Source organism: Rutidosis leptorrhynchoides, chromosome 6, assembly GCF_046630445.1.
Source record: "Rutidosis leptorrhynchoides isolate AG116_Rl617_1_P2 chromosome 6, CSIRO_AGI_Rlap_v1, whole genome shotgun sequence".
Classification (NCBI taxonomy): Eukaryota; Viridiplantae; Streptophyta; class Magnoliopsida; order Asterales; family Asteraceae; genus Rutidosis; species Rutidosis leptorrhynchoides.
Window position 1 is genome coordinate 4,506,104 of NC_092338.1, and position 72,089 is coordinate 4,578,192.

Genomic DNA, 72,089 nt, shown 5'->3' on the forward strand with positions numbered 1-72,089 from the left:
TTTGAATGCAATAAACTCATGAGAGACTCCATGCAGGCAACAAGCACATCACAGCGGAAGCAGTCTAAGGACCTGAGAATAAAACATGCTAAAAAGTCAACACGAATGTTGGAGAGTTATAGGTTTAATTGCTCGAGTCATAAACATATATAAAGATAGACCACAAGATTTCATCAAAAGTTTATCAATAGATTCTACGTAACAGAGCACCCTGGTTACTAAACTTAACGCTATAGTGATAATTACCCCATTCGTTTTAATACACGCAAACCAACGTGTCTTAAACTCAAATAACATACGTCCGTTAAAAGGCTAGCGCTCTAGCTCGGACGGGGATGTCAAGCCCTATGGATCCATATACAATTATTCGCGCCCACCAGTCCATATCCTATGTACTGGCAGCTACTAGTTACCAAAGCTAAGGGATTTTCGGTTTAACTCAGTGTAGAATTTAGCATGTACTTGTGTCTTATTGTGTTTAAAATAAATTGCATGTATTCTCAGCCCAAAAATATTTAAAGTATTTAAAAAGGGATCTATAAACTCACAGTTCAATATTGAGACTCAATATTGTAGGCAAATTGCGTAGACATAATGATGGTAGACGACTGTATAGTTGGCCTTGGATTCAAGAACAATACCCCGAACAATACCCAACACTTCCTTAGCTTAAAGCGGTTTGAAACCCGAATTAAAAACACCCTTGTATATACCTTATTATTATTAAACTTAAATTTAAAATTATAATTATAATATAAATATAAATATTGATTAAAGAAAAAAAAGTGTAAATAATACGTCGAGTAAACTGGCCTTTTATAGGCATGTTTCCTGATTTTGGTCCCCATGCGATCGCATGGGTTTTCAGTGCTTTTGCCATGCGATCGCATGGCGTTTTGTTTGCTAGTTCGTCGACATAATATTTACTGTAGCAAATAGTGTTTTTGGTCCCCATGCGATCGCATGGGTTTTCAGTGCTTTTGCCATGCGATCGCATGGCTAGGCTGGACAGCTCATTTCTGCTTTTTTCTAGTCCGTCGACATCAAATAGTGTTACTGTAGCAAATAGTGTTCACTGTAGCAAATAGTGTTTGCTGTAGCAAATAGTGTTTACTGTAGCAATTCAATGTAGCAAATACGGTTTGACTGTAGCAAATAGTGTTTTACAGTAGCAAAGTCATTTTTACAGTAGCAATTAGTGTTTTACTTGTACATCTTATAATATATATATATATATATATATATATATATATATATATATATATATATATATATATATATATATATATATATATATATATGTGTGTGTGTGTGTGTGTGTGTGTGTGTATATTTACATAATATTAAATCATATAGAGAATTGGTTTAAATTAGTCGAAATTTTGAGATCGGCATATATATATATATGTATATTTACATAACATTAAATCATACTTTAATGAATTCAAAGTCTTTACGTTTAAGATCGGCATAACTCTTTTGACGATCGCGGGCAGTCTTAAGCCTAGCTTGTATCTGAGCAATCTTCTCCGTTGTTTCATGGACTACCTCGGGTTCGGTGATTTGCTTTTCGCCTATTTCGGCCCAACAAATAGGAGATCGGCACTTGCGGCCATACAATGCTTCAAAAGGTGCGGCATTAATGCTCGAGTGATAACTGTTGTTGTAAGAAAATTCGGCGAGTGGCAAATGCCTTTCCCAGGCCTTTCCAAAATCAATAACACATGCACGCAACATGTCCTCCAAGGTCTGAATCATTCGTTCACTTTGCCCGTCGGTCTTGGGTGATAAGCAGTACTCATGTCGAGACGGGTTCCCATGGCTTCTTGTAAGGAACGCCAAAATCTGGAAGCAAAACGGGGATTGCGATCTGAGATGATCGATAAAGGTACACCATGACGAGATACAACCTCTTTGATGTATAATTGAGCGAGTCTCTCCATCGTATCAGTTTCCTTCATTGCTAGGAAGTGTGCAGATTTAGTAAGGCGGTCAACAATAACCCAGATGGTATCGTATCCGCCCACCGTCTTTGGTAGCTTGGTGATGAAATCCATCGTTATCCTTTCCTACTTCCATTGTGGGATTTCCGGTTGCTGAAGTAATCCAGAGGGTCTTTGATGTTCGGCCTTTACCTTCGAGCAAGTCAAACACTTACCAACATAAGTCGCAACGTCCTTCTTAAGATTCAGCCACCAGTACTGTTCCTTAAGATCGTGGTACATTTTGCCCGCTCCGGGATGAATCGAATATCTCGACTTGTGTGCTTCATCAAGTATAAGGTTCCGTAGATCTCCATAAAGAGGTACCCAAATTCTTCCGGCATAACATCGGAGTCCAAACTCCCTAACCTCAAATCGAGAGACAAGTATGTTCAAATGTTCATGAGATATATTCTCCTTTTTGAGAGCCTCCTCTTGGGCTACTCGGATCTGACTGTTGAGATTCGAATGAATGGTGATGTTCGGAGCCCTAACACGAAGAGGTGTCGTCATTTCCTTTCGGCTTAAAGCGTCAGCTACAACATTGGCCTTACCAGGATGATAACGAAGTTCACAATCATAGTCGTTTAGCGTCTTGATCCATCGACGCTGTCTCATATTCAGTTGCTTCTGATCGAAGATGTGCTGGAGACTCTTGTGATCGGTGAAAATAGTGCTCTTAGTTCCATACAAATAGTGTCTCCACAATTTGAGCGCAAAGACAACGGCTTCAAGTTCGAGATCGTGAGTAGTGTAGTTCCGCTCGTGAATATTCAATTGACGGGAGGCATAGGCAATAACCTTTGATCGTTGCATCAGTACACAACCAAAACCACTCTTCGATGCATCACAATAAACAACAAAGTCGTCACTGCCCTCAGGAAGTGATAGGATAGGTGCGGTGGTTAACTTCTTCTTCAAGGTTTGGAATGCTGATTCGTGTGCGGGTTCCCAAATGAACTTCTTCCCTTTATGAGTCAGCGCGGTCAAAGGGCGAGCAATCAGAGAAAATCCTTCAATAAACCTTCGGTAGTAACCGACGAGACCTAAAAATTGGTGAATGTGCGTTGGAGTAGTGGGGGTCTCCCACTTGCTGATAGTTTCAATCTTAGCGGGATCAACTTTGATACCCTGGTCGCTCACAACATGACCCAGAAATTGGACTTCCTTCAACCAAAATTCACACTTGGAGAATTTGGCGTAAAGTTGCTCTTGTCTCAAGAGTTCAAGCACTAATCGGAGGTGTTGTGTGACGACCCAGGAATTTCCGACCAAATTTAAACTTAATCTTTAAATGTTTCCGACAAGATAAGCAAAGTCTGTAAAATGAATCTCAACATTTTTGAACTACTTTTATATACTCAATTACTTTTCGACTGCTCTCGACGATTCACGAACCATTGTTTGTAAGAAAATATGTGTATATATATATATATATATATATATATATATATATATATATATATATATATATATATATATATATATATATATATATATATATATATATATGTATATATATAAACAATTGTATATATAATAATTTGAACTAATAAAATAAATTGTAATCATTTGAATTAAATTGAATATTTAAAGTAATACATAAAATAACTAAGTTTCTATTAAAATGAATATATATACATATATATTGAATTATATAATAAATATTCAATAGAATATATTATCAACATGACATAAATATTAATATATAAATATATTAATTTAATCACAAGTTTAAACATAATTGATATTATTACTATCTTCATTATTATTAATATTAATGTTAATATCTGTAATATCAATATTATTATTTCTGATATAAATATATAGATATGAAATTAGTATACATCTAACTTGTTAGGTCTAAATTATTACTTGTAGTAACATTATATAGTATTATTAACGTTATCATTAAAAATCATTATTATTGTCATTTTGATAATTACCATTATAATTATAATTGATTATTATTACCAATATTAGTATGATTATTATTATTAACATTAATATTAATATCATTACTTGTTAAATTATCATTTTTCAATATATGCTATATAGATATGAAAGGTTAAATACATGTATGGTGATATAATTATTAATATTATTATTTTATTATTAGTATATTGATATCAGTATTATTAATTAAAATACACGATGAAATTTGATATGTTTAATCTGTTATAGTTAACATTGTTATCATTGTTAACAACATTATTATAAATATTGGTAAAGTTATAATATTAATTATTATTAATAATATTAGTATTATTATTATTAAATATTATTATCATTAAGGATTATTGTTATAATTATTATAAAAGTTATTAATATCATTATTATTATAGTCATTGGGAAATAATACCTTCTATTATTATTATCATTAATAAATCTAATTATTATCACTTTATATCATTATTATTTATTTTTACTAATAATATAATAATAATAATTATTATTAATATAATTATTAATTAATAATATTGAAATTATATAAACTATATAGATATATAGTACGAATATTGATAGGAGTATCCATCAGAATATATAAGATTATAATCCTGTCTATAAAGTTGCCTCAGATTCCAAATTACACACAGATGAAGTCAAAATCTGTTACAAATCACCATCTCCTTTTAAATTTTTTTAATTTATTTTGTACCTTGAATAATTTCCTGGTCGATTAGTCTGATTATAAAATTAATTGAATCACACATTTATATGGGTTAAGTCTTCGGTTATACAGCATCACTATCAATTATCATCTCAGACTACTCCAAATCTTTAAATTTAATTGAATTGTTTTATTTATTTTTTTACAGCTCGTTACATCTCTGTTTCATACTTTTTATTCAAAAATTGAAATCGAAAGAATTGTTAAAATCTAGAATTGCAGAGTTGTTAGGAATCTCTTTAGAAAACTTCCTGAAAAATTTCAAAGCCCAATTCATCATATTGAACATCAATTTTGGGGTCAAACTTTAATTTTTAAAAGTCAACCGATATGTTCATCCAAAAATTTGAATTCGTTTTGATGTTACAGATTCAATTGATATTTTGTAAAGGTTCTAGGAATGATTTATAACATATTTCATGATGTAATCATGGCCTAAAAATGTTTGAAAAAACAAATTTGATTTTGAGTTAATAAACGGGTTCTTCAGGTCAGTTCTTGATTTTTGTTTTATATTTTTTTTCTGTTAATACAACCAATTTCCACAGGTCATTTATATAATGAATGAAGAATATAAATTGCTTTGTAATTATTATTTTGTTTATATAAAAAAAAAAGACTGATCGATTGGTATGTACGAAGAAGAAGAAGCATGACACAGGAAAGAATACGGTTAATTATAGTTAGTTTGTAATATAAATCAGAAAGGCAGGACAGAAGGAACGGTTTGGGTTAGTGTCGTGTGTTAGAGAGGTCGCGGGTTCGAGTCCCGGCATGGGCGGTTTACTATTTTTTTTTTAGCATCTTAAAGGTAGTTCATTTATAAACTTTTTTTATTATTATTATTATTATCATTATTATTATTATTATTATTATTATCATCATTAAGTATTAAAACTATTATTATTAGTATTAACATTGTTATTATTAACATTATATTATTTAAGTAAAGTATCATTTTATTATTAGAACTATTATTATTATTAGTAATTATTATTCTTGTTATTGTTATTTGTATTATTATCATTAGATATAGTTATTATTATTATCACATGTATGATAATTATTATTAATATTAATGTTAAAATAAGTATTAGTTATCATTATTATGATTAAGATATTATTATTATTATTATTATTATTATTATTATTATTATTATTATTATTACTATTAACTATTTGAATTATTATTAATAAGCATTATGAATGTTACTTATTATTGTTACTATCGTTAATATAAGTAGTAACTACCAACTATTATTATCGTTAACATAACCCTAGTTACAATTATAATTATTATTATTATTGTTATTACTAATAATATTATTATCAATATAGGTATTAATATTAAATAATATGATTATTAATATTATCTTTATTAATCTCAAATACTATCATTTTTAAGCAAATAAATATTTTGTACATAAAATATATTAATTATATATACTACACTTATATTAAAACTCCACATAACTATATATATATATAACCTACTAAAATTATTTATATAAACACTTACAAACAACAAATTATCAATTTTTAAATATAATATCAAACAAGTACGTATATCTATATATTAATATAACTATTAAAATATTAACCATTTGAATAAACATACAAATTAAAAATATATAATATTAATATACAAATAACGTAATTAATAAACTATTATATATATATATATATATATATATATATATATATATATATATATATATATATATATATATATATTCATTCGAATACGATTATATGTATTAATGAATATACAAATCATTTAGGTTCGTGAATCCGAGGCCAACCCTGCATTATTCAGTTGTTCATTATAGTCATATGTATTTTTACTACAAAATACATTAGGTGAGTTTCATTTGCTCCGTTTTTAAATGCTTTTGCAATATATATTTTTGGGACTGAGAATACATGCGCTGCTTTTATAAATGCTTTACGAAATAGACACAAGTGATCGAAACTACATTCTATGGTTGGATTATTAAACCGAATATGCCCCTTTTTAGTCTGGTAATCTAAGAATTAGGGAACAGACACCCTAATTGACGCGAATCCTAAAGATAGATCTATCGGGCCCAACAAGCCCCATCCAAAGTACCGGATGCTTTAGTACTTCGAAATTTATATCATGTCCGAAGGAGGATCCCGGAATGATGGGGATATTCTTATATGCATATTGTGAATGTCGGTTACCAGGTGTTCAATCCATATGAATGATATTTTTGTCTCTATGCATGGGACGTTTATTTATGAGAATTGGGAATATGAAATCTTGTGGTCTATTAAAATGATGGAAATGATTATTTATGTTAAACTAATGAACTCACCAACCTTTTGGTTGACACTTTAAAGCATGTTTATTCTCAGGTATGAGAGAAGTCGTCTGCTGTGCAATTGCTCATTTTAAAGATATTACTTGGAGTCATTCATGACATATTTCAAAAGACATTGCATTCGAGTCGTCGAGTTCATCAAGATTATTATTAAGTAAATTTTAGTTTAGATATATTATGAAATGGTATGCAAATCGTCAACTTTCAATGTATTGAAAGTTTGTCTTTTTAAAAATGAATGCAATTTTTGAAAAATGTATCATATAGAGGTCAAGTACCTCGCGATGTAACCAACTATTGTGAATCGTTTATAATCGATACGGACTTCGTCCGGATGGATTAGGATGGGTCATGAAATGTTGCTCATGCTCTTCTTCGCTCTTAGAGTAGATGAGGATATCATCTATGAAGACGATAACGAACTTATCCAAGTACGGCTTACAGACGTGATTCATGAGGTCCATAAATACGGCAGGTGCGTTAGTCAATCCGAATGGCATTACGAGAAATTCATAATGACCATAACGGGTTCTGAATGCAGTTTTCATCACATCGCTTTCCTTCACCCTCAAATGGTGATAACCGGATCGCAAATCGATCTTAGAGTAAACGCTAGATCCTTAAAGTTGATCAAAAAGATCGTCAATGCGGGGAAGAGGATACCGATTCTTTATCGTCAATTTGTTGAGTTCACGGTAGTCGATACACATACAGAAGGATCCATCCTTTTTCTTCACAAACAACACAGGTGCACCCCAAGGCGAGAAACTTGGTTGGATGAATCCACTGTCTAGCAGTTCTTGTAATTGGCTCTGTAATTCTTGCATCTCGGAAGGTGCGAGTCTATAAGGTGCGCGAGCTACAGGTGCAGCTCCTGGTACTAAATCGATCTGAAACTCTACTGCTCTCTGCGGCGGTAATCCAGGCAATTCTTCAGGGAAGACATCAGAAAATTCGTTCACAATTCGAACATCGTTCACGCTCTTCACCTCAGTTTCTACCGTTTTCACATGCGCTAAGACAGCAAGACGTCCCTTCTTCATAATCTTTTGTGCTTTCACGCAACTAATGAGGTTCAGCTTCGAGGTACATCTCTCTCCGTAGATGATCAGTGGCTCACCGTCTCCTTATGGTATACGATGAGCTTTATCTCCACAGATAATATCGGCCCTTATCTTGCTCAACCAATCCATACCGACGATCACGTCAAAACTTCCCAATTTGATGGGTATCAAATCAATTTCGAAATCTGCACCAGCTATGTTGATAATAGCTCCTCAAATAATATGGTCAACTTTCTCAAGTTTTCCATTGGCGACCTCGACAAGCATACTTTCTTTTAAAGGGACTAACGACCAATTAATCTTATCGCAAAAATGTCTACATACATAACTTCTATCGGCACCAGTATCAAATAAGACAGAAGCTAATAGATTGTTGATAGTGAATATACCTATCACCAAGTCGGGGTTTTCTCGGGCGTCCCTTGCATTAACGTTGAAAGCTCTACCACGGGGTGGTCAGCCGTCTTTTCTTTTGTTGGGGCACGCATTTCTGAAATGGCCCGTTTGTCCGCATTCGTAGCACTTTTTAGGTCCATTGGTGTTTGCCTTCACATTCAAAGTGGTGACCTTGCAGTCCTTCCCGATATCCCAGTCCGTTGGCACTTTTCACAAACAACGTTACAATACCCAGTATGGTGCTTATAGCACCGCTTGCATTGTGGTAGGGTTCCCTTGTAGTTCGGGTTTGAGTTGGTGTTCGGATTGGGGTTTCCACCATTGTTGTTTCCTCGGAAACCCTCATGTCGCTTCGCTGGGTTCTGATCATAGGTCCTTCCCCTGTTGTTATCCCATTTGCGCTTCTCGCTACTACCCGCCTCGGACTTAGCCTTCTTCGGTTCATCAATGATAATTTGATTCATTAAAGTATGCACCATGCGCATTGCCTCCGGGACATTAGGTGGCTTGGATGAGGTGACGTTTTCCTTAATGCTCTTAGGAAGTCCCCAGAAGTACCTTTCCATACGCTTGAATTCCGGGGTGACCATTGTCGGACACATCAGGGCTAATTCCAAAAATCTCCGGTTGTAACTATCAAGGTCATTCCCAACTGCCTTTAATTGCATAAATTCCATTTCCATCTTCTGGATCTCGGTCCTAGGGCAATATTCCTCAATCAGGGCCCCTTTGAACTCCTCCCATGGAGTAGCAAATGCCTCATCAATACCTTTTGCTTGAGCCAACGTGTTCCACCACGTTAGCGCGACATCAGACAGCGTGCATGAAGCAAACTTGGTTTTATTCTCCTCTGAACAGTTACTGACTCGAAACACAGATTCTAACTTCTCGAACCATCTAGTGAGACCAACCGGCCCCTCTGTTCCACTGAAGTTATGAGGTTTACAGCTCTAAAACTCTTTGTACGTACACCCATTACGAATCGGCGAGATAACCGGTGGCGGTGGCGGTGGAGCTTGGCGGTTTCTTTCTGCTAAGGCTGCGGTGACTCGTTCATTGATCATATCTTCGATTTGGGCTGCGGTAGGTGTGGATCGTCCGTTGGTCATGATGTTCTAAACAAAAATTTTGACTCAAGTCAAAATCCAGTATGCAAATAGTAATAATACAGTATATAGTAACCAACATGGAATCAAAACATTTCATGTTATTAAATAACGCATCTAGGTACAAATACCACAGAATCATCGTACAGTAATGTAAATAGAACGTCGTGCAAGAATTAAATAACGCAAAGTTCCATTCATTAATAATAAGTTGCATACATCTGTATAAGTTCGTACAATACATAAGTGAAACATAAAACTATAACTAGATTACATAATGAAATATAAATACAAAATCCCTACGGTGAAGGTGGGTGTAGGATATCCAATACATGGGACATCTGGTCCTCGAGCTCAGTAACTCGAGCTCGGAGGATCCCCACCTCCCTTGTCAATTCCTCGACAGTGGGAGATGGTGGGGCAGGCGGTGCAGGTGGTGCGGGTGGTGCCTGTGGTGCAGATGTGGACGGTCCGGCTCCAGAAATAGTCAGTACATAACGGGGTGCCTTACGTACGAGTGGGTTGGCAGGGTACGGCACAAGCCGCTTACGGGCAGTAACCCTACGACGCCGACCAAATGCGTCAGTGAATGCTCGTCCTCCGTTGATCCCCGGAATAATAGTACCGTCGAAGCGATACCGCTTCTTCGGCGGGGTGGAGGGTGGCTGTACAGGTGCATCAGGGTCCTCTTCGTCGGAGTCATCGTCACTCGAGTCGTCTGTGGATGAGTCATCGGATGAAGAATCAGCGGATGATGGGTCGTCCGAATCATGTGGTGGTGACTGCACGGGCGGCCCTCCTTGGGCGGCTATCATCTGTCAGTAACGGGCAGGTCCGATCGAAATGAGAAGTCCATCAGGGGCGCGTCGGCACCAATGGCGATACCGGTTACGGAATGGACCTTCCCCGAATTCCGCGGGAATCACAATCTCACCGGAGCGGGGTTGTGACACCGAGGGTCCGGGGGCAGATGGAGCTGGAATCTCCGGAGGGTCCTGGGTTCCGTTAGAAGTAACCACTGGGGCAGGCGCATGGCTGCTAGCTCCAGAAGATGAAGCGTCGGGGTCACTAGTAGGCAACGGGATCGGTGTGTCGGCAGCAGCAGTAGGTGGGGTGGCTGACGTGTCTGAACTGCCCAAAATGATAGCAGGTGGAATATTCGACATCTGAACAAGGAAAAATAAATTTTCCATGTCAGTAAGTCATAAAGCAAGCACGTATTAGGCCAATAGTCTAAATCATGTGTAACAGTAAGTAGCATGGAAATAACGACAAGTATCATGCAATTGAAAGCAGATAATAGCATGCAGTAGTGAAATCATGTAATAGCATGCGGCATATAGCAGTAAATGTAAGCAGCAGCATGCAGTAAGTTCAGCGAAAACAAGTAAACTAGCAAGTTGTAGATTAGTCCTATTAGTGAATCCTAATCGGGTCGATCTTAGACTCACTAATGCAACCTAATTCCCTACAACCTGGCTCTTATACCAAATATGATGCCCCGTACAAAACCATCGTGTACGAATCATCAACAACAGGATCGTTACATGGTCAAACACTATATGCGTTTTCAAAACAAGTTTGCATTCATGATAAAAGCTGACGTCATAACCAACGTCAATCGTTTTACAACCAAAAGTATGCTTCAATGAACAGAAGCAAATATAATAGTGCGTGACCCTTAGGTCGTTACAAATCATTGTTCAAAAGTATTAAAATTATGAATGCAAGATAAACAGTTCAAGTGGTGATAACTCTAGAGCAGCGGGTGTCTACGGCAAGACTAGTACACAGCGGAAGCAACCTTAAGCACCTGAGAAAAACATGCTTAAAAATGTCAACATGATAATGCTAAAAACGAACACATATTTCATAGCATTATCCCTCAAGAAAGACAAGATTTTAGTTGCAATTGTTCTATTTACAAGTGATATTCGTTTAAATAATAAAAGGTGAAGACAAAAGGCAGATTCGACGATTTGAAGACGCAAACGACCAAAAAGCTAAAAAGTACAAAGTACAATCCAAGTGGTTCAATATATTGATGAGAAACGTCTAAAAATTACAAACGTACAAGCCGCAAAACGCAAAGTACAAGATATTAAATTATACGAAAAGGCATTCGAAAATCCGGAACCGAGACATGAACCAACTTTCAACGTTCGACGCAACGGAGCTGAAAGTACAAGTCAACTATGCACAAGAATATAATATAATATTTAAATAATTCATAATAAGAATAATAATAAATAATAAAAAGTTGTTAATTGAGCATAGTTAAGGGGTCATAAGTGAAAATTTCAAATCAACATTTGCCTATAAAACGAGACTACGGAGAATGAAGAAAGACACCTTTTTCCAATCTTCTTTCTCTATATATGTAATTTATATATTTATATATATTTATAATTTTAATTTTAATTTAAGTTTAATAATAATTGGGTTATTGTAAGGAATGTTTTACGGGTTTTAAAGTCGGAACTCTGTCCGTGTAACGCTACGCGATTATTCACCACTGTAAGCTATGTTCTTCCTTTTTAAATTAATGTCTCGTAACTAAGTTATTATTATGCTTATTTGAGCCGAAGTAATCATGATGTTGAACTAAATATTAAAGATTGGGTTATTGGATTTTGTACCATAATTAGGGTATGGACAAAAGGCCGACACTTGTGGACATTGGACCATGGACCATTAATAGATGGGGGGTATTGTCTAATCGAATGACAACTCTTTGGAGTCTGTCGAACCTATCTTCAAATTAGTTAATCTAGTAATTATTAAATGATTATGCATGTCCTATTTAGTGACGTTTATACGACATCTTTTACAATCATTTAATTAATCAATTGGGTTGGGTAATTTATTATTCATTCTGGCCAAGTGGGTAAATTAATAATCATGGACTAATTAAAACAGGGGTGGATTACATACAAGGGTAATTGGTGTAATTGTTAACAAAGTATTAAGACCTTGGATTACACACAGTCGATAACCTAGTGTAATTATTAACAAAGTATTAAGACCTTGTTACAGTTCGAATCCCCAATTAGTTGGAATATTTGACTTCGGGTATAAGGTTAATTTGACGATCATTTTATTATTATGACCGATAAACTATTATGGGCAAAAACCAGATAGGTATCAAATAAATCCAGGACAAAGGACAATTAACCCAGCATAATAAATTAAAATCAAAACGTCAAACATCATGATTACGGAAGTTTAAATAAGCATAATTCTTTTATTGTATTTTTCATCGTACTTTCATTTACTCGCAATTTTATTTATTGTCATTTTAATATTGTTATTTATTTTACGCACTTTAATTATCGTCATTTATCTGTACGCTTAAAATATAAAATCGACAAACCGGTCATTAAACGGTAAATCCCCCCCAAAGTTACCTATAATTATATATCTAGTTTAACTACTTAATTAACTAATTTAACCTAGTAAGACTCCCAATAATAGTGTTCACGGATCGACCTCCCGGACTTTACCTTAGCTATATTATTACACGATAGGTATACTTGCCTTTTGTGTTTTAGTTTAATTTAGGTGATTTCCTGTAATAAATAAATATAAAACTGATAGCCGTTTCATACACACCATCTAGAACACATCAAGTTTTTGGCCGCTGCCGGGGACACTTTTTGTGTCATCACGGGGTATTTAAGTTTTTTTTTTAGTTTTTTATTGATTAAAGATATATTAATTTAAATATAATAATTTAATAATATTGAAATAAAATATAATAATATAATAATATTGAAATAAAATACAATAATATAATAATAATTTTGAATCAAATTTGAATCGTAAAGTTTTAAAAAGTCGTATTTATTAAATACTTCAGGGGTATATTATGTAACTTATAATTAATAATTTCTATCATGTCGCTTTCATGTGAATAGTAAATTAATTAATTTCGTTTCATTTACTATTCATGAATAGTAAATGAGTTAAAAAAAGTTTTTTAAAAAATAATAAAAAAAATTATTAATTTCGTGAAAAAAAAAGAAAATTTTTTTTTTTTAAAAAATAATAAAAAATTTAAAATCCTTAAAAAAAAAATATTAAAATCGTTAAAAAAAATATATAAAAATAAAAAAAAAATTTAAAAAAGAAAATTTAAAAAAAATATATATATATATTTTTAAGATTTTGTCTATAAAATTAAAAAATATATATATTTATTTTAAGTTTTATTACCTTTAGATTTTTAGACTCTAGTTACAACTTTTAGTATTAAGTTTAGTTTTGCCATATTTATTTTTATACTTTTAGATTTTTAGGCTTTGCCGTAAAATCCCTTAAGTGTTTTTTCTTTAGACTAAGATTTAGGTGGCTTAAAATTTTGCGACGCCGTGTTAAAATTTTAGTATCATTTTAAGTAATTGCCGTTTTTCGTTTAGAATCCCTTTTAAGTTTCGACGCGCTACTTTCTTATTTTTATTTTTCGACCTTTTATTTTTTCGACGTTTTTCGACGCAATCTTTTTCTTTCTTATTTCTCGACGCTCTAGTTTTTAGGACATAGAATTTTCTATTTCTTCTCTAAAATTTCAAACGAAAAATTATTTTAAGCGATTAAATTGATAGACATCCAAATTTTCTGGTTCGTAGTAATAGTTGGATTTGTTAGTGGCGAGTTGTGGGCTTCCGATTTAAAGGGTCCCGGCTACCTGCTGCATCTATTGGCTATTCGAAACGCGGGCAAAATCAGAAAAGTCTATTAATTTGATAACTTATATAATTTTTATATTTATAACTAATAGGATATTCAGTGAATGCACTGAGCAAAACGTTCACCACCTTTCATACGTTCACCACCTGTAACTCGATCAAGACATCTATCCAATATTTTTCGCTGTTGATTTTTCTTTAGAATCATCATCCAGTCGAACAAATACTCCAATTCAAATTTCCGACAATCCATCTTTTGAACCCGACTTCACAACTGAGAATCCGGAGGATATTCAAGGACAATTCCAAGATCCTGAACCACTAATCATTCCTCCTGAACCACAAATAGTTAAATCAGAATCTTCTAGTAATTCAGATTCAACAAATTCAATTATGGAAGTAACGGAACCTCAAAGTATGGAAGACCGAATGAGAGCCACACGCACGGGCCAAGGTCACGCCATTAATCAGCCAGATGTTAGAGCATCAGATTTTGAAATCAAAGGACAAATCCTACACATGATCACCAATCAGTGCCAATTTGGTGGTACAACAAAAGAAGATCCAAACGAACATCTTCGAACTTTTAATAGGATTTGTAATCTATTTAAAATCCGAGAAGTTGAGGATGAAACTATTTATCTTATGTTGTTCCCATGGACTTTAAAAGGAGAAGCCAAAGATTGGTTAGAATCTTTACCTGAAGGAACGATTGACTCATGGGATATTTTAGTTGAGAAATTTCTTCAAAGATTCTTTCCAGCATCTAAAGCCGTGAGACTTCAAGGAGAAATTGCCACGTTCGTGCAAAAGCCAAATGAAACGTTATATGAGGCATGGACAAGATTCGGAAGGATGTTGAGTGGATGTCCTCAACACGGTCTAGATACTTTTCAAATAGTACAAATCTTCTATAAAGGCGTAGACATCGCCACACGAAAAGACATCGACACAGCAGCTGGTGGTTCCATTATGAAGAAAACCGCAACCGAAGCTCACAAGATCATTGATAACACAGCATCCCACTCTCATGAGTGGCACCAGGAAAAAGATATTTTCCATTCATCTAAAGCGGCTAGAGCCGATTCTAGCCATAACTTTGATTCTGTTTCCGCAAAAATAGATGCTTTCGAGAGACGAATGGAAAAGATGACTAAAGATATTCACGCAATACGAATCAGTTGTGAGCAATGCGGTGGACCACACTTAACGAAAGATTGTAATGTTGAGCAAACGATGGAACAATGAGAGAATGTTTCCTACATAAGCCAAAGGCCGGGAAATAATTATCAAAATAATTATCAACCGCCAAGGCCAAACTTTAATCGAAATCAAAACATTCTTTACAATCCAAATGGACCCAATAATAACTCATACAACCAACAAGGTCCGAATAACCAACCAACTTAAAACAACACTTTCAATCAACAAAGACCTGGCTTGTATAAACCACCACAACAAACCGAAGAGAAAAAGTCAAATCTGGAAGAAGTGGTATTTAAGCTAGTTGAATCTCAAACACAATTTATTGAAACTCAAACCCAAACGAATGAGAGGTTTGATCAGTCATTTAGAACTCAACAAGCTTCCATTTTGAATCTAGAAAAACAAGTAGGTACTCTTGTTAGATTGATGAGTGAAAGGGAACAAGGAAAGCTACCGAGTAATAATGAAGTAAATCCTCGGAATGAAAATGTAAACATGGTATCAACAAATTCTGAAAAACCAACACCAGAAGATGGGAAAGTTTTAGATGTGAGTAACAATGAAGAAGTTACACCACCACCACCACCCAAGTATGTAAAGCCAGTGGTGGCAACATACAAAACACCCATCCCGTTTCCAAGAAAAGGAGTTGAGTATGAGCAAGTGATAGGTAATAAAGTTTGTGATACCTTTGGAAAAAAGAAGAAGAAGAAGAATAAGAAAGTGCAAGAAACAAAAACCGTAGAAGTAAACCCGGTGAAGACAGTTCCACCAAAACCTCCACCTAGGGTAGGTGATCCGGGTGAATTTATTTTTCCTTGTCTACTTAGTGACTGTATCATGTATGATGCACTATCAGATTTAGGTGCAAGTGTGAGTGTTATGCCTTTTTCATTATATAAGAGATTAGGAGTAGGTGAGTTAAGTCCAACGGATATGAGTGTTCGACTCCTTGATCAAACCATTAAACACCCAGTTGGAATTGCTGACAACCTACCCGTTCAAGTAGGTAATTTAATCTTTCTAGTTAAATTCATTGTCATTGACATAGAAGAGGACCCAAACATTCCTCTAATTTTAGGTCGACCATTCTTAGCATTCACCGGGGCGTTATTTGATGTAAGAAAGGGTAGAATGACACTTAGTAATGATGAGAAATCGATCACCTTTATGATTCGAAAGTCTAAATCTCCACCAACCAAAATCGTTGAACCAGCAAAAACGATTGGTAAGAACCATGTTGTTTTACCAACTCCAACTTTAGTGCTCAACAATAATAAAACGCCTAAGTGTGGGGAAAATGAAGTAACACCTAATGATGACCTGATAACAAAGAACCCCGTTGTTGATACGAAATTAAATGATCCCGTTATTAATAGTTCAATGAAGAAACTTATTAAATGAATTCGCGATGCTAGAACCAAGGGAAACTTTAAGTTATGTAACCGGTTAGTATCCAATCTATCGCCTAAAGAAAAGGTGAAACTAGTTGAATTTGTAGAAGTTACACAAGAATCCGACCAATGGCTTAAAGCAAAAGTCACAGATATGCAAATTGATTATGGTCCAAAAGAAATTGACAATGAAGTAATTACAAATTCGACACCACAGCTACTTAAGTGTGGGGAGATTCAAAATGTTCTAAAAATAAAATGCTGTCTAGAGTTAGTTATTCTGTTCTCGTGTAGTTCCGAGAATGGAATCCGATTGGTCTTTTCCACTAGCAGACACTAAAGAACTAGTTTTCTCCCCCCATTCTGATTTTTTTTTGTTTTGTAGGTTTTATATGAAATTAATATGCTTTTTAAATTTAAGTTTTGTGTGCTTTTAAAAACAAAAATTTACTTTATTTAATTAAGTTTAAAAAAAATGATTTCTAAAATTCATCGTGAGTTAAACACTAGGTCATTGAACCGAAATTGCTTTACCCGAGGGCGGGACGACAAATTTTGTTATCATTATTTTTAATTTTATTGATTTAAAGTATGCCAAAAAAATATTAGATTTTATAAATTTTTGAAAGTGGGGTAATATACCAAACTTCAAAAATATGTATATATGTTTGTAGTTTATCTTATGTACAAAATAGGATAAAACAACGCACTTTCAAAGACTGTCATTAAGTTCAGCAAAAGCTACTAATTTTGACGACAAGACACAAAATATCAAATGTGAAATAACAACAATATGTTTGCAAACTCGGTAATTTTAATCATTTTTCTACACTAATCACCCTCATGAATTTAAATTTTTACTGATTTCTTGCAAATGAGGGCATTGCAAGATCTCAAGTGTGGGGAAGGGTTATAAATTCTCTCAGGTTTACACTTGGTTTAATTGCAAAATTTTGTGAAAATTTGAAAAAATTTCAAATAAATGAATTCAAAATCATGTTTATACATATTTATGAACGATAAAACTAGGTGTTAATACCGAAATTATTGTTACCTCAGAAATGACATAAATTGAGAAACAACCCAAAACGCTCGAATTCATTTAAAATGGAATAGAGGAGAATAAAAAGGCAAAGAAAGAAATAAATAAAAGCCAAGTGTGGGGAGAATATACCAAGTTATTCAATTAAAAACTGTATATCACATGTTTCTGTAAAGTTATTGCAGGTGCTTTTGTTTTGGACTAAATTAACTATTTTACCCGGTAAATTGTAATATAAATGGAAGAAAAGATGGATCTACATGATGAATCAATTCCATCATTAAAATGAAGTAAAGTCTTCAGAAAAAGACACGCGCTTCTTGATTTAGGTCAGGAAGTTGTCGTCCAGACCAGCTGTAGGTTGACGAAAAATCTAGAAAAGTCATCACTAAAATCAGCAGGAAATTCACGGACCTCAGCATCAAACAGGGTCGCCGTGTGGTCAGACTTATTCTAACCATGAGAGGATCTGTCTCGTAAAATGGGGAGGGCGCCGTGCAAATTAGCTTGATAAGACTAATGAATCAGACCCCCAGTAAGGATAATCTCCTTAAAGATTAAAAATCAGCTTTTAAGCCTGATATTACTCAATCCTTGATATTGACTTTAAAGATTGAGAATTACAAACTCATGGAATTCGATGATATCTAAACTCGAACTTGAACGAGAAAATATTTTGATCAAATTACAAACCGATTTGTTTTCTGAAAACCTATTTTCAATGCGTTCATTACCATTGAACGTAAAATCCTGAGAATTCATCAGAATTCATTAGGTCACCTGAACCAAATCGGGTGTCAACCGTAAGAACGGTGGTTGCATAGCATGGTCGAAGATAGGACCTTGTGCCAGACCAGAAAAATTATTGGATGATCTTCATTATTGCTCCTACAAAGGATAGTAATAGCATCCGACACGTTTTAGACCATGAACAAATGCATGTCATTAGACATTGCCTTAACAGTTTCTTGTTCATCGCTTTCCTTTATAACCGGACGGTAGTTTACCGAAGGGTAATATACGGGACAAGTAAACTGGACGTGTTGCTTTCCTAATACAAGGTTAGCAAGTGGGTGACACAAAACCGTAAAGTTTTGAGCTAAAATTTTAAAATCCGAAACCCACAAAACCCACAATAACATTTTGCAACACCGGTGAAGGGTTATTCCGGAAAACTTATCTAGGATAAAAACTAGATTGAATTTTCAAAAGATCAAATGTTTTCATAAAGATCCAATTTCCTAACGGATCTAAATTTGTATAGTCATGTGAGACTGTAAACCACATCGTTACTATCATTGTTCATAACCGCCGTATTGAAATCACTGATGTACAAAGTGTGAAGAATAAAGAAGTGATTCAAGTATATTTTTATTTCAAGACTATATTGCTTGAGGACAAGCAACGCTCAAGTGTGGGAATATTGATAATGCTAAAAATGAACACATATTTCATAGCATTATCCCTCAAGAAAGACAAGATTTTAGTTGCAATTGTTCTATTTACAAGTGATATTCGTTTAAATAATAAAAGGTGAAGACAAAAGGCAGATTCGACGATTTGAAGACGCAAACGACCAAAAAGCTAAAAAGTACAAAGTACAATCCAAGTGGTTCAATATATTGATGAGAAACGTCTAAAAATTACAAACGTACAAGCCGCAAAACGCAAAGTACAAGATATTAAATTAAACGAAAAGGCGTTCGAAAATCCAGAACCGAGACATGAACCAACTTTCAACGCTCGACGCAACGGAGCTGAAAGTACAAGTCAACTATGCACAAGAATATAATATAATATTTAAATAATTCATAATAAGAATAATAATAAATAATAAAAAGTTGTTAATTGAGCATAGTTAAGGGGTCATAAGTGAAAATTTCAAATCAATATTTGCCTATAAAACGAGACTACGGAGAATGAAGAAAGACACCTTTTTCCAATCTTCTTTCTCTATATATGTAATTTATATATTTATAATTATAATTTTAATTTAAGTTTAATAATAATTGGGTTATTGTAAGGAATGTTTTACGGGTTTTAAAGTCGAAACTCTGTCCGTGTAACGCTACGCGATTATTCACCACTGTAAGCTATGTTCTTCCTTTTTAAATTAATGTCTCGTAACTAAGTTATTATTATGCTTACTTGAGCCGAAGTAATCATGATGTTGAACTAAATATTAAAGATTGGGTTATTGGATTTTGTACCATAATTAGGGTATGGACAAAAGACCGACACTTGTGGACATTGGACCATGGACCATTAATAGATGGGGGGTATTGTCTAATCGAATGACAACTCTTTGGAGTCTGTCGAACCTATCTTCAATTTAGTTAATCTAATAATTATTAAATGATTATGCATGTCCTATTTAGTGACGTTTATATGACATCTTTTACAATCATTTAATTAATCAATTGGGTTGGGTAATTTATTATTCATTTTGGCCAAGTGGGTAAATTAATAATCATGGACTAATTAAAACATGGGTGGATTACATACAAGGGTAATTGGTGTAATTGTTAACAAAGTATTAAGACCTTGGATTACACACAGTCGATAACCTAGTGTAATTATTAATAAAGTATTAAGACCTTGTTACAGTTCGAATCCCCAATTAGTTGGAATATTTTACTTCGGGTATAAGGTTAATTTGACGATCATTTTATAATTATGACCGATGAACTATTATGGGCAAAAACCAGATAGGTATCAAATAAATCCAGGACAAAGGACAATTAATCCATCATAATAAATTAAAATCAAAACGTCAAACATCATGATTACGGAAGTTTAAATAAGCATAATTCTTTTATTGTATTTCTCATCGTACTTTCATTTACTCGCAATTTTATTTATTGTCATTTTAATATGGTATTTATTTTACGCACTTTAATTATCGTCATTTATCTGTACGCTTAAAATATAAAATCGACAAACCGGTCATTAAACGGTAAATCCCCCCCAAAGTTACCTATAATTACTATATCTAGTTTAACTACTTAATTAACTAATTTGACCTAGTAAGACACCCAATAATAGTGTCCACGGATCGACCTCCCGGACTTTACCTTAGCTATATTATTACACGATAGGTATACTTGCCTTTTGTGTTTTAGTTTAATTTAGGTGATTTTCTGTAGTAAATAAATATAAAACTGATAGCCGTTTCATACACACCCTCTAGAACACATCACAACACAAAGGTTGGTGAGCTATAGTTTAAGTATAACAGTATGTAAGGTAGGCCACGAGATTTCAGTGCTACAAAGAGCGTTTCAAAATAGTATGATAAAGTATATGTTTAACCGTGGGCACTTGGTAACTAACTTAACGTTTATACCCCCTGAAAGTACACTTAGTAAGTGCGTATGTTTACGAAGTATTAAACACTCGTTAAATGCTAGCAAGACTAGCCCGAGTGGGGATGTCAAACTCTATGGATCCATATCTAAGATTCGCGTTCACCGGTTCAAAAACCAATGACTAAACGTTACCGAGCAAAAGGGAATGTTTATGCCGTTGCATAACCCACACATATATAAGTTTAAGTACTCGTGCCTAGTATGTAAAACGTAAAATGCGCATGTATTCTCAGTTCCCAAAATAGTTAAAGTAAAAAGGGAATGCTATAACTCACAATGAATAAGTAGCGGTAAAGTATGAGTCGGAAAGTAAGCAAGTATGTAGGTTGTCCAAACGGGTCCTCAACCTAAGTAAAATATCACTAAGTTAGTAAATCGTCTCAATAGGTTTAAATATATGTAAATTAGGTCTTAAGGGTCATCATCATTCATCATTAAACAAAAGGTGTAAAGTAAGTTTCGTTCAAGTATAGAGTTTAAAACAAAGGCTGAGTTCGATCAGTCACCACGGTCTCTATACCTACTGAAATAAGGTGAGACCAGTGGCCATGGCTCCATATATGAGTCCTCTAGTTGTGGCAAAAATCCCAAAAGCAAACTCGTCTTCGTTTGACCGTGGCGACGGTCTAAGTGCGAGTAGGTCAGAATTTTCAGCACAACGTTAAAAGGACATAGTGACGATCGGAGGGCCATAAATCCTAAACCGTAACTCGGATTAAGACGAGTCCTATATGAAAAGTTATCTACTCGAACAGATATATCTGAAAATCATCTTTAAAGTAGCCTAGGTCGTACTGATCAGAGCCAGAAACAGTAAAAAAGTAGGTTCCGAGGTTTCTTGGTACTCGATGCTTATCACGGTTCTCATCCTTGATGCATATAGCTTCAAGTGTACAACTCGTTGATGTGTTTACATCATATTTACCAATTTTTGACCATCATAACCCAAGTGTAAGTCTAAGACAAGTAGCACAACTCAATTAAGTGTTGTATGTAGTTTGATGAACCAAAGTTACATCAAAGTCTTAGATTTAACACATGCATGAACTATAAAAGTAATATTAACCAAGTTTTGACTATTATGACACAAGTGTAGGTCTAAAACATGTAGCATAACTCACTTAAGAGTTGTATGAAGTTTGATGAACCAAAGTTACATCAAGGTCTTAGATCTAACACATACATGAACTTTAAAACTAATATTAAGTTACAACTTGAAAATAAACTTATAAAATCAAGATCTTAAGTTGTAGAACATAGTTCTTAGTTAGATCTTGAAGATCCTAGACCCAAAAGTCTAGATCTAACATAAGTGTACCAAATTATAATTAAAGAAAGCTTACTTACATGTTCTTGAACTTTTAAAGTTAATTTTAGTTCAAGAAAGTATGAGATCAAGACTAACTTGTAATACTTGGCCATTTAAACCAACAAACATGAAATTAAAGTACATAATATAAGGAAATAAACTAAGTAAACAAGTAATAAGTTCATGTGTTTCATACTTTTAAAGATTCAAGCCTAAGTCTTGATCTTTAGAAAGTAAACTTTAAGTTTACAAACATGAATTACAAGTATGAGTTTAACAACTATGAACTTACAATCTTTTGATACTTTAAGTGTAGAACATAAACTAGGGAGTTTTGTTCTTGTATGTTATTGAAATAACAAGATAAAATGAAGAATCAAACTAGAAAGTTTGGTTCTTAGTAACTAGTAAATAATAACTACAACAATAAGTAAGTAAGTAACAATAACAAACAAGTAATCAAACAACAACCAAAGAACAAATGATGATGATGATTATGTTTGGTTCAGTTTTTAGCAAGCAAAAAGAAGAGAGAATTATTCATAATACTTACAAGAAAGAGAGAAAAATGAGAGAAAAGATGAAGCAAGTAAGTGTGTGTTTTTGGAAATGAGAGAATGCAAGTGAAGAGTGATACAAAAAAAGAAGTAAACCCTCCCTTGTAGCATTGCAAACCGACGGTTTGCTTCAAGGAATGGGGGAGGGAGTTGTCTACTAGTTAATCTCATGTAAAGGCTTCAAAAGTTGGTTATTAGAGTTATTTGCATAGGAAAGAACAAGTAACTAGATCCTTTACAAAGTTATCCATCTAGTTTAGTTCTAAATAATACTTACATGAAGTAATGGGCTTAATTAATCCACTAAAGATGTAGGGTGGGTTCTTTAAGTCCATTAACACTAATAAAGGCCCAAGTTCAAGTAATTAACAAGTTAAGTCCAACAAAGCCCAAGTAATTAACTAGAAACCATAGTTAATTAAAATGATTAATAAACTTAATCATGAATGTAAATAATATTCAAAAAATATTATTCGTGAAAGTTTCGTGTGTCACAAAGACGTTTCGGGCATTTAAAGTCAAGTACGGTTAATCATGGCAACAAGTAAATGTAATAACATACATTCGTTAAATCACACGTATTAATAATAAACTTTATTAATTAAAAGTTGGAAGTTCCAGGGTCGTTACATCTGTTTTATAGTTCAGGCTAGGGTTTCTATACCTGGAACAGACGGGGATGTCAAGCCCTATGGATCCATATACAACTACTCGCGCCCACCAGTTCTTATAACCGGCAGTTACTAGTTACCAAAGCTAAGGGATTTTCGGTTCAAACTCGGTGTAGAATTTAGTATGTACTTGTATCCATTGCGTTTAAAGTAAAGTGCATGTATTCTCAGTCCAAAAATATAGATTGCAAAGGCAATTAAAAAGGGAGCAAGTGAAACTCACCTTAGCATCACATAAGGTCATTCATCGAAATGTGACCGAAACTCGGAATGCAAAATAACCGTAGATCTCAACCTAGAGAACATATGTTGGTCAATACATGTATAATAAGCTAGGTTGGGTCATAGTGTATCACAATCCTAATGCTCGAGACCGACATGCAAAAGTTAACAAAAGTCATCTCAAAAGTCAACCTGACCCAATATGATCTTTAAATCTATACATGTTTATTAACATAGTATAAGTCTTGATAATTGAACGAATTTATAGTTTAACAAACTCAAAATATTATTTATTTCAGGAGCTATGTTATATTTGAATTATCATGGAAATCGAAAATATTTCATTATTTCACATAGTTTCCCAATACTTGTAAAATCAGATTATAATGTTTATAAAACTTTAAAACATGATAAGACAGTCAACTTTGATAATTGTTCAACAAGACGAGATGTGCCTTATATAGAAATTCATTTACTCAATTAGTAATATTTGAAAATCCAATTTATCAATCTTATAAACAGTTGTTTAAATATAAATTGTAGATTCAAAAGCAATTTCAATTAATGTTAATCATAATTCAATTGACCATAACTTTTAATCCGTTCCTCGAAAACACACGATTTCTAAATGAAAAGTTATTAATTTTTCGCCAGCTTTCCAATAACATGCATATCATATACCTTATATCAGTAGTATATGTATTAAATTCGTGATTCATCATAAAACTATCTAACGATGAAATTTAGCATACAACCATGCATAAACATATATACTCTAGCACTAGACATGGATACACTATTAATATATAAAAGATAAGATATGAATGCTCACGTATCAATATTGTGATTCAATATTGCAGGAAAGTACGTAGACGCAACGAAAATGATAAACGTTAGGTTGACCTTTGACTCATGATCATAACCCCCAAGCAATACCCATAACCTCCATAGCTATAACCTATAATTTCCTTAGCTCTATACCGCTTGAAAAGCCCGTTTTAAAATAACTCGCTCATGACCTCGTCGTAGTATTTTTATATATAATGCTTATAATAACCATAATACTAATATACAAGATTAATAATAATCTTTAATAATAATAATAAAAATAATAAAAATAAATAATATAAGGAGTAATATATAGATTAGAGAGATATCGAGAGTTGTATGAGTGAAACTGGAACCAGACTCAAGTTGCTTTTATACACATTTCCTGGCACCGACACCCATGCGATCGCATGGGTTCTGTGCCTTAGGACCATGCGATCGCATGGCTTGCATTTACAGCTCATATGGTTTTTGTTATTTTCCTCGTCGACATATTATTATAATTATATTTATAATATATAATTTATATTAATTATATATATATTATATTATATTCTCGTGTATAGGTGACTTGTAATTTTAGTTCCGATAACTTGTACGTTGACGCTTGGCTTATGTCCCGGTTCCGATTTTTCGAACATCCTTTCGTATGCTAATAAAATTTGTATTTTACGTCTCACGACACGTACCTTTATTGAAAAATAGACGTAAATTGCCAATAAACTATATCACTCGAAATGTAATTTGAACATTTGAGTGTTTTGGTCATTTGCTTCAATAAATCAACGCCTCGTTATTTATCAAGTCATATTTAATAATATTTGTTTAAATCAAAACGTTTTATGATTAAGTTAATATATATATATATATATATATATATATATATATATATATACACACACACACACACACACACACATTTTCATTTAGAATATTAAATTTATACATAATATATATGTTTGAAATATTTATCTAATAATATAATATTTAGTTTTTAAAACTAATTATATTTCAAAGATTATTATATATAATCGTTTAAATAATAGAATTTACTATGTCGTATCACGTTTACGTTTTTGAAACAATATATATATATATATATATATATATATATATATATATATATATATATATATATATATATATATATATATATATATATATATATATATATATATATAATATAAAGCTTTACTTAAATTCTTCTAATCTTATATAATAAATTTACCTTTATAAATAACAGATTACAATAACTCAGTTTTTGAAATCGTTTTCATATGATTGAAAAATAGATCAGTCGAATATTATGAAATCCAGTTATCCACTGACTTTTGTCTAACCTTCATCAATTGACACATTTGTTCTTACTTGTAAATCACTTTATCAATTATTTCGGATATCGTTAAAAAGAAAATGTTTTCTAGTTCAAAGTGGACCTCTCAACAGAGACCCGTAATCATAACATAATGTATCTTGATAATTCAATCATTTGATATTATCTTTTTTAATTCCGTCGACAAATATGTTCATGTAAAGTATTATACCTTTAATACTTTGTTAACGTTTTCAATTAATATTATATATTATATATACATATCTATATACACATAAATGTTCGTGAATCAACGTGCACAACCAAAAGTAATTGATTATATGAACACAGTTCAAAGTTTTTGAGATTTCAACATTACAGACTTTGTTTATCGTGTCGGAAGCATATAAAGATTAAGTTTAAATTTGGTTGGAAATTTCCGGGTTGTCACAAAAATACATTGAACACCGAACCCCCGGCGCGAAGCGAGTGTTCAACAACTAGTAATAATTAATAATAACAATAAAAATGAATAGTTATTTAAAAATGCAAAATTATGTGGTTGATTTGTAATAATAATAATAATAATAATAATAATAATAATAATAATAATAATAATAATAATAATAATAATAATAATAATAATAATAATACTAAAAATAATAATAGTAATAATAATAATAATAATAATAATAATAATAATAATAATAATAATAATAATAATAATAATAATAATAATAATAATAATAATAATAATAATAATGAGTAGTTATTAAAAAATAAAAATTTATGTGATTGATTTTCGATAAGTGAAGTTTGTGATAAATTTATAAAAAATGAAAAATTTGGTGATAATTTATAAAAGTTGAAAAGGTTTACTATTAATCATTATTAAATTTTTAGAAGGATGGTTAGTTTAAAAAAATAATTTACCCCTTAATGAATTAAAATGATTTTACGTAATCGAAAAAACGTTATTGTGAAAAGATAATTTACGCATCATTCTAACACCTTTGTTACACCACAACTAGGAATGGTATTGAATCGAATAGAAATATGCTATATCAACATCTTCCATTACCAAAATTTCCGTTTTGTCGAATTATGCTATATTTACATCTATATCCAATTATTTTTTATTCAATCACTTATATCTATATCCAATAGATTATTCGGATTTATGAGTATCCATTGGATAATTCACCGTTATATATTTTTTTCAACTTAATCTTACCCAAAGTCATACTCGTTATCAGAGATGTCTTCGAGCATAAGCAAGATAGGCAACCGCATAGGACAAAAAAATTTAGAATGACCCAAAATTTTGAATATGCAAATATCTTTCTCGATATATTTAATTAAATCAAATAAAAAGTTGTTAATTAAAGTTAAAATACCTTGTTTTTTATAGTTAAATACAATGTAAATAAATAAATAGATAAATTGGAGTATTAATTTTTTATGGATAGTGAAAAAATTTAACGTATACGTGAGCCAATTTTTATTTTTGTCTAGAGCCTTTAAATTGTTGAGACGGCCATGCTCGTTATAAACATAGGTAATAACGAATATAACATACATGCTCTAAATCAATTAACTGACTATTCTGGCGTCCAATATCTGTAAACCTGCAATGTGCACTCATAAGACACTTCAAACTCAACCAGTCGACTAACGAGAATCCCTACAATCTACTACGAGTAAAATAACGAGAATAGATCTTAACTTGATTCATTTCGTTAAAAAATTATTTATTCATTAATAGAAATATATCAAGGGGCATCATTTATTCATTTCGCTCGGGGCATCAAAATGTTTTTGACCGTCCCTGCGTATAACTCTACTGTATCGTCAGATTTTTTTTTTAAGTTATGTTTTTCGAGAAAAAAAAAACATTGGTGTTTCGGACCCGTACTCATTTGTTAATAGCATATAAATAGTGCAAGTACATATTACAAATTTTTTTTTTTTTTAACGGCTGGTTTAGTTGGTTAGACACACGCACGCGTCGAGGAGAAACCCAGGATCGAATCTCACAAGAGGGCTCTGAGATCTATTTCACTCTCAAAGCCATTGGAAATTAAATCAGGGAAAACTCCCCCCCACGAGGATCGAACCTGCACCATTGCTGGAAACAGTGGAGATTTCATGGGTGGCCACCCAGGCTAAGCCCGGATGGTTATTACAATTTTTAAGTCTTTTGGCTAAGAAGACAAGAATTCATATACAAACGAAGGTATTTTTAAAAACGCTAACGACTGGGATAATGATTATAAGTACAAATTACAATGATAATCATTGTAGTATAATGCTATTTTTTCTTTATGTGAAAAACAAGAACTATATTGATACTGAGAGAATAACAACAAAATACCTAGAAGCCGGAGCAAAAAAAAAAAAAAAAGCCAAGCAAGGAAATAAAGATACCAAGCCACAACAAGGCCAAAGAGAGAGACCCTAATCTAAATCAACACGAAAGATTAGGATTATCTCCCGCACAAAGCAAGACTACCGACTAACCTCAAAAAAAATAAAACAGGACACCCATTGAAACAAACTACTTAACGAACGAATCAAATACCTTCAACGTTAAAATTTCTCATTTCTTACCCATCCAGGGTGAAAAATGGGGTCGATTTACTATTGTTGCCACATGCAAATATGCAATACCATCTACCTATACTGTGTTTCGGACAATCATGTGCTTAATATATCAATACTGTCTTCATCTAATCTAAAGTATTTGTATTTATTCAAAATAAAATTCAAAGAGAAATAAAATCCAAAAAATATGTCAAATGTAAAATATGATCCAAAATTTCAACATCACAAGTCCAAGTACATCAACGTAGCTGCATATCATTATTATTTTATTATCAACTCTAAAATTATACCACATACAATCTAGTACAAAACACGTTACAGTTCATCCTACCTGTACATTTAGTGCAACATCATACACGAGTCCCAACCCACGAAACCAGACATGGGATGTGAACCACTCGAGACCGGGATCTCTATCTTCGCCTTCATTCATATGTACATTGTTATTATTATTATTATTAGTATTATATTATACATACAACTTCTCTTAATCATCTACCACCTTATAATCTTGATCGCCTCATACGTTTAAAAGCATTTAAAGATGGTCGTTTACAAGCAGGAGATGAAAACGGTTGCCTGTTTTCAAACTTTATATCCCAACCTTCAATGTTCTTAGGCACACAAACATCGAAAAGGACTTGACCAAGAACACTGTGAGGACTTAAACTCGGTGGACTTGATAAATGAACAGCTGCTGCTCTTCTTTCTTTTTGTTCGTCTTGTAATGATCCGGATGAAGAAGATTCTTTGTCATTTTGATACTCGGCTGAACTCGGCAAGAAAAAGTGGTCGTTTGGTCCGATGGCTACTCTTCTTAAACTTTGGTTTGAGTCAACTGCTGCATTCTGAAGGTCGCAGATTAGTTCACATATTTTGTCGTGCATACCTTCCATGCCACTTCTTTCAGCATGCGTTTGTAGTTTTTGGTTAAATATTGAAACACACTGCTCAAGAAACTCACTTACAGCTGCTCTGTATTGGGTTGGGTAGTGCTTGTAGTGACCTAAAACATCCACACACACATTCATAAAAAAGAAAAAGACTATGATTTACCAGATCTCATAAAAGATGTGCGTTAATTAAATCCTAAAGAAACTAACGAAAACATTTGTTAAGATGTGTGTTTTATCTGATTTAGATTTGCAGATAATCAGCTTTTTATTGGCACAAAAAAAAAAAAAAAAACATCAAATGGAAGTTTCTTACCAACTTTATCTAAGTTTACTATTTTAGATAACCAACTTTTCTTAATAAAGAATCTGATCTGATGGTTAGTTCTGGCCAATAAATAAAATTTCCTACCGCTTTCTGTTTTAACTACTGATTGGGCCGGACCCATTAGCAATAAAGTATGTATAACCTGTATAAACTGACTCAATTATGTATATGTCAAACAGTAGGACTATTCAATGAGTCATGTGAGTTCAAAACTAACCTACATGAGGTGAGTCCTTCCATGCAATAAGTCGAACATGTCCTCCTAATCCTCTTACTTGTTTAGCGAACGAGCATATAACTGGATACGGAGCAAGATCATCATTTTCTGAACACAATATCAGAAACGGGGCCTCCAAACCCTAAAATTTAAACAACAGATTAAATCCATGTTGGTGTATCTCAAAATTGAAATAGAAGTGGTTACTAGTAGAGACTTACAACAGAGGAGTAAAGCGTTTGCCAGTATTCAGACCGTTGCGATCCAAATTTAGTAAGGAACAGTGCATCCAGACCGGACGTTACACCTTTTGCGACCATTGACACCAACTTTGATGAACCGGGCACATTGCAAATAGAGGAGTGTAAGGCAAACCGAGCACCCAAATCACCAGTTACATTAACCGGACCAGAGTCATACATTTGACCAGAGATGCAAGTCATGATTAACCGATTATCATCCTTTGCAAAAGAAGAATATATTAATAAAATAGCCACCAACCGAGTGAAAATATACAACTCATATTAAAATTTAAAAAACATAGTGACAACCCGCTTTGCATACCAGATTAAGATGTGCTTCACAAGTTCCTTCAATGATCTGAATCATAAGCAGAAACATTACTTTTAGGATCATTAAAAAAAAAAAAAAAAAAAAAAAAAGTTAGTTTGAGGGTGAAGTATATTTACCTGAAAAACCTTATACATACAAGCTTGAGCCCCACCAGAAAATGATGCAAGGACTAAAGGACATGGTTTGGACCTCAACTCCTGAACCCCTCAAAAACAAATATACATTTAATAAGTTAGTATCGTAATAGGCAGTAAAAAAAAAAAATCACATTTTTGTACATGTTTATGACATCCTAAGTCAACTTATTAGCAAAACATATTATTATTATTATTATTACATTATATTTTTATTATTAAAGAAAAAATTTAAAAATATGGACATAAAAAGGTGTTGGCGGGTCAATACAACCCATTATGACATGTATTAAAAACGCCGATTTCGTACACCCCACCTGTTTCACCTCTTGTCAGATCCATTTACACAAACAGGAATAGAAATTTGTGTTTAATATGATGTATTAGAACTTGGCAAAAGAAGGATAAAATAGAGAGTAACTGACCTCTAAAAGCTCATTGAGAATGGAAAATGCAAGCGACATAGCTCTCTCGGGAAAAAATCTGCAAAAATCAATCAAGTTACAGAGATTAATTTTACTAAAAGTAAGTTAAAGATACAAAGACACACCTTAGATATAAAATTTTCCATGCAGATTATAAAAACAGAAATAGCACCTTGAGATAATTTTTTAAACCCCAACAAGCCCTTAATAAATGTTGGTGCGTAAATGTTAAGTCCCTAGTTCATAACTCATTTATCATGTTTATGGTTTAATTAATCATTGTGCATTGTATTGTATTTGAACATTCCGCTTAGAGCCTAAATTGAAACGCAGGCTAGCTTTAAAACCCATGAAAATTTGATTCCACCATTTTCATGGCGTGTCATCTTTATCGTTATTTTCATGTTTATTTTTATTTTTACTATCCTTTATTTTTGCTTATCTATTTATTTTTTATTACCTTATATATACACACTTTTTTTTTTGCCGGAGGTCCTCACGGAAGCAATCTCTCTTCTCTACTCTGAATTAAAGAGGGATGACTTTCTTTTCCTGTGTGTGGAGAATTCTTTCTCGACTTGCGGTTAGAGAAACGACTTCTCTTCTATTCTATTCTAGGGTAGAGGAAGAATTGTCTACATCTCACCTCCCCATACATCGCATGTGCGGGATTGGGTATTGTTGTTGTTGTTGTTGTTGATATGTATATGGACTTCGGTTATTATGTGTTTGTTTAACTTGTATGTTTTATAAGTTTATTATGTCATTAGTTGATCAAATGTATGTTCGTTTAAAGTTTAAATCAATTTAACTTGTATGTTTTATAAGTTTATTATGTCATTAGTTGATCAAATGTATGTTCGTTTAAAGTTTACATCAATGTTCCAACACATCCGTTAGGATGAACCTGTTCTATACAGATGAGTGAGACATCCATACGGACCATAAACACATCCATACGGATTGAGATCAGGTCCTATAAATAGAGGTTTACGGGATTCATTCAAGGGTTACTCATTTTTGCACAACCCTAGACGCACTCTATGTGTTCTTTTTGTTTACAATCACCTAATCAAATTTTTTACTTCCCCCTCTTCATCATTAATTAATTACTAATTAATCAGATTACAAAAAACTCCATATTATGGACACATTTCAAAAACTAACAAATGATAAAACTTATAAACTGTTGAATTAATAAAAACAACGTCAACCTACAATTAAACACGGGTTTATAAAAAAAAACCCCCAAAACTTAAAAAAGGGAATATTTTACAGGATAGTAAACTTTGAATCTCACTCCATATAGATGCTTATATACATTAACAATTCAAAAAGATACAATTCGCCCTGATAAGAATCTACACTATTGGGTCACAGGAGATACTAAATTTTTAGCAACAACAAATAATACAAATACTAAATTAAATAGCTTTACACCGTTTCCCATCTTTAAACATTAAATATAAAATTAAATACTCTTATAAAATTACACCTTTATTAAAAAAAACTAAAGTTGAGTAGAAATCAACTTACGGATTAAGGAAATCGGATTGAACAACGAGAGAATTCCAGCCAATTGAGGAATATAGATTTACATAATCCTTCAATTGAGAATCTTGGACTGGACCCCAAGAGAAAATCACAACGATTCCTTCGAATTTTGATTCGATTTCATTACGAAACCAGTAAAAGGTACCTCCTGGTGTAGTAGTCAACATACCCTGTTTTTGAAACCCTAATTAAATTGAAGATGAAATTGAGAAGGTGGGTGGGGGGGAAGTGGATTAATTGTTGTTCTCTTGGTGGTGATGAATCAATTGGGGTCCAGCTAGAGGAGATTACGGTGGGTGATGCGGCAATGTGATCGCTTAGTGAATACGTGTTTTGGGAAACTTTTTATTGTCTTATTATTATTATTATTATTAATTATTATATTATTATTATTATTAATAATATTAATTATTATTATTATTATATTATTATTATTATTATTATTATTATTATTATTATTATTATTATTATAATAATAAACTTAAAAGTTTTAAAACTTACAAAAAAATTAGTGGGAAGCCTAGAGACAATCTGGGCCCCCACACCACTAGCAATAGCAAAACATATCCTAGTAAAAATATGAGCAGCAGCACCGGCACCAATATCTTGCGCCATCGAACTCTTCTGAACCCGCTTTAGCAAAGAAACAGCCTCCTTTTCTAATTCTCCAAGGGAAGAAAATGAGAAAGGAATGAAACCATAACCAATCGCCTGACAGCTAGATCCGTACTTGACCGGCTTCCGACGAGCCGCATCAACCACAGCACGTCCAGGGACAAAGTCAGAAAGCCCAGACTGTGTCAAAGGAGAAGACCCTGTCAAGTCAACACAAACATCGCGACCACAATCCCAGGAATAAAGTAACACATCTGCAGTTCTGAGGGCCCTGTCGTTCTCTCCAGACAACCCAATGTCAACCTCCTTTCTCGCTGAAATCCCAGATCGATAACAAACATCAACAAGGGAATCCCGAACAACATTATGTCGATGCTTAATACCCACCACACCAGCACAAGACACCGCGTGATCCCCGAAAATATCCCCAGTAAAAACCCTTGAACAGGCAGAGCATGCCGTCGAGATAGAGAACAATGGAACACCCAACCGGTAGCACAACACACATCGGTAAGTCTTTGCGTTCATCGTCTGACCCAACCCCAAAATAGGGACTGCCCTTAGCCAATCAGAGGTGTGATCACCCTGCTGTGATTTCCATAAGGCCGATTGTCGGGGAGATAACGAAAAAGAGGATTCTGCAGAAGCGGTAACCTTTGTGAAATAAACATCTGCCAATTTCTTCATGAGTACTATTACTATTACTATTACTATTACTATTACTATTACTATTACTATTACTATTATTATTATTATTATTATTATTATTATTATTATTATTATTATTATTAATTATTATTATTATATACTCTCTCCGCCTCAATTTAATTCAATAGTCTTGTTTTTCGTTACTATTACTATTACTATTACTATTACTATTACTATTATTATTATTATTATTATTATTATATTATATACTCTCTCCGCCTCAATTTAATTCAATAGTCTTGTTTTTCGTTTTTAGAACGTTACAAATTAATAGTCCACTTCCATAAATAAATAAGAATAATAGTAATAAAGTTCTTTTATATCCGTTTTATACTTTTAAAATAAAAAGGCACCTAAAACTAAAAGGTAATACTGTAAAATGAATAGAAAAAAAAGTAGAATTATAATATATATTAAATTGTGTGTCTTTTTATCTATGTAATATTAAATTGAGACGGAAAGAGTATACATTATTTATTATTTATTATTATTATATGTTATTGTACTATATATCGTTTTGAAAGAATGAAAAACATTGTTTAGTATGGCTAAAAAGTCTTTTCACATTTTATTTTATTAACAATCAAAGTTGAAGTGGCAAATGATAACTTCCATTCAATCTTTACTACTATAGTTATTATTAATATTAATTATTACTAGTCATACTGGGTGGATAAATGACTTCTCTTTATTCTAGATATAGGAGAATAATTATTTACATCTTACCTTTTCATACCTTAAAAAATGAGATTGAATTTTGTTATTGTTGTATTATATTATTACTATCTTTTTTATTTTATCTTATTTCTGTCGTGGCAATATGGTCCAATTATGTCATCTAGTATGAAATAATGGTATGATAATAATTGTGACAAGAAGATAAAGATTAATGTAAAGAGTTTAATTTACAAAGATTTTCACATGTGAGTAGACTGAATTATTCATAAATGTTGATGGAGATTTAAAATGAAAATAAAATAGCTTGCAAAAAAACTTATATTTTACCTATATAATTAAATATATAGTTTCTCGATCACATGTGCATATTTGTTTGTGAAGAGGTGAACATTTCATATAATTAACAATTTAACATGTAATTTGTGGTAATTAACATATATTTTTTTAAATGATATGAGCATTAATTATTATTTACATGTAATTTGTTGCATTTAAATACACAAAAACTATGAAATTAAAAATTTATCGCAATTCTCGCCACGTGTCAACACCTCCTTTATTCCTGTCACATGTCAGTCTATCAGTTATTTCCATATATTAATTGAATTAGTAGATTTTCTAATGTAATTTAATATACAGATTTCATTACCTAAAATATTATATAATATTATCATAAAATAAAATATTATAATAATATTAACAACGATACATGTTATAAATTTATTAATAATATATTATATTATATTATTATAAAAAAAATTATATTATTTATTATTATTATAATATTATTTATGAATAATATTTTATAATATAAAATTAATTTATATTTTTAACATTAATTTAAAAAATACGTTAATATAATGTGTATAATCTATATAAACGCGCGGACTCATGTTTGTAAATTGAAATTAAAATAGTTATTTGATAATCCTTATATATATTTAGATGTATGGATGCTTTGATTCATTTGAGATTTTGACATAATGGAATTAATTTGTACTAAAAACATATATAAGTAGAGATGTATATAAAATATTATTCTTAACTATCGGTTTTAAAACAACTTTTTAGGGGCTAATGTTTGATGTTTTATCGATTATTTTTCATTTGAAGTTAAAATGATTCCAACGTAAGAGCTCATAATCCATGTGTTAGTATTCAATACTAATGTTTTCGATACAAATGTTATCGGTAATAAAAGAATTTTTATTGTAAATGTATTATACATTTGATAACTATCAATATTAATGTTATCGACTACTAATTTATATAAATGTCGTGCAATGCACGGGCTCACAAAACTAGTTTTATATAAATAAATAAATATATGCTACAAATCATTTATCAAGACATGTGGCAGTAGACAATGTGTAATTGATACATGGCGAAAATTAATGAAGATTAATTAAGATAATTACACGTCGGCTTAATGCACATACTTTATACTAATGTATATGATAGGATCGTATAGCCCAACAACATGTTCTACAATATAAGTCCAAGAGTCCATCCTTTTTTAAAATCAATTGGTTGTATCGAGAGTTTCCCTTGGACTTATATGCATACATTTATTTTGTTCCGTAACCGATGTGGAACTTTGATTTGCACCCCAACAAACCTCCCATCAAATCCAAGTGCATAAGGCCTCCCCTCTAACGATAGTTCGGTCCAACCTTTACCGCTGCAACCTCGAAATCTCCACCTGATTGGGTCTAGGATCAAGGAGATTTCGGTACAAGGCTTCAGGAGAGACTCATCGTCGCAAAGGCGCGCACGCATGATCTGAGAGTACCAAATCAATCTTGAATTCGATTGTAATGTAAAATTACATAATAAGGATCATTTTAATATTTTTAAAGGGATTTATATTATTGTTTTGTGTTTGTAGGTCATCTATATTTGAAAATGATTTTGTAGGCTACTCAAGTTTAACTATTCGTGTTCGTAGGGCATCCATATTTGAAAGTGATTCGTAGGCCATCCACATTCGTATGTTGTTACATATATTAAAAAATAATAAAAAAACGTAAATACTCGTGTATTTAGTATGAACTAATCGTCATATAAATAATGTTATCGTCATATTTATATATATATATATATATATATATATATATATATATATATATATATATATATATATATATATATATAAAGATTGGGTGAAAATATAAACATTTACAAAAGACACTTTGTGTTAAATTTATTATTTTTTCGAAAATAACATTTATACGATGAATATCCTGATGATGTCAAGTATAACATTCATCGTGATGAACGTTATTTACATATTTTGGTTGTCCTGCCATGTTTTTATTTTATATAAATTTAAATTATTATAATAATAATAATAATAATAATAATAATAATAATAATAATAATAATAATAATAATAATAATAATAATATATTTTATATAGAAATATATAAGTAATATTATACTCCGAATTTGAACTTCATTTGAATCTATTTAAGACATCTTTTACTTCAGTCCTCTGAGGCTGGAGCATTTATGCTCCTTCCAAAGCAACACCTTATCTGTATAAAGTTTGAGTTTTAGTTATAGTCAGCATGCATGTTCTCTCTCCCTTTTTTCAAAATTCAAAAACTTCATCTTTTTTTCCCCAATTTCAAATTCAAATCAATTACCTCTTGAATCTCAGTTCATATCTTCCTTAAATGTTTATACAGAACAAAATCTTCCGCAAACACTTGGTGATGCTTTCGGTGGGCAACCATGTGGGTCTTCTGTTTCTGGCACTCTTTTGGCCAGTTTAAATGGTGGTATTTCAGAATCAGCTACTGGTCTCGAATCTGGGGAGGGATCGACTGTTTTCATCGGTAGATTGCAGAAGGAATGTACTAGACACATGGTGGAGAACGCTTTTGGTAAAACTGGTTCGATTTCCGACGTGAAATTATGGCCGCTTAGGAGGTATGCCTTTGTTTCTTTTGTTGATCTAGCTCATGCTGCTGCTGCTGAACTCAACGGATCTACGACTTTTGGTCGCCCTATCTACGTGGGATGGCCTCGCCGGAACCGGATTCAATATCGGAGCAGTGGTGGCCAGAGTAATTTTCTGGCTTCTTCTTCAAAATTTCGGTGCAAAATTTCTCCTAATAAAGAGGTGGCTGACAAGATTGGTCTTAGCATTTTGATTGTTGACCGAATACCTTTGTCGGATGACAAGGTGAAAAAGTTTCTTGTTAAGCACAAGATTATCGTGTCTTCTCTACACAAACTCGGTCCATTTGGTTGTGTCATTGTGTGCTACAATCAAGAAGGTTTTGATTCTGTGTTTAAGGTAGGAGTGTGTCTGGATGACTTCGTGTTTGTTTACCCTTTCCCCAAGTTTGCAGATACTTTCTTTCGTTTAGTTTGGATTGAAATCAGAGGGGTTCTGGTGCTTTTTGCGTCACCGGAGAATGTTCATAAGATTGCAGGACATTTTGGGGAGGTTTTGGCAGTTGCAACATCTTCATCAACTCTCGTCAACGTTGGTTATTTTTATACTTTTGTTAAGACAAGTTTTGTGAAACACATTCATGAATTTTTCGAGACGGACCTTGATGGACCGGTGGATGTTACACTTCAAGTTTGGGTTAATGAGATGGGGATGGCTTCAGATTTTCAATGGTTAATCTTGGACGATTATTCGCCAAAATTTATGGCCGCCTCAAATAGATCGGTTATGCTTGGTGAGGATCCGGCTACATGTTGCTTTGGTGAATTGGTTCGCCCTGAGGTCGGCGGGGCTCGATTAGGAATATGGTATTCTGAAGAAGGGGTTAAAAAAGCTTTGGTTAATGAGGTGACGAGCAGGGAAGGTGGCGACGGTATTGTTATGGCAGGGGCGGGTTGTCTGGATGTTAATGAGCATGTGGAACACAATGAGGTTCTTGGTGAGTGTCGGGTGGATGGTAATGAAAGTGCTCAGGTGCATGACAAGATTGATCCCGTTTTGATTGAAAATGTTTCGGGTGGAACGGTCAGTGACGGGATGGATTCTGTATCGGGTGTTGTAGTTAACTTGGAAAGTGGTTTGAAGACTATACCTGATTTAAATGTTGGTGTGCCTGATGTTAACGATCCTAAGGTGGTTACCATTGAAAATACGTTGTCGTTTAAAAAGGTCAGGAAAAAGGTCACGTTTATGTTGCAAGATAGAGATGATGATATTGCTTTTGGTGAGATGACTCAAAAAAAATTTCAACAATTTCCGCCCGACAGTGATGATGATGAGTGTTCTTTGCATTCTTTTGGCGTTGATGGGTGTAGCACTTCTTCGAGCAAGAGTATCGGTTTCTTTGCAAAGGCTATGTGTAGTGACCTGAATTTTTCCATGTTTATATATATTAAATGAAATTGTTATTTACATGATTAAGTGTTTCCAACATGTTAAGCAATCAAACTTGTTAAGACTTGATTAATTGAAATAGGTTTCATATAGACAATTGACCACCCAAGTTGACCGGTGATTCACGAGCGTTAAAACTTGTAAAAACTATATGATAACATATATATGGATATATATATATATATATATATATATATATATATATATATATATATATATATATATAGTTAACATGATATTATGATAAGTATGTATCTCATTAGGTATTTTAACAATGAGTTATATACATAAAAAATGAGACTATTGAATTAAGAAACATGAAAACGATATATATAACGATTATCGTTATAACAACGTCTTACTAATTACATATGTATCATTTTAAGATATTGATACACTATTTATAAATATGATAAATGATAAGTAAACATATCATTAAGTATATTAACAATGAACTACATATGTAAAAACATGACTACTAACTTAAGGATTTCGAAACGAGACATATATGTAACGATTATCGTTGTAACAATATTTAACTGTATATATATCATACTAAGATATATTAATATATCATAATATCATGATAATGTAATAAATTAACATCTCTTTAGATATAATAAACAATGGGTTAACAACATTTAACAAGATCGTTAACCTAAAGGTTTCAAAACAACACTTACATGTAACGACTAACGATAACTTAACGACTCAGTTAAAATGTATATACATGTAGTGTTTTAATATGTATTCATACACTTTTGAAAGACTTCAAGACACTTATCAAAGTACTTCTACTTAACAAAAATGCTTACAATTACACCCTCATTCATTTTCATCAACAATTCTACTCGTATGCACTCGTATTTGTACTCGTACAATACACAGCTTCTAAATGTGTTTACTATTGGTATATACACTCCAATGATCAGCTCTTAGCAGCCCATGTGAGTCACCTAACCATGTGGGAACCATCATTTAACATCTAGCATGAAATATCTCACAAAATTACAAACTAATGGAACCTATATGGGACTTACATATTCACGTGAAGTAGGAGACTCACAAACACATTTCCATTTCAATTTTCTTGATTCAAATTACTCTCTCTCAATTACTCTCTTAGTGTTCTAAGTGTTATTCATCATCTTCATCAAAATCTAGCTCAATCTAGTTCATAAATCCATACATAAACCAAGTTACAAAACAACTACTCAAGAACACACCAACAACACTTCCAAGTTTGCTAGCTTACTTCCAATCTTGCAAATCCACTTTGAGTGATCATCCAACCTCAAGAAATCTTTATTATTTACAGTAAGATATCTTTCTAATATAAGGTAATACTCATATTCAAACTTTGATTCAATTTCTATAACATTATCAATCTTATTTCGAGTGGAAATCTTACTTGAACTTGTTTTCGTGTCATGATTCTACTTCAAGAACTTTCAAGCCATCCAAGGATTCTTTGAAGCTAGATCTATTTTTATCATTTCCAGTAGGTTTATCCACAATACCTGAGGTAGTAATGATGTTCATAACATCATTCGATTCATATATATAAAACTACCTTATTCGAAGGTTTAAACTTGTAATCACTAGAACATAGTTTAGTTAATTCTAAACTTGTTCGCAAAAGAAAGTTAATCCCTATAAATTGACTTTTAAAATCAACTAAACACATGTTCTATATCTATATGATATGCTAACTTAATGATTTAAAACCTGAAAACACGAAAAACACCGTAAAACCGGATATGCGCCGTCGTAGTAACACTGCGGGCTGTTTTGAGTTAGTTAATTAAAAACTATGATAAACTTTGATTTAAAAGTTGTTCTTCTGGGAAAATGATTTTTATTATGAACATGAAACTATATCCAAAAATCATGGTTAAACTCAAAGTGAAAGAATGTTTTCCAAAATGGTCATCCAGACGTCGTTCTTTCGACTTAAATGACTACCTTTACAAAAATGACTTGTAACCTGTATTTCCGACTATAAACTTATACTTTTTCTGTTTAGATTCATAAACTTAAGTTCAATATGAAACCATTGCAACTTGAATCACTCAAAACGGATTTGAAACGAAGAAGTTATGGGTAAAACAAGATTTGATAATTTTTCTTGTTGTAGCTACGTGAAAATTGGTAACAAATCTATATTAATCATTTCCTAGCTAACTCATATTGTATTATACATGTATTCTAATATATTATGTAATCTTGGGATACCATAGACATGAATACAATGTTTTGACATATCATATCGACCCATCTATATATATATTTCGGAACAACCATAGACACTCTATATGCAGTAATGTTGGAGTTAGCTATACAGGGTTGAGGTTGATTCCAAAATATTATATATACTTTGAGTTGTGATCTAGCCTGAGGCTTGTATACACGAGGTCGTGGATTGATTCGAGATAATATATATTGCTTTATTTTCTGTACATCTAACTATGGACAACTAGTTGTAGGTTAGTAACAAGGACAGCTGATTTAATAAACTTAAAACAACAAAACGTATTAAAAATGGTGTAAATATATTTTGAACATACCTTGATATATATGTACATATTTGTTATAGGTTCGTGAATCGACCAGTGGTCAAGTCTTACTTCCCGACGAAGTAAAAATCTGTGAAAGTGAGTTATAGTCCCACTTTTAAAATCTAATATTTTGGGATGAGAATACATGCAGTTTTATAAATGTTTTACAAAATAAACACAAGTAAATGAAACTACATTCTATGGCTGGATTATTATACCGAATATGCCCCTTTTTAGTCTGGTAATCTAAGAATTAGGGAACAGACACCCTAATTGACGCGAATCCTAAAGATAGATCTATTGGGCCCAACGAGCCCCATCCAAAGTACCGGATGCTTTAGTACTTCGAATTCATCATGTCCGAAGGTAGTCCCGGAATGATAGGGGATATTCTATATGTATCTTGTTAAGGTCGGTTACCAGGTGTTCACCATATGAATGATTTTTATCTCTATGTATGGGATGTATATTGAAATATGAAATCTTGTGGTCTATTATTACGATTTGATAAATATATAGGTTAAACCTATAACTCACCAACATTTTTGTTGACGTTTAAAGCATGTTTATTCTCAGGTGATTATTAAGAGCTTCCGCTGTTGCATGCTAAAATATGGACAAGATTTGGTGTCAGCATGCTTGTATAATATTGTTTAAAACTGCATTCGAGATTTACTTTGTTGTAACATATTAATATTGTAAACCAATATGTATTGGTAGTGTGTAAGTGTGATATTTTAGATTATCATTTCTGGATAATCTAGGTGGTGACTTTTTAACCTTGTCGATAAAATAAAGGTTATGGTTTGTTTTAAAAACGAATGCAGTCTTTGAAAAACGTCTCATATAGAGGTCAAAACTCCGCAACGAAATCAATTAATATGGAACGTTTATAATCAATATGAACGGGACATTTCACTATGGAAGGTTTTGAGCATTTGAGGGTTGAAGGTAAAATTCTTCGGCCCGAACCCGTTCCCAAGCCAAGAAAGGTTAGAGCGAATGGTAGAAAGGTTCATGCTGCTGAATTAGCTAAATTTAATGTTGATGGTATTTGAGTTTTGGACGTGTGTCGATTGTTAGTATGTAGAAGGTTATAGTTGTTAGTCGCATATGTTTTTAGATGGTTTGGAATCGGTCCTTTATGGTCTTGATTTCTTTCTATCTTTTCTCGGGTTGTATGCTCTTGGGTGTTGCATTTGTTTCTTGTTAGGGGCTTGTCATGTACGTTTCATTTGGTTGAATAAAAGTTATAGTTATTTTGAAAAAAAAAAAAAAAAAATCTTTATAAAGTTTGATCGCACTATATCTTTTCGTTTGCTGCCTACATAAATAATTGCACTTAATATACTCAAAAGCCAACGTTTTAAGTCTAAAATGCATATAAAATCAAGATTAATATCCATTCTTATATGTAGTTTTAACATCTTTGAACACACTTAAAGATACATTAACCCTTTTTTTCGTATGAGTCATAGTATATTACTCAGGCGGTCTTCAACCAAACGGAAATATAAAACTAGCAAGTGATAGATGATCAGAGAGACCTTAAATCTTCATTCTATTAATAATGACTTGATCCATCCATCTACCTATACTCATACATTCTCAAATTTTACTAGTATTTGGGTTGATAAACGTACAAATCCTGTTACGTAACATACGAGCATTTTCGCTTGATGAATTGAACAAGAAGAACACATGACCTTCCCCTTTAGTCTCCATAAACTCTATTCTTCCTTTCCATCCACTATTCTCCATCACATTCTTATAATTGTAACCCCTTTCCTTTACTTTATCCTTCTCACCAACACATAGTAGTATCTTGGAGCACCCAAAACTTGATATCCGCGGGTCCATACCCGGATTCACCGTCAGGTCATCTAGCCCAACACCTGGTCGGTTCACAAGCCTCCAAACTTGATCAAAGTAAGTTTTGTACTCCAAATTTTCACCTTCAATTGGGACTTCCCCTCCGAAATACGGGTGGAGAAGAATAACACCCGCGAGTTTAATATCGTTAATTGGGTACAAACCTAACCGGATAGCCATGTTATGGGCTATGTTGGCTCCTGCACTATCTCCAGCAAAGAACACATTTTGTAGATTAGCATGATCGTTTAACCAAGACTCGGGACCATTCCCTTTAACATGTGTAGCCACCCAGTTAACCGCTTCCCAAGAATCCTCGTACGCAGTTGGGAGAAGATGTTCAGGTGCCAATCTGTAGTTTACAGATACTACAATCAGGTTGGATTCCTTGGTGATTAAGTTAAGTGTCGGATGGTAAGTGGAAGAAGCAGCAGACTCGGTAAGAAACGCTCCACCGTGATAGTATATCAAAGTTGGAAGCTTGTGATTGGTGGCTATGCAGGTTTTGGAATTAATGTACATCCTAACAAAAACTTTGGATTCATGAGAGATGATGACTTCTTTAGATATAACGCCGGTTGATGTATCAGTTCCGGGAGGGATGATATCATTTCCGACCAATCTTTCACATCGGCCATCTTTGTGTATACGCAAGAAACCAGGAATATCGACGTTGCATTCGGATGTTGACAGATATTTTGGGACAGGCCTAGAACCCATTTTATATTTTCTTTTTTTGGAGTGGCTGTGTGAATTGAAATGAAATGAAAGGTATGATCTATATATTACTCAAGTAGCATTAATGTGGAAAGTTTTTAGATAATCAATCAATTGAGTTAATTAATTAAGGCCTCTGAGTTGATGTTGATAATATGTGCTAGCTAGGAGGCAGTTTTTTATGACTTACAGAGCTCTAATAAATTACAGAGTATATAATAATAAAAAATATAAAATATTGACACAATGACACCGAATGACGCGGTTTGAGAGAGATGAGCAAAAAGAGTTAGCAAACACACACTTGAAGCAAACACAAACTGTTTATTTCATTTTCTGATTGATTCTCTGCCTTACATTGAGACTATGGCCCCTCCCCCTCATAAAGCCACCACAAAATTAAACAAGATAGTTATTCATCTACTCATAACTTGCATCACAATAACAATTCCAATCACTATCACTATCACTATTATTATTATAACACATACTTTACTAAAAGCAAGGGAAATGATCAGATTTTGCAATTATCGAGTGACAAGCAAACAGTCTATTGACTCGCCCAACTTCTTCAAGAGACTTCGAAACTTTAACGACCATAGGTTGAAGAGAATTTTGTCTAGATTGCAATACGACTGAGATCACATTAATCCGAGTCCCGTGCATAATGTTATGGCCAAAATACATTTGTTTTCTCTTGTGTTAATGTTGAGTTAATTTGGTGTGTGAATCAACAGGAGGATCTACAAATAAATGTAATTAAATAAATTTATCAAGCCACAATAATAGAAGTTGAGCAGGTTCTTTAAATGAGGCCTGTATGTGTCATGATGTTGATAATTCATGCCATATAGCTAGCTGTTTTTGTACGACTTGCATATAATATATTGTAATTGTCACTTCAATTCTCGATTTCCAGCAATTGGAGGTTATAAATTTGTGTGAATACTATGTTGAAAAGGTGAATAAGAGTGTCAATCTTGTTTTGATATAATTATTCAACTTAATTTGTTGTCTATTTTTGTGCAGATTACTTGATGATTGGTAGATACTGTTTTGGGTGATTCAAGGTTAAAAAAGTAAAAGTATAAGACTTGAAAGAACACTGAGTTACATTTATAAGCGAAAACTGCAGTATTATATAGTAAGTCATTAATTATTTAATAATAATCTCATCGATCATGGTCTCGACTAATTAACCCACAAGAACAACGACAGTACCTGCAGCTTAAGAAAACTAGTCTTGATTTGATGATTATTAGCTTACGGGCTGTTTTGATGATTTCCATACGCGTTAGATTCATAAGAAGATGATGCAGCGGCTGCACCACCATACATGCCTCCTCCATCTTGATTCCCATAACCATAACCACCACCACCTCCATAACCTTGCTTCCCTTGGAAATTTAATATGTTTTGCTAAATATATATAGATTATTATTATTATTTATGTTTTGAAAAAGAAAAAACAAAGTTAATTCATTTTTCTATGCAATTCTTTATGATTTGAAAAATACATATGCAAAAGTCAGTTTGTTAAGATATATATGATACACGTGTTTGAGTCTCATCGTAATTTGCGCTTGTTTTTGGTGGAGATTCCATGTAACAATTTAACAAATCCAAGATAACTTAACATCCCATCTGAATGTCGTATCCAGTCGCTCAAAACAACCTGCAACGGGACTGAAGGACCAAGTCCCAGCTCCTACAGCAAATATATTACATTATATACACTATACACACACACACACACATATAACTATAAATAACTTATCAATTTCTCTTTTCTATAGTGGGCTTGTTTTCTATATGAGTAGCACTTTGAATTAGGAGTGTGTGAGCTTTTAAATCTGCTTTATACAAAATTCGATTTACGGAGTAGTTGATTTAAATGCTCAAGTGTTCGTAACTAAAAGGACTACAAGTTTTTATTTTATTTTAGCACGGCCCCTCCTTGCCCTCCCTGAAAAGCTCCATCCTTGCTAATGGGCAGAGTAATTTTTTACAAACCAGTTTATAAATAAACAATTTGGTAGAGCTCAACTTACCGTTGCAAGTTCTTCTATAACAATGCCTCTGTTACCATCTTTATCAAAAATGTCATATGCGGAACGAGCATGTTGCTCCCAACGATCAAGGGCTTCTAGTTGATACACATTCATTGCAGCCGCACAGAATTCGTCAAAGTCTATTTGCAGCTCAGCCAACTGTGATTATATAACCGACTTGAATTACAATGCATAATTATCATAATTTGATCGAATTAGTTATTATATATACTACGAGTAAAAGTAATGAATAAGCAAGTTTTATTATTAGTAGATTAATAATCACCCAATTAAGATAGCCTGCGATTCGAGACTCCCTCATTGCGTTTGTTTCATGCTTCATTAACGCCTGCTCCATCACAATCACGCATTTGAGAGTTCGCAATATTGGTTACACAAGATAACAAAAATTGTAGAAAATAGGCCAAACGAACCGTTTTCAAGCTCATGAAGGTTACACGTTCGGATTGCTCTGGGGTTAAGTGTGTGAACTGCTTCTTTAGATAAAAATGATCTTCCGTAGTCAACGTTTTGGACAATGCCTAGCATATTTGTTAGAAACCATCTACTTATAAGTGTACGTTCCTTAGACTCGTTATATGCAATAAATATAGTCATATTACATCAATCGATATCGGACAAAAGTACACACCCGTAAAGCAGCTTGACGCAAAGGGGATGATAGCGTGTAGGCTTTCAACGACTTTAAAATTCGAATGTCAATTGGAACCTCAACACCATTGTGATCTCGAATCCAAGGATGACCTAAATAAAATGATCACAAATTCACAATAAATATCCTGAGCACAAACTGTATGACACAGGTTGTCATTCTTATCTGTCTACGGAGTATTTTTTTTTTTTTTTTTTTTTTCGTGCGACACAGTTTGTTACACAAATTGTATGACTTGTTGAAAGGAAAGAGGTAGTTACCTAGAGCCTGTGCAGCGGTCATCCGTTTACGAGGGTCTTTAGTCAAGAGACACTGCACAAAATGTTTAGCCAACGGAGATAACGAAGTCCATGCGGGTTCAACAAAACCTGGAACAGTTTTAAGGACCGTCCTGAAAATGCCTGACTCTGTTCGTGCCCAAAATGGTCTGCTACCACATAAAAGGATATAAGCTATCACACCTACACTCCACACATCGGCTTCTGTATCATACGACCTCATTAAAACCTCGGGTGCTACATAATATGCACTTCCAACAATGTCATTGAGTTTTTCATCTGCATACCGCTACAAGTACTTATTAAACGGTCTAAAGTAACATATTGATTAAAATAATTCGTTACGCTTCATATGTTCGAGTCTCACCTGGCTTCACATAATCAGATAACCCAAAGTCGATGGCTTTTAACTGGGAATTATCGTCCTTCGTTTTTAAAAGAAAATTCTAATGAAACGAATATAATAATAATAAAAAATGTTACTCGTGAACATAGGATTCAAAACATAAATCATAATCCATTTCGTAACATGTTTATTTATTGTATGTACCTCAGGTTTCAGATCACGATGCACCACACCTTGGAGATGGCAAAAGGCGACTACGTTTAGTATTTGTACCATGATGTTTTTTGACTCGTCTTCGCTGAATTCTCCGCGTCTGCAAGAGTTTATAAAGTAAAGTTATGACATGAAACCATAAATTATAAATTGAAGTGAAGATTAGTTAACAGAACCTCGTAAGTATTCTTTCAAGAAGCTCGCCTCCTTCGCATAACCTGAAGATGCACTACTGTTAGATATACATAGAATTAAAGTACTTGTAAAAGTTACTAAGAATAGGATCCATCATAATTAAGGTAGCTTACTCCATAACAAGGTAGACATTATCGTTGTCTTCAAAAGCATCATAGAAGTCAACAATGTTACCATGGATAGATAGTGCTCGTAATATTTTCACTTCTCTTCGAACATCTTCAATTGCGATAGCTGTTTTCATCTACCAAAAAAAAAAAAAAAAAAAAAAAAAAATGTGTTTCTGTTTATAGTTATTTATAAAACGTTCAGGAGTAAAACAAACACTAAACTACTAAAAAGTTACGATTTCGGGGTGTATAAAGGTATATATATCTTCGTGATGTGCGATGGAATGTGTGAATATTTTTCATCCTCAAAAAAACATAAAAACAAACACAATTTGCATACGTGACAGATTGTCACAAGAGAATTACAAAATTCTGCAGAAAATTTAATATATAAATAATGGAACAATCATGTGGAGGAAAAGACATAACTAAGAAAATATGTAATTTCCAACTTCTCTTACCGATATCAAGGGAACTCGGATTATAAATCGAGTCACGTCCTGAACAACAAGAATATGTTTTTACCGTTAAAAAACACAATTTGATTGGCTAAACTTTCATATCATAATATTTTGTAAATTTTTAGTTATAGATTTTTTAAATTTTGTAAGTTTAATATTTCTCTTTTGATAGTTAACTTTTTCAGTGTACCAGAGGGTCATTGGCCTGGCGGTATCGTCGTGGCCCTTTTAACCAAGAGGCTGAGGGTTCAAGTACCGTCGTGGACATATTTCGTGAATTATTGTAAATATTCGTGTTAAGTGTGTGTGAGTTTGCCTTTAAAAAAAAAAAGTTAACTTTTTCAGTGTCTATATTTATTTATTAATCGTTTGATCATCATGTAGCCTTCACGTTACAGTTAGCATAGGTTTTTTTAACTTCCCGAAAGTAGAGATAAAACAATTCGGGGAATTACAAATTTTGCAGATCCAACCGATCTGTCATATAAGAGCATACACACATTTATACTATCAACCATTGACGTTCACACATTTATACACATAAAGCAACCACGTCCACCGAACATCTAACCTAAGTATACATATGCACCCGATATCGAATTAAGTCTCCACATCCACCACTCCTCGAGAGCCCAACTTCAATATTGACCACCGAAAGACAAAAGAATACATACCCGAGACTAGCAAACCAAATAAATTCCCCGAAACAAAAAAAAACTACTACAACCCCCTAAATACTAGAGAACCACCAAGACCATCGATAAGGTAAAAACCACCAATCTTGCGGTCGAAAAGGCTCAACAGACCACCCTAGGAAACCTAATTTTCGAAATCAAACCAAGTCGGCAACGACTTCAACAACGTCGATCTCACCCGAACAGAATACGACGACAAGCAAATGGAGCGAGCGAGACAATAAAAAGCAGGCAAACAATGCTAGCCACAATACGTCCACCAAAGCAGCCGGCCAAAATTTTGGTAGGAATTCCGACAAGGAAAACAACCGAAATATACAGGATCAAAGAAGGTTAACAAGAAACCCATGAAAATAACCCGCAAATTTTAAGATAATAAGAAAGAAAGATGATTCACTGGAAAAATGCACCAATACCCATCGAGACCGAAAAATATATCGCAACCAAAGAAACAAAAAAGAAAAACACACCACGATTCAACCAACAACGCGCACTGAGCCTCATTGCTTGCCACTTGTACTGTCATGAGGAAGAAGTAACCAGTGGTAGATTCCGGCAAAGAAGAACACGTCTGTCAGGAAAAGCCAAATCAAAGTAGAACCACAAAACCCCAGGTCGAGCCAGAACGCAGACTACCTATGGCACTTGCCACATGCGTTCAGTAGCACATAAGCAAAGCCACCGGAAAGGAAAAGAAGAAAATACCGAAAACCACGATACAACGCGACAGAGAAAAGGGAATAAACGAGACGACAAGCGAAAACATAGGAAAGGAAACCAAGCTATAACTACAACGAGATAAAATGGAAGAGGGGTCTAAGCCACCGGCGAATGTCGGTGGCTGAAGAAGGAGGCTGCTTTGAAGGCTACAAAACGTCAAACAACGAGGAAAAATTTCGGTGATGAAAGCAAGAAGTGTGGTGGTAGCGGCGAAGGTGAAATTACGGTTGGGGCAATAATTTTGAGAAAAACGAACCGTAAAAAACCGACCAGCCCCGTACGCCGCAATCTTCAAAGTTGCATCAAAGTAGAAAACGAACTACAAAAAAATCGACCAGCCTCCAGCACGAAACCATATCTCCTTCTAGAATATCGTCGCATGGTCCAAATCTCGAAGGCGAAGCTGGAACAAGGAAGGTCCCAATAAGACAACCCACAACGGAAAAGCTCCGACCCAGGTCATACAAACAACACAACTACCACCTCCACCTGCCCCAAGCCATGGGATCCGCCATCAAAAGGGTGGTGGTCCACGAATACCACCACAAACAACCTAAAAATTGGCGGTCGCCGCCAAAGGGGTGGTGAACCACCTCAGGAGCCTATAAACAGGCAAGAAAAGTAGGTGAAACAGGTAAACCACCAAAGGATATCAGCTTCTTGTGGCCGCCATCAACAGGGTTAAGATCCACTAGCCACCGTCGTCCTTGGTAGTTCTAGTGAGCTCGTTCGAACAAAGACACACAACCATCGTAAAATACAAAAATTCAAGCTACCATGGACAAGATCACTAGAACGGCGGTGTCGAGGCTATGAAGGCCGAAGATCCGCCAAAAAATAGGTCGGAGTAAACGGTCCGGTAATCAAAGACCAAGGAACATACCAACGGAGAGAGAGGTCCAAACGCTCGTTACCACTCCCACTACGCGAACGGTGGTGAGGAGTAGCCATGCTCGCCGAAATACCTACAGAGACGTCGGAATGTCACGGACCCAAGGTAACCAAAAGAAAATAGACAGCCAGCGAGAAAACAATCCAACTATCCGGATCCGCCACGAGAATGGCGGCAAGAAAAGGGTGGCTAGCCGGAAACTCACCATCTAACCGGAAAAAAGAAAAAGTATTCCTAAGCCAACATCTAACCAGAATAAAGCACATAAAATCTAACAAGTTACTTGGATAGTTTACTAATTACTACGGGGTACTCCTTCCGTCCCAAATCTATTGTCCTCAAACAAAAAAACACACAGTTTAAAAAAAAAGTCACATGTATTTTTTTATTTATTTTTCAGTCTTACCCCTTACTTTATACATATCTTTTGTCTTACATATATAAAGTAGGGGCATAAAGAACTTTATCAAATTATTTTTTTTCCATTTATACAAGTGAACAATTTATTTGAAACATCAAAAAGTAATAATAATGTATAATAGAATAATAGATATGGGGCGGAGAGAATATAATATAACGTTATCAACCACACATTAGACAGACCAATCAATGGCTTCAAATCATCCTTAAATTGGACCAATTTAATTAAATTACATTGTTTTACGCGGTAACTAATCAGAAAGATCCAAATTTATTTAACGTATTTAATTTTGTGATGCAACGAAAGCATTTTAATGCCATATACATATACATTGAATATAATTTGAATTTTAAAAAAAATCATAAATCAATAGTCAACAATATCGTATGGACATAGAGTTTGGAGAGTGAAAACGTTACCTTAGCCTTTGGTATGACTTTGACCGCAACCTTTTGACCAATATTTGTACCGGACTTAGACGTGGCAGTTACAGTATACCCAAAATGCCCTCGCCCGACTTCCTCTCCAACCTCGTATTGTTCCCAAACCCGTTTCGATAACCCGAACCGCTTATCCAAACCTGTAGTCACTTCATGGCCGTCCTCAGTGACAGGTCGCCGTCCCCTTAGCACATCCATTATATGCTTAGCTGGCGATAAGGGCGGAAACAGTCCGATCTTAGGAGTCGAGTTACCACTTAACAGCCTTGTTGGAGACTTTTTGTTTCCTAGAACTTGTTTAACAGGACTTTTATTATGTGATGGTGAGGTGGAGTATGCCTTATCATCATGATCATCTAATTTGTAATTTTCATGATGGGGTGACTTGGGTGGTTCCGGGAGCTCACGTGGCGCATACGGATTGGGCCTAGGTGGCTTAGAGGTGCATGATCCCATGATGACTATGGCGGCGGTTGTTAAAGATTCCGGTGGAGTTGGTTATTATATCCACCGTGGGATATGGTGGTTTGGAAATATTTTATTGTATGGAGTTTGTATTTGTAATTTACTTTATGATTTGGACAAGGCTAGCTCTTTTGGTTTATCATGTTTTTGAGTCATTTTTTTCTTCATACTTTTTCGATTCGCTTTTTGTGGCATTTTATTTATTTATGTTATGTTATTATTAAAAAGAAAAGAATTCAACTAATGAGTGACGGAGATGTATCAAACTGCCAATTTGGCTGATTCTGCCAAATATTTACTGTACTTAAAATAGGTTCAATCAAATTTTCCTCTAGAGTTAAATAATCGATACATGATGCATTTAAATGTGAGTAATGCCTAAAACTTGCATGAAATTTGTAAAATATAATAGAAAGTATGCGTTAAAAAGAATTGAAGATTGAAGAAATAATAGAAAGTATGAGTAATATTCTCAAGGAAATCAATAAATACAGTCTTAGAATGAATCACTTTACATTTGAGATTGAAGAATTTCTACTTCTTCATAATCTTCTGTGTTGTTTAGAATAGAATTTTTTTTAAAAGAAAAATAATATATTGAGTGATATTAATAAAATAGAAAGCAAAGTAACATGTTGAGGAAACTTATGTTGTTTTTATTTATATTTTTTTTTGTCTTTTGTTTTTGGTTTTCTAACTAAAAAAGAAAATGATAATATAATAACTAACAAATAGAATGTAAAATTAAGAAAAAATATTGAAGAAAGTTTGATAAGAACTCTTAATTTGTGGATTGGGAACACGAAGGAATGAGAGTTAGAAAGGCAACAATAAAAGATTTTTCGATGACAGCAGCAAAGCGTATTTCGATGGCGACGTCAAACTGTTTTCGGTGACGGCTGCAGATTTTAGTTCGGTAGCAACCAAGAAAGAGAGGAAATGAAACGCTGGAAACTCTAAGGCTTATATACCATGTAGAATAACGTAAATCACGCATATCTTTGTGTTTAATTGATACAATATTTATAGAGTAAAAATGCATATACTTAACTAGACCTAATGGCTCATCATTGGACCATAGTAACCTAAATCTAGCTGCATTGTAAACTCCAGGAGGTTCATACTTTGCCTCTTTCTTGAATAAGCTAATTCGATTCGATTCCATTGAACCATCACTAAATGACTAAAATAAGCTTTCGTTATAAGATTTATATGCGAAAACAATTATGAACATTAACGCATTATTACTCAATCACACATACTGTAGTTGTTTGTACATGTATATAAAAAAACAAACATTAGACAATACACCAAGTGATCCAAATCATCGAAGTACTTGCCAAAAATCATCAAAGTACTTGCCAACACATTCTTGGTTTAGAAGCCAGATATCCTTAACGTTTAGCGAAATTTAGTTGATTTTAAGTCGTAATAGATTAATTTTGTTAAATACAATGTACTTATTTAGAATGTGGAGTATAATTTTTCAACGTGCGATGATTAATTATTAATAGATGAATTAGTGGATGTCTACGACCAGTATCTTTCCACTTTTTAATATATGTAGTCTTTCTTTGACAATTATTCTATTTTATACAATATCAATGGACCATTTTAATAATTTAAAAAGTCATGTGAGAAAATAAAAATTACTCGTAACTCTTATAAATGTTAAAATTTTAATACATATAAACATTATATTATAAAATTATTAATACAAAAAAGTTCTCGATATAACCGTAACAAAGTGTATATATATAACTTTCAATTTTTTGGCCTTTGAAACTTTTTGAGCCCTATTGGATTGCTCATCTTGTCTCTGACCGAAAACGTCTTTGAATATCAATCAATTTCAACAAAATTTGTTATGGTATCACATTGACTAGGTATGAACTAGTTTATGGCTTATGTCTTCTCCACCTTCAAAATAGCTTTTAAGAGTTAATTCTACACTTGAACTTATAGTTACGTTACACTCTCCTTCGAACTTCCCTTCTATTCTTTCTAATTTTATTAAGTCTAGGGCTGACTTTGAGTCTCCCCCATTCCTTAAGTGATTTCAAGAAGACTTATGATTCCACATTGACCAGGTATATTATTAGTTAATGACTTATAATTTTTTTTCGGCGAAATATATATATATATATATATATATATATATATATATATATATATATATATATATATATATATATATGGGTAGGATCAAGAGGGAAGTAACCATTCGGGGGGAAGCGGAGAAAGCAAAAACTTTTTTTTTTTGTTTTTTGAAAAAACTTTGTTAACGAACATTATAGATGAGATGAAAATATGAACATTTAGTAGAGACACTTTGTGATAAATGTTTTTATTTTGGCGGTAAAACGCTCGAAGAAGTAATATATAACAATTATCGTGTTTTTCGAGCATATGTTGAGGTTTTAGCTATTGGGGTTTAGATATTAGGGTTTAGATATTGGGGTTTATAGGGTTTAGATATTAGGGTTTAGAAATTTAGGGTTTAGGGTTTAGATTTAGGATTTAGATTGAGTTTTTAACACGAACGGTTTAGAGTTTAGGGTTTAGGGTTTAGGGTTTGGTGTTTTGAGTTTATTCCATAAACTCTAAATCGGGCTAAATTTTACTTCACAAAACATGAAAAAAGACGTTCATATTCTTCACGAACAATATTATCTTGAATGTTATTTTTGTCGATCGTTTCCCCGCCTAAATAATGACATTCATCACGAAGTGTCTCTTCTAAATGTTCATATTTTCGTGTGATCTTGATGCCGGAAAAAAAAATTCCAAAAAAAACGAAATTTTTTTTTTCTTCCCCCCGCTTCCCCCCGATTGGTTACTTCCCTATTGATCCTGCCCCTATATATATATATATATATATATATATATATATATATATATATATATATATATAAAAGATCGTAAAGATTCGGTGGTACACAAGAACAACAATAATTGAAAGGTCTCGCTCTACAACGTCTTGCACAATTTACAATAATTGAAAATGAGCGAGCACATTGAAAAATGTAAGACACAATTGACGATAATTGACGATACACACGTACACACCACCAAACCTGAATCTAGAAGATAAATAAAACCTAGCTCGTATCTAATACCGCAATCGTCGCTACTCGAAAGCCGCACTCCTTAAAAGAACGTCGGGTACTCCAGCAGCACCTAACCCGAGGCCTGCAATAACCTCTCGTACCCGACAGAAGGCCGTCGAATCAGATCAAATCCCCATTCGAGCGGAAAAAAGGACCCCGTGTCCTTTACTTCATCAAATTAATTTTTTAAAAGTGACTTCTACACTCGAGCGTTTCAGAGTAGACTTTGGGTCTTCTCCATTTCTTAAATAATTTCTGGGAGAACGTATTCCTTCTTCATTATTTCCTACATTCTAGTAGTTAATTTTCTAGAAACCATGTTTATATTTATATATTTAATAATAATCACCCATACATGTCGCTAGAGTTAAATCATACGTAGTATCTTCTTTCCGTTCCAACGTAAGGACTACTTTACTATGTGAATTAAAATTCGATAACTATTATTCAATTATTCTAATATTTTTCTTGTAAATCAATTTAATACTTCAGCGTCTCATCTTAACTATCCACTGCTGACTTTTTAAACTCTCTTTTAACATTGACCGTAAATATTTATATTTATGTTATATAATATTTGATGGAAATAGAAATTATATAAATGAATTGAGTTTTAAATGTGTTTACATTCATATATTTTTTATCAAATATTATATAACACAAATAAAAATATTTCTCAACAAAATAGACAAAAAAGACTTTAAAAAGTCAGCCCAGTAGACATTTAAGATAAGACAGATGGACTATTTTTCTTTGTGAAGTGATTAAACATTAATTTTGAACAACCAACGTCAAGTTGATTCATGTTTTACATAAGTTTTTTTCTAAGTTATATTAATAAGTAGTTGTTCACCTTAATAACATGTGATCATGCATATTTTTACCATTGGGTTTAACATGCATGCTCAATGCGTTAGTGGGGTTTAAGGATCTTAGAACAAGGCTCTCCGGTCCGGCTACCGTGAATAACCCTGGCCGACATGATGATGTCGGCGGGGTGGCCAAGTGATTAAGTCCACCTTCGATAGTGATCGCTAATCAGAAGACCCCAAATAAGGTTGTAGGTGCTAGCTTAATGAAGAACTAACCAGTTAACCTTGAAGAGACGAAGAATGATGCTTAATTACGTAAGGCGTGTGGCAGATGGTAGTTACGTAATGTGACGATGGCCCTAGAATGATAATTAGGGTTGGTATATATAGGCAAACCCTAATTCTAGAACCGACTACGATTGTTGCAATCCTTTCCATAACTAACTCCCCCGAATCTCGGATATAATTATGGAAAAGATATTAACTTGATAACCAAGTAACCGCTGCACATGGAACAAAGGCATTCGATACGAATCCGCATACCGCATGCCGCATGCAAGTTAACACGCACGCATGCCTCATTGCGCCTGCGGTCTGCGGTATCATTATGTCCCCCCAGTTTGATGTTATATGACGCAAGACATATGATATCAAACTATTAAGCGAAAAAGGAAAAGACAAGAAAACGTCTAGCATTGAATTTTCCGCGTGCGCCTCGATGTCATTAAATGCCTGTCACTGTCGCAGAAACCCATTCGGCTGACAAGACAGAAAGTGGCAGTTGACAGTCGCGCGTAAGACCACGCGCCCCTAGTTAATCATACCACACTGTCATCCACGCGCGTAAAGAAAATGTTATCCGTTGATTGCGTTACACGTGTACAGCCAGGATGAGACTGTTTCACCCCAAGCCTTCTAATCTTCACTATAAATAGACGGCACTCACCCTCATTTCTACTTTTCTACCATTTGCTTCTTCAATACGCTGCCGATTTCGTTTCCGATCAAATCCCGAATATTCCGGCCAACTTCGAAAGGTTAGTTATTCTTCATTCACTCTACAGAAATTGACTAAAGCTAACGAGACTTACGTAGATAGCGTAGTGTCTGTTATAGAGCAGAAGCATACCGATTCCTTAGTTAAACAGTACCCACCCCTAGTACAGTACAATTCGGTGCCACCCTTGTCTACTCAGCGTGCCCACAAACCGCCGGAGAAGAAGGTAGCCATATACGAGCATGCGTTTATGCATGGTAATTTTAGGGTGCCTCCTTCCGACTTCTTTTTAGGCGTCTTAGATCACTTCAGCGTAGGATTAGGGCAATTACACCCTTACGCGATAGGAAAAATTGTGCTGTTTGAGATGTGGTGCGCTGCACTCAATAAGGTTCCCTTAGTGAAGGTGTTCTGTCACCTATACCGCTTAGCGAATCATCACAAGTCTTGGTTCACTTTCTTCGCTCGCCAAAACTTCACCAAAACCCCCAAATCAAACGCGGGCCAATGGAAAGAAACTTTCTTTTTCATCGACCAAACTGTAGTTGGGGCCAACTTTCCGCAAACACTTATCTGGTACGAAAGCGTGGCCAAGGATGTGAACAAAACCCCCGCTCTTGACGATGAAGAAACGAAGCTGCTAGCGGAGTGTGCTAACGCACAACTCGTGCACCGCTCATATGGGAATGTGATGTTTTGGTTAGGAAACATATCCGCGCACTGGCCTTGGGAGAATCTGCGTCCGGCCATAGTCGCACCGAATGGAAAGGGTAGGATTAGCACATGCATATAAATATATAAAACCACTAGCGCATTCGTACAGGTTCTGATATTGCGTATATGTTTGCAGAGATGAAGATGAAGAAAGTGCTCACTGCGGAGGACATCGCGGCCATTTCTTTCCGCAAACAAAATGTCAATGAGCCGCTTGAGCAGGAAAAGACTGGCGAGAATGATGGGCCAGCACCTGCCACCTCGGGCAACAAACTCAAGGCTGTCGACACCACCCAAGCCAAGCAGAAAAAGAAGAAACTTACCCCCAAACAAGTGGAGGACATGCGGAACGACAACTTTGTTCCCGTTGATCCAACATCCGCAGACCTACCTCCCCCCAGTACTGGTAAGCGTCACCTCGTTTGTATAAATACCGCACTTAATTTTTAAGCGTTAACGTATTACCCCTGTGCAGAGCATGTTGAGGAGACGCACCACACTCCACCGCAAGGTAATCCGGAGCTTGAAGCCACCGCCACATCAAAGGACAAGGCGATTCATCTTGATTCCGATTCTGCACCGACTCCGCCTCGCGGCAGCTTCCGCCTGGCCAACTTGAGCCAACTCACCCAGTCCTCCACCGAGAACGCCGCAGAGCAATCTGCCTTCCTGCAACAAATATTTCTTGCAGAGTTCCGCGACCAGCTATCCGCACTACCCTTCAACCAAGCGCACAATGCCTTTATCCAAAACGGCCTTGTGTTCTTTGGCATGTTTGCGGATCAGGCTCGCCGATCCACAAGTTTGTATCAAGTGGCCGTGCGGAAAGAAACAGAGCTGGGGCTGCTGCAGGCGGGTGTTGAGCAGGTGAAGAAAGACAAGGACGCTGCGGTAGAGGCGCGCAAAGCTGTAGAGTTGACTGCGGCGGAAACTAAAACCGCTTTTATTGAGGAAAGAAAGAAAAACCGCGAATTGGTTGGTGCGGTCGACCAAGCTAAAGGGGAGACTGAGCGTCTGCGGATGGAGCTAGAAAGGGTGACGAGGGAAAAGGATGACGCGGTTACAGGTCGCGAACTAGCCGAAGAGGACTTGTTAAAGCTACGCACCGCCCTTCCGACCATTGCGCAGAAGGTGATGGATTCCGGGCCCGTAACTGAGAAGTTCAATGCCTACGTTGATGCGGTTAAGGATCACGAAACCAACAAGGCAATGGTGGAGGTGGTTAAAGGTTACGGTATGACGCCCCCGTACCCCGACGTTGTGCAGAAATATTTGAAAGAGGACACGGCGCTGACGCTCCTGGAAGCCGAAGACGCCATCACGACCATCCCAATCCCCTTGATCAATGCTTTTGCTGCGGACCCAAACATGCCAGTTGACGGGTTTCTCAAGGAAGAGTTTTAGCTGTATCTTCTATTTGCTTGCGCCGTAGGTCCTATGATATAGGCAGGCAATTGTAAAATCAATTCTTGAGCCGTAAGTCCCGTGTAGGGCAGGCGTTTATTACAATTTGTAATTTGTAATGACTTAATTTTATTTGTATATATTTGTGATCTGCATGCGTGGTGTATTATTTTGTTTATATATCGCGAATCAAAACAAAAGATGAACCGCATGCCTATGCGAATAGTTAACCAAAACTAATGCGCATACGCAGGTTCCGCGTTAAATAAACCAATATTTTACAATTTTACCGTGTAATAATTTATACTCCAAAGCTACTGCGTTATTGCTTTGTCATGTGCTAGAGGTGCACTTTAGCTGTATGGTAAGCAACGCAACTAAAAATAAACCAACGTTTTTATACTTAATAGTTCCTCACGCAAACCAATGCGAGAGTAATTATGCACAAGCAAACCAATGCTTATATTTTTAAGTCGACTTGGCAGCCATCTAGTCTGCGTGGCGCTTGGCTAGGGGAAAGCCAATTCCCTTCACCTGACGTTAATGTCTAGCCTTGTAACCAAACAGGCTTCTGCCGCGCGGGGGCTAGAGGACACCCCTTAAGTAGGCAGGAAACGCATACAAAAAAGAAAAATACACATCAAAAGTATGCGCGAGTAAATATTTAATTGGCATTAATAATGATTACAACCGCGATACATCCAAACGGACGGAAAATACATAGAAAAAATAATGCGCTAAATTACATTGGAGTGACCAAGTGCTCTTCACCGGTTTTCCATCTAATGTCTCGAGATGGTATGCCCCGGTGTTGCTTGCTTTTGCTACCTTGTATGGGCCTTCCCATCGGGGGCCCAGTTTCCCAGTATCCTCCGCATGACTTGCGTCATTCTGACGCCAAACTAAGTCCCCGCACTTATAAGAGCGCGAATGCACACGTTGATTGTAATACTTTGCAATTTTCTGTTTATTATTGGCTTCGTTTACCGCCGCAGAGAGTCTGCGTTCTTCAAGCAGATTAAGATTTTCCCGCAAAGTTTTTGAATTATTTTCTTCGTCAAAATTTTGTATGCGGAACGTTGGTACCCCAATTTCTGCGGGCACAACAGCTTCGGACCCGTAGACCAAACTGAACGGAGTCTCACCAGTGCTTGCTTTTGGTGTAGTTCTATGCACCCACAAAACTTTTGGTAGTTCATCCACCCAACCAACTCTGCCATGGCCTAATCTAGCTTTGATTCCGGCCACTATATCCCGGTTGGTGACTTCGCACTGGCCATTCGCCTGCGGATGCGCAACGGAAGTAAAAGTTTGCTTAATATTAAGCTCTGCGCACCAACTACGAAAAGGATCCCCCGCAAACTATGTACCGTTATCACTAACGATTTCGTTTGGTATGCTGAATCGACAAACAATGTCTTCCCATACAAAATTTCGCACCCTTTTTCCCGAAATTGTTGCCAGCGGTCGCGCTTCAACCCACTTAGTGAAATAGTCGATTGCAACAATCAAGAATTTAATATTTCCTGCTTGTGCAGAGTATGCGTAAGATAATGACATAAGTAGCATATGGTATAAAATAAATGATAATATTACCTCGGCCTTTTGAAAATGGTCCGACTATGTCAATTACCCATTTGCAGAATGGCCATGGTGAGGAGACTGGTATCATAGGATGTGCAGGTGACCTGCTGATAGGCGCGTGTATTTGGCAAGATTCGCATTGCTTCACTATTCGCGCGGTATCTGCGTACATAGTGGGCCAATAATAACCTAGCCGCATAATTTTTGACACAATAGACCTGTGCCCCGAATGAAGAGCACCTGCACCTTCATGCACCTCGCGTATAACCTCCTCTGCCTCTTTCGGACCGATACACCTTAAGTGCGGTCCTAAATAATTTTTCCGATACAGCACGTCACCCTCAAGGGCATACAGTGGTGCCTTGGTGCGGACCTTCTTCGCATCAACGGAATCCGCAGGTGATGTGCCATCCCGCAGAAAAGCAATAATAGATGTCATCCATTTTGAGCTGGATTCCTCAACAGGTGCTACCAAAGGCATCATAACAATGGATTTCGCATTCAGTTCTTCTATAAGAACTTTCTTCCCAGATGATCAAAAGCCAAAGCAGCCAATTTGCTAAGCGCATCCGCTTTCGTATTTTGCCCCCGCATTACGTGGGAGATTTGAAAAGCTTCAAACTGGTCAGCGAGGTTATGAACAAGCGATAAATATTGCTGCATGGCAATGTCATGCGCTCCAAAGTCCCCGCTGACTTGACTACACACCAGCTTTGAATCCACATAAGCGTGCAGAATTTTAACATTCAATTTATGCGCAATGCGCATACCTGCTAACAGAGCCTCACATTCTGCTTCGTTGTTCGTAACAGCAAAATTAAACCGTAGCTCATATGTATGCTCTTCATCTGGACCAGTTAAAATTACACCCGCACCCGCTGCGCTGCAGGCACCATCGGTATATAACTCACATGGTGACGAAATTGGTGCAGGCGTATCTTGATGTTCTGCTGATGCCTCGACATCCGCAGGTAACTCTGCTAGGTAATCCGCAAGTATTTGACCCTTAACCGCGCTGCGCGAAGAAAAATTTATTTCATGTTCTCCTAACTCAACTGCCCATTTAGCTATTCGGCCAGAAATCTCAGGCTTGTACAACACCTGAAAGAAAAATGATTGCGTTTATCAATGCGGTAACCCCGGACATTGGCACAAATTAGGCATGTACCAACCTGTTTGATTGGTTGATCAGTTAGAACCACAATTGGATGTGCTTGAAAGTATCGGCGCAAACGCCGCGCCGTGTGGACCAGCGCATATACTAGCTTTTCTATTGGTGAATAGTTTACTTCGCTTGATGTCAGCGTCTTGCTTACAAAGTAGACCGGCATTTGCGTCAGAGAAAACCTCAGCATTAATTGTATACGAAATAAATAATTCACAAGTAAAAGGGAATGGATTACCTTTCCACGGTCTGCGATAAGAACCGAGCTGATTGCTTCTTTTGATGCCGCAAGGTACAACGTAAGCGTTTCTCCTGTTACTGGCGCGGTAAGTGTTGGTAATTCTGCGAGCACCTTCTTCATCTCCTGAAAGTCTGACTCTGCCTCCTGAGTCCATACAAAGTCTTTTTTCTTTAAACAATTCTTCAAAGTATTGAAGAATGGCAATTGTCGCTCTGCGGCCTTCGACAAAAACCGCGTGATCGCCGCAAGCTTCCCGGTCAGACTCTGCACGTCTTTCTTTGTCTTCGGAGATGGTAAACTATCAATGGCTTCAATCTTTTTGGGATTTGCCTTGATTCCCCGCGCTGTCACCACATGACCTAGAAACTTTCCTTCCTCTTCCCCAAAACTACATTTGAGCGGGTTAAGCTTCATGTTTATCCTGCGTAGAGACGCAAACGTTTCTAGGATGTCCGCGAGCATTTCTTCTTCAGTGTTGCTTTTAATTACCAGGTCGTCAACGTACGCTTCAAGATTCCTACCAATTTGGTGTTTGAACGCCGTATCAATTACGCGCTGATAGGTTGCACCTGCGTTTTTTAATCCGAAGGGCATCTTCGTATAACAGTAAATACCTTGCGGCATATAGAAAGCAGTCTTGTCCTCATCTTCCGCAGCCATTAAGATTTGGTGATAACCCTTGTAAGCATCAAGAAAACACTTGTACCGGAACCCTGACAGTGATTCCACCTTCCAGTCTATTTCCGGGAGAGGGTAGTTGTCCTTAGGACACGCTTTATTAATGTCTTTAAAATCAATGCACATCCGCTAATTACCATCAGCCTTTTTGACTAACACAGGATTAGCAACCCATGTCTGATACCGCACCTCCCGCAGGATGTTTGCTTTGACAAGATTATCTACTTCTGCGCATAACCAATCACTGCGCTCAAGAGCCATATGCCGCTTCTTTTGTCTAACGGGCATGAGTGATGGGTTAACATTCAATTTATGTTCCGCAATGTCTCGCGGTACCCCCGTCATGTCTGATTCACGCCACGCAAAAACATCTGCGTTGGCGGTCAATATTCCGTGCAATTTGGCCTTTCATTCGGCTGACAATGTAGCGACCCCGACAAATCATCAAATGACGGCGTCATCTACGTATGGTCCCATTACATGGTCGTAAGTCTTTATAACAAAGTTTGACCGAAAAGTATGTCGCATTCATTTCATAAAGAAGGGTGTTTCAAAGTTTACAAAAGTAGTTTCCATAACAAGTACATAACAATGTTTAAAGTTTGTATAAAACACGTGCGACACGATTAAAAGTAGTCAAAAAGACGCTCCACGTATGCAAGTATACTCGACATCCAATGCAAGTATCAAATAGTATGAGCGGAAGCATGTATCACCTAAGTTCAAGGACCTGAGAAAAACATAGAGAAACTGTCAACGAAAACGTTGGTGAAATCATAGGTTTAAATAAGTAAATGAGTAATAGTAAGTTGAACCACAAGATTTGCAACATCGATAAAGCCATAGTACATTCTAAAAGTTAATATTCACGAGCACCCAATTATCAAAGCTTAACGTTCCGTCCGTTGAATACCCCATCAATTAGTGCTAGAACAACACTGTTCCCGAAAATATATTTCATTCGTAAACGGTAGCGAACCGTTTGAATGAGGGTTTGTCAAACCCATATGGCCATATAACATAAGTTCTCGCTTACACCATCTGATGTAACTAATGATAATCGGATTGAGGATTTTCGTTCTAAACTCGTATGTAGAATGTTTGTTTTCCCGTTCTTGTGTTCACTTAGTTCAAAAGGATCGTTTATGTTTTCTCATCCCAAAAGTAAGTTTAAAAGAGTAAAAGTGGGACTATGATCTCACCTTGTATGCACGAACCAAAAAGTACTTCGAAAAGTAACGTGTGCAAAGAACAATGCTAGTCTTGACCTAAACAATTAGGTTGTATCAATAACGATAGTCACGAAGGGTCAAAGATGTTCAATTAGTCCTATGGCTCAATACGACTCGATTAATATAGCATGTGAATCAAATCATCAAGTTTTATGCAAGACACAAGTATAAAAGCATGTTAGAAAGATTGCATAATTAATTGATTAAGTTTGACAAAAAGTCAAACTTGGTCGGTCAAAGTCAACGAAAAAGTCAACACGTTCGGGTCGTGTCCCGAACTATTTTTCTGAGGTTTTTAATCATGTATGAGCATGTTAGGACAAGTTACATGTGAATCGGAGGTGCGTAGCATAGCAAACATTATTTCAAAATTGACCAAGTTGGACAGAATCTGGCCAGGTGATTCTGCGCGCCGCGCGGGGATGGGGCGCGCCGCGCCACTACCTGGGCAGAGAATCCTGGTCAGTTTTTCAAAGTGTGCACGAACCAAAACCTTTTCTAACACAACTCTTGACCCGCAAACACTTATAACGCCTATCATACATCGTTGGAAAGGTATTTTGACGAGTAAAACAACTAAACACATATCATCAATCAAACTTCCACTTGCACAACCAAAAACCGCAATTAATGTTCCTCATTCAATGCATACAAGTCATAAATGCAATTTAATGATTTGGCAACCAAATTACATGAACGGTATGCCGTTTCGAAGGTAATTAAGCATACAACACAACCTAACACTTACAATTAACATTATCAAGCATTTAATGCATCAAGATTCAATTTACTTCTATCAAACCCTAACCCAAAATCACAAATTCAACAATCATGATTATGAAACTAATCCATGTCAACCTACATACCAATTTGAAGCTAGTGATGTTAGGAACACAATTTAAACATGAACTTTCATCATCAAACAACATATGATCATCCAAAATTCAAGAACAACACACCAAAATTCAAGTTCATGCTAGTTACACTAAAACAACGAGATCGAGCATATAAATCATATATTCATGTTAGACTTGAGCCATAGACACTAATTAACACTTTTATAAGTTAAAAACATCAAGAACACAAAATCTAGTGATTTTAGAAAGTTACCCAAATGAGATGAAGTTGGTATGGAATCGAAGAGGAGATCACGAGGAGTTCAAATATGTAATTTGTTTGGCAAGATGACCGCTAGCTCGATTTTGGATGATGAATCTTTGTATGGAAGTTGAGAGAAAAGTTGAAGTAGTAAGAGTGAAAGAGATGAGATTGAATGGATGAGAATGAGGGTTGACTCTTTGACCTAGTCAAAAGTTTCAACCCTTGGCAAGTTTGGTCCCTTAACTTTAAACCGGGTGCGGGAAATACCTAAACGAGATAATTCAACGCATATTAACGGAATGTGTTATAAACATATAACGGAACTTAAATAGTTAAACGGAAAAGTAAACGGAAAAAGGCGGGATGTTACATTACCTACACCTTAAAAGAAATTTCGTCCCGAAATTTAGGTAGGCGTAGTAGTCGTTGTTTCTTCCTCGGAATCTGACGTTTCCGGAACCGGGAATAGATGAGGGTGTTTCTTTCGCATTTGATCTTCTCTTTCCCAAGTAAACTCGGGTCCTCTTTTGGCGTTCCAACGAACCTTAACTATCGGGATCCGGCTTTGTTTTAATTCCTTCTCGACGTAGTCCACAATTTCAACCGGTTCCTCCACAAAATGGAGTTTGTCATTAATAGTAAGTTCCTCGAGAGGAACGACGATATCGGGCTCGGCAAGACATTTCTTCAAGTTAGATACATGAAAAGTAGGATGGACGGAGCTTAGTTGAGGCGGAAGATCCAAACGATACGCAACGGTTCCAACACGTTCTAAGATTTCGAAAGGACCAACGTACCGCGGATTTAGTTTCCCACGTTTCCCAAAACGGATGACACCTTTCCAAGGTGCGACTTTTAACATGACGCGGTCACCGACTTGAAATTCGAGGTCTTTGCGTCTTTTGTCGGTATAGCAGTTTTGACGACTCCGGGCCGTCCGAAGCCTATCTCGGATTTGAAGAATCTTCTCGGTGGTTTCGTGAATGAGGTCGGGCCCGGAAATTTGCACGTCACCCACTTCGGCCCAACAAAGAGGAGAGCGACATTTTCGACCATATAACGCTTCAAAAGGTGCGGCCTTAATACTCGCGTGATAACTATTGTTGTAAGAGAATTCGGCGAGAGGTAAGTGATTGTCCCAAGCCTTCCCAAAATCAACAACGCAGGCTCGTAACATATCCTCTAAGGTTTGTATTGTACGTTCACTTTGCCCATCGGTTTGGGGATGATATGCGGTGCTCATGTCCAAACGCGTTCCCAACGCTTCTTGTAACGTACGCCAAAATCTAGAAACGAAACGACCATCTCGGTCGGAGATAATCGATAAAGGCACACCGTGTCGGGCTACAATCTCCTTAATGTATAGTCGTGCAAGTTTCTCCATTTTGTCGGTCTCTTTCATGGCGAGAAAGTGCGCGGATTTGGTGAGGCGATCGACAATGACCCAAATAGTATCATAACCGCCTGACGTTTTTGGTAGTTTGGTGATAAAATCCATCGTGATCCTTTCCCACTTCCATTGCGGAATCTCGGGTTGTTGAAGTAACCCGGACGGTCTTTGGTGTTCGGCTTTAACTTTAGCGCAAGTCAAACATTTGGCAACGTAAGTAGCGACTTCCTTTTTGATGTTCGGCCACCAATATCGTTCTTTAAGGTCGTGGTACATCTTATTGGCGCCGGGATGAATCGAGTATCGCGATTTGTGGGCTTCGTCTAGGATGAGGTTTCGTAAGTCGCCATATCTAGGCACCCAAATTCTTCCGGCGTAATATCGAAGTCCGGTCTCCTTAACTTCGAATCGGGAGACGAGAATGTTTAAAAGTTCGCGTGCGATGTTGTTGTCTTTAAGAGCCTCCTCTTGGGCTACACGAATTTGGCTATTAAGGTTGGAGTGAATGGTGATGTTTAAAGCTCGGACACGAAGAGGCACCGCTCTTTCCTTTCGACTTAAGGCATCGGCCACTACATTTGCCTTTCCGGGGTGATAACGAAGCTCGCAATTATAATCGTTCAAGGTCTCAATCCACCTTCGTTGTCTCATGTTTAGTTGCTTTTGATCGAAGATATGTTGGAGACTTTTGTGATCGGTAAAGATGGTACTTTTGGTACCAAGAAGATGATGTCTCCATAACTTAAGTGCAAAGATGACGGCACCGAGTTCAAGATCATGTGTCGTGTAGTTTCGTTCATGGACTTTGAGTTGTCGAGAGGCATAAGCAATGACTTTCTTTCGTTGCATTAATACGCATCCATAACCGTTTTTCGAGGCATCACAATATACAACAAAATCATCATTGCCTTCGGGAAGTGACAAGATAGGAGCGGTGGTTAGCTTAGTTTTCAAGATTTGAAAAGCGGTTTCTTGTTCGGATGTCCAAACGGATTTTCGTTCCTTGTGAGTTAACGCGGTTAGAGGGCGAGCGATTAAGGAGAAATCCTTGATGAATTTACGATAGTATCCGGCGAGACCCAAGAATTGACGAATTTGAGTAGGAGTAGTAGGAGTCTCCCATTTACTAATGGCTTCGATTTTCGCGGGATCGACTTTAATGCCTTGATCACTTACAACATGACCGAGGAATTGAACTTCCTTCAACCAAAATTCACACTTGGAGAACTTGGCATAGAGTTGTTCTTTTCTCAAGAGTTCAAGCACGAGTCGGAGATGTTCTTTGTGTTCCTCTTCGTTTTTAGAATAGATCAAAATATCATCGATGAACACGATAACAAATTTGTCGAGGTAAGGTTTGCACACGCGGTTCATGAGATCCATGAACACCGCCGGTGCGTTAGTGAGACCGAAAGGCATGACAAGGAACTCATAACTACCATAACGAGTCCGGAAAGCGGTTTTGGAGACATCTTCCCCCTTAACCCTTAGTTGATGATAACCCGAACGGAGATCGATTTTTGAATATACACGAGAACCTTGTAGTTGATCAAAGAGGTCATCGATGCGAGGAAGAGGATATCGGTTCTTAACCGTCAATTTGTTTAGTTCACGATAATCAATGCACATTCGTAGGGATCCGTCTTTCTTCTTGACGAATAAAATCGGAGCGCCCCATGGTGAATGGCTAGGTTGAATGAAACCACGGTCAAGTAACTCTTGGATTTGACTTTGTAATTCTTGTAATTCGGATGGAGCGAGTCTATACGGTGCACGCGCTACGGGTGCGGCTCCTGGAATAAGATCGATTTGAAATTTAACCGGTCGATGGGGTGGAAGACCCGGTAATTCGTCGGGAAATACATCGGAAAAGTCACTAACAATTGGCACATCTTCGATACGCTTTTCGTCGGCCTCGACTTTCTTAACGTGAGCAAGAATCGCGAAACAACCCTTGCGAAGTAGCTTTCGAACTTTAAGGCACGAAACGAGATTGAGTCCGGTGCAATTTTTGTCGCCATAGACAATCAATGGTTCACCATCCTCGATAGGAATTCGGATTGCGTGAAGATCGCAAAGAATGTGAGATTTATTTTTGACCATCCAATTCATACCGATTATTACATCAAAACTCCCTAATTCCATGGGTATCAAGTCAATTTCAAATTCCTTACCCAAAATGTTCAAAGTACACCCCCGGTAATATGTGTCGGCACTTAAGAGTTTTCCGTCGGCCACTTCGATAGAATAAGTAGTATCTAAGGGGTGTGGTGGAGTGCAAAGAGTAGGAGCCAAAGTCTTAGACACAAAACATTTATCGGCACCCGAATCGAATAAGCAAGTAACATAAGTGTTGTTGAGAAGAAACGTACCCGTGACTAGTTCATTGTCATCTCGGGCTTCCTCGGTGTTGATGTTAAAGGCTCGGCCTCGGTTGTTGGGGTTGGCTTTCTTCTTCGGGCATTCGTTCTTATAATGGCCCGTTTGGCCACATTCATAACAAGTGACCGTCCTTGGAGGATTGGGCCCCTTTCGAGCGACGGGGGCGGTGCTTGTGCAATTGTTGGCCCTATGACCAACTCCTTGGCAACGGTGACAAATTAGCTTGTTACATTCACCGTAATGATGTTTGTGGCACTTGTTGCACAAGGGTAAGTTTCTGACGTAACCCTTCTTGCCGTCGTTGTTGAAGGGCTTTTTGGTGAAGGTGTTGTTGTTGTAGTTGGTTGATGGAGTGGCTTCCCATTTCCTTTTGTTGCCACCCGACTTGTCCTCGGCCTTAGGAGCCGGCACTACGATTTCGTCAACCGTTTCAATTAGTTGGCGAGCCATGTTCATAGCGGCTTGATGAGTAGTAGGTTTGGATGACATCACCCCTTGTTTGATGCTTTTTGGAAGACCGAGCATGTAGAGCTCAATCTTTTGAGATTCGGGGTTAACAAGATTAGGACACATCAAGGATAGTTCGGCAAAGCGTTGATTATAAGCCTTAAGATCGTTTCCGACCGCTTTCAAAGCTCTTAGTTCTTCCTCGAGCTTTCGGGTTTCTTCGCGCGGAAAGTATTCGACAATCATCTTTTCCTTCAAATCGGCCCAAGAGAGGGCATGAGCTTCATCGGTACCCACCGATTGAACATAGGTGTTCCACCAAGTGAGAGCAACACCAGAGAACGTGTGGGTGGAGTATTTGACCTTGTCTTGATCCCGACAACCGCTTATGCTAAAGACGGCCTCGGTTTGTTCAAACCAACGAGTAAGCACAACCGGTCCACCGGTTCCATCATAAGTGTGAGGTTTGCACCCCATGAAAGCTTTGTAGGAGCATCCCTCGTTTGAGTTACCGGCCCCATTGTTGTTGTTGTTGTTGTTGTGGTTGTTGTTATTGTTATTGTTGTTGGAAGAGTGACCGGCCATGGCCGCATCTACGGCGGTAGCTATCATCCGTTCGAGAGCTTGTTCGGGAGTTTCATTGCGGCGTACACGACGAGGAGCCATTGTTCCTTCAAAACAAAAGAATACCGTTGGTTAGTATTCTAAATAATACTAACCGTGATATGGGATAAAGATAGAGAGAAAATTATCCTTGACCCGCCTTAAATTCTTTATGTCATAATGTCGGTATGTTCATATGAGTCACCGTAATATAATTTCCGGGAATTATATTACCCTAATTCATATGTGCATTCGACATTACATCATATAGTCAAGGTGGCGTGTCAATTAAATTATACAACGCAAGATTTAGATAGGATAAGAGTAGATATGAGTAAGAGAGTTCGAGTATAAATGCACAAATAGTCAAGTAATTCCTACGTCAAGTCTATATGCCGGTTGTAGTCTAGACTCACCAATGTACCCTAAGACTCGGGGTTGACACCAATGAACTCTAAATCCCTACAACCAAAGCTCTGATACCACTTGTAGCGACCCCGACAAATCGTCAAATGACGGCGTCATCTACGTATGGTCCCATTACATGGTCGTAAGTCTTTATAACAAAGTTTGACCGAAAAGTATGTCGCATTCATTTCATAAAGAAGGGTGTTTCAAAGTTTACAAAAGTAGTTTCCATAACAAGTACATAACAATGTTTAAAGTTTGTATGAAACACGTGCAACACGATTAAAAGTAGTCAAAAAGACGCTCCACGTATGCAAGTATACTCGACATCCAATGCAAGTATCAAATAGTATGAGCGGAAGCATGTATCACCTAAGTTCAAGGACCTGAGAAAAACATAGAGAAACTGTCAACGAAAACGTTGGTGAAATCATAGGTTTAAATAAGTAAATGAGTAATAGTAAGTTGAACCACAAGATTTGCAACATCGATAAAGCCATAGTACATTCTAAAAGTTAATATTCACGAGCACCCAATTATCAAAGCTTAACGTTCCGTCCGTTGAATACCCCATCAATTAGTGCTAGAACAACACTGTTCCCGAAAATATATTTCATTCGTAAACGGTAGCGAACCGTTTGAATGAGGGTTTGTCAAACCCATATGGCCATATAACATAAGTTCTCGCTTACACCATATGATGTAACTAATGATAATCGGATTGAGGATTTTCGTTCTAAACTCGTATGTAGAATGTTTGTTTTCCCGTTCTTGTGTTCACTTAGTTCAAAAGGATCGTTTATGTTTTCTCATCCCAAAAGTAAGTTTAAAAGAGTAAAAGTGGGACTATGATCTCACCTTGTATGCACGAACCAAAAAGTACTTCGAAAAGTAACGTGTGCAAAGAACAATGCTAGTCTTGACCTAAACAATTAGGTTGTATCAATAACGATAGTCACGAAGGGTCAAAGATGTTCAATTAGTCCTATGGCTCAATACGACTCGATTAATATAGCATGTGAATCAAATCATCAAGTTTTATGCAAGACACAAGTATAAAAGCATGTTAGAAAGATTGCATAATTAATTGATTAAGTTTGACAAAAAGTCAAACTTGGTCGGTCAAAGTCAACGAAAAAGTCAACACGTTCGGGTCGTGTCCCGAACTATTTTTCTGAGGTTTTTAATCATGTATGAGCATGTTAGGACAAGTTACATGTGAATCGGAGGTGCGTAGCATAGCAAACATTATTTCAAAATTGACCAAGTTGGACAGAATCTGGCCAGGTGATTCTGCGCGCCGCGCGGGGATGGGGCGCGCCGCGCCACTACCTGGGCAGAGAATCCTGGTCAGTTTTTCAAAGTGTGCACGAACCAAAACCTTTTCTAACACAACTCTTGACCCGCAAACACTTATAACGCCTATCATACATCGTTGGAAAGGTATTTTGACGAGTAAAACAACTA

General features: G+C 35.5%; 3 protein-coding genes and 1 non-coding gene across 4 annotated transcripts; all 4 read right to left on the bottom strand.

Moving 5' to 3' along the window:
- Window positions 1–15,029: 15,029 nt before the first annotated feature.
- LOC139856725 (small nucleolar RNA R71) lies at window positions 15,030–15,136 on the bottom strand. Its single transcript, XR_011762185.1, has one exon. It is a non-coding gene; the product is annotated as a small nucleolar RNA R71 (small nucleolar RNA).
- Window positions 15,137–29,220: 14,084 nt separating this feature from the next.
- LOC139852928 (uncharacterized) lies at window positions 29,221–33,197 on the bottom strand. Its single transcript, XM_071842273.1, has 7 exons — window positions 32,872–33,197; window positions 31,336–31,393; window positions 30,893–30,973; window positions 30,768–30,803; window positions 30,425–30,664; window positions 30,204–30,345; window positions 29,221–29,771 (listed from the first exon to the last, which is right to left on the bottom strand). Exons 1-7 carry the CDS (start codon window positions 33,054–33,056, stop codon window positions 29,269–29,271), a joined length of 1,245 nt encoding a protein of 414 aa, XP_071698374.1. The 5' UTR covers window positions 33,057–33,197; the 3' UTR covers window positions 29,221–29,268.
- A 10,216-nt stretch (window positions 33,198–43,413) lies between these two features.
- Window positions 43,414–44,397, bottom strand: LOC139852216 (probable carboxylesterase 12). The gene has a single exon (XM_071841457.1). The coding sequence runs from the start codon at window positions 44,395–44,397 to the stop codon at window positions 43,414–43,416; it is 984 nt and encodes a 327-aa protein (XP_071697558.1).
- Window positions 44,398–45,465: 1,068 nt separating this feature from the next.
- On the bottom strand, window positions 45,466–52,536 carry LOC139852495 (CDPK-related kinase 5-like). The gene is made up of 11 exons (XM_071841796.1): window positions 51,869–52,536; window positions 48,264–48,394; window positions 48,132–48,173; window positions 47,947–48,055; window positions 47,764–47,842; window positions 47,379–47,675; window positions 47,098–47,210; window positions 46,880–46,987; window positions 46,732–46,794; window positions 46,446–46,604; window positions 45,466–46,102 (listed from the first exon to the last, which is right to left on the bottom strand). Exons 1-11 carry the CDS (start codon window positions 52,343–52,345, stop codon window positions 45,962–45,964), a joined length of 1,719 nt encoding a protein of 572 aa, XP_071697897.1. The 5' UTR covers window positions 52,346–52,536; the 3' UTR covers window positions 45,466–45,961.
- Window positions 52,537–72,089: the final 19,553 nt, after the last annotated feature.

Coding starts and splice junctions, on each gene's coding strand:
- LOC139852928 (XM_071842273.1), bottom strand. CDS start 33,056: ATGTTGACTACTACACCAGGAGGTACCTTTTACTGGTTTCGTAATGAA. Junction 30,804..30,892: donor GTATGTATAAGGTTTTTCAG/GTAAATATACTT, acceptor CTTATGATTCAG/ATCATTGAAGGAACTTGTGA. Junction 30,346..30,424: donor AAACGCTTTACTCCTCTGTT/GTAAGTCTCTAC, acceptor TTTAAATTTTAG/GGTTTGGAGGCCCCGTTTCT.
- LOC139852216 (XM_071841457.1), bottom strand. CDS start 44,397: ATGGGTTCTAGGCCTGTCCCAAAATATCTGTCAACATCCGAATGCAAC.
- LOC139852495 (XM_071841796.1), bottom strand. CDS start 52,345: ATGGGATCATGCACCTCTAAGCCACCTAGGCCCAATCCGTATGCGCCA. Junction 48,395..51,868: donor AAGTCATACCAAAGGCTAAG/GTAACGTTTTCA, acceptor TTTTTTTGGTAG/ATGAAAACAGCTATCGCAAT. Junction 46,103..46,445: donor TTATAGAAGAACTTGCAACG/GTAAGTTGAGCT, acceptor TATTTGCTGTAG/GAGCTGGGACTTGGTCCTTC.